The sequence below is a fragment of the Metopolophium dirhodum genome, chromosome 8, assembly GCF_019925205.1.
Source record: "Metopolophium dirhodum isolate CAU chromosome 8, ASM1992520v1, whole genome shotgun sequence".
NCBI lineage: Eukaryota > Metazoa > Arthropoda > Insecta > Hemiptera > Aphididae > Metopolophium > Metopolophium dirhodum.
The window spans coordinates 13,124,058-13,192,052 of NC_083567.1; the positions used below are offsets into that span (position 1 = coordinate 13,124,058).

The 67,995-nt window shown below is 27.5% G+C and overlaps 8 protein-coding genes and 2 pseudogenes across 13 annotated transcripts; 4 read left to right on the forward strand and 6 right to left on the reverse strand.

Annotated features, from left to right (window-relative positions):
- The first annotated feature begins 13,801 nt into the window (after window positions 1–13,801).
- LOC132951208 (uncharacterized) lies at window positions 13,802–16,634 on the forward strand (annotated as a pseudogene).
- A 3,178-nt stretch (window positions 16,635–19,812) lies between these two features.
- Window positions 19,813–21,174, reverse strand: LOC132951320 (uncharacterized; annotated as a pseudogene).
- Window positions 21,175–24,136: 2,962 nt separating this feature from the next.
- Window positions 24,137–28,247, reverse strand: LOC132950172 (ubiquitin-associated protein 1-like). 2 transcript variants are annotated; one of them, XM_061021436.1, is made up of 7 exons: window positions 27,984–28,247; window positions 26,377–26,519; window positions 26,110–26,251; window positions 25,862–25,980; window positions 25,143–25,781; window positions 24,897–25,085; window positions 24,137–24,836 (listed from the first exon to the last, which is right to left on the reverse strand). In XM_061021436.1, the coding sequence occupies exons 3-7, from the start codon at window positions 26,150–26,152 to the stop codon at window positions 24,603–24,605; spliced, it is 1,224 nt and encodes a 407-aa protein (XP_060877419.1). In that variant the 5' UTR covers window positions 26,153–26,251; window positions 26,377–26,519; window positions 27,984–28,247; the 3' UTR covers window positions 24,137–24,602. The 2 variants fall into 2 exon arrangements, with proteins under 2 accessions (XP_060877419.1, XP_060877418.1); XM_061021435.1 differs by lacking the exon at window positions 26,377–26,519.
- Window positions 28,248–28,470: 223 nt separating this feature from the next.
- Window positions 28,471–30,897, forward strand: LOC132950169 (arrestin domain-containing protein 3-like). The gene is made up of 6 exons (XM_061021433.1): window positions 28,471–28,930; window positions 29,011–29,163; window positions 29,280–29,488; window positions 29,855–30,037; window positions 30,097–30,288; window positions 30,372–30,897. Exons 1-6 carry the CDS (start codon window positions 28,816–28,818, stop codon window positions 30,783–30,785), a joined length of 1,266 nt encoding a protein of 421 aa, XP_060877416.1. The 5' UTR covers window positions 28,471–28,815; the 3' UTR covers window positions 30,786–30,897.
- Window positions 30,898–31,950: 1,053 nt separating this feature from the next.
- On the reverse strand, window positions 31,951–33,852 carry LOC132950174 (3-ketodihydrosphingosine reductase). Its single transcript, XM_061021441.1, has 7 exons — window positions 33,494–33,852; window positions 33,269–33,434; window positions 32,949–33,091; window positions 32,695–32,886; window positions 32,438–32,605; window positions 32,256–32,357; window positions 31,951–32,176 (listed from the first exon to the last, which is right to left on the reverse strand). Exons 1-7 carry the CDS (start codon window positions 33,620–33,622, stop codon window positions 32,063–32,065), a joined length of 1,014 nt encoding a protein of 337 aa, XP_060877424.1. The 5' UTR covers window positions 33,623–33,852; the 3' UTR covers window positions 31,951–32,062.
- Window positions 33,853–33,925: 73 nt separating this feature from the next.
- LOC132950173 (E3 ubiquitin-protein ligase RNF126-like) lies at window positions 33,926–40,907 on the forward strand. 3 transcript variants are annotated; one of them, XM_061021440.1, is made up of 10 exons: window positions 33,926–34,039; window positions 34,275–34,330; window positions 34,477–34,696; window positions 34,781–34,891; window positions 35,952–36,058; window positions 37,162–37,257; window positions 37,324–37,487; window positions 37,615–37,730; window positions 38,726–38,841; window positions 39,341–40,907. In XM_061021440.1, the coding sequence occupies exons 3-10, from the start codon at window positions 34,607–34,609 to the stop codon at window positions 39,639–39,641; spliced, it is 1,101 nt and encodes a 366-aa protein (XP_060877423.1). In that variant the 5' UTR covers window positions 33,926–34,039; window positions 34,275–34,330; window positions 34,477–34,606; the 3' UTR covers window positions 39,642–40,907. The 3 variants fall into 3 exon arrangements, with proteins under 3 accessions (XP_060877423.1, XP_060877421.1, XP_060877422.1); XM_061021438.1 differs by having other exon boundaries at window positions 33,934–34,039; window positions 37,321–37,487; XM_061021439.1 differs by lacking the exon at window positions 33,926–34,039 and adding an exon at window positions 34,054–34,199 and having other exon boundaries at window positions 37,321–37,487.
- A 117-nt stretch (window positions 40,908–41,024) lies between these two features.
- LOC132950171 (arrestin domain-containing protein 3-like) lies at window positions 41,025–46,398 on the reverse strand. The gene is made up of 7 exons (XM_061021434.1): window positions 46,374–46,398; window positions 44,734–44,877; window positions 44,496–44,648; window positions 43,746–43,954; window positions 42,107–42,289; window positions 41,852–42,043; window positions 41,025–41,780 (listed from the first exon to the last, which is right to left on the reverse strand). The coding sequence occupies exons 1-7, from the start codon at window positions 46,381–46,383 to the stop codon at window positions 41,412–41,414; spliced, it is 1,260 nt and encodes a 419-aa protein (XP_060877417.1). The 5' UTR covers window positions 46,384–46,398; the 3' UTR covers window positions 41,025–41,411.
- A 132-nt stretch (window positions 46,399–46,530) lies between these two features.
- Window positions 46,531–51,955, reverse strand: LOC132950168 (arrestin domain-containing protein 3-like). Its single transcript, XM_061021432.1, has 6 exons — window positions 51,664–51,955; window positions 51,423–51,605; window positions 50,845–51,053; window positions 49,524–49,706; window positions 49,251–49,442; window positions 46,531–49,191 (listed from the first exon to the last, which is right to left on the reverse strand). Exons 1-6 carry the CDS (start codon window positions 51,776–51,778, stop codon window positions 48,787–48,789), a joined length of 1,287 nt encoding a protein of 428 aa, XP_060877415.1. The 5' UTR covers window positions 51,779–51,955; the 3' UTR covers window positions 46,531–48,786.
- Window positions 51,956–53,802: 1,847 nt separating this feature from the next.
- On the reverse strand, window positions 53,803–56,303 carry LOC132950176 (40-kDa huntingtin-associated protein-like). Its single transcript, XM_061021445.1, has 7 exons — window positions 55,336–56,303; window positions 55,214–55,260; window positions 54,929–55,131; window positions 54,626–54,851; window positions 54,439–54,538; window positions 54,256–54,377; window positions 53,803–54,179 (listed from the first exon to the last, which is right to left on the reverse strand). The coding sequence occupies exons 1-7, from the start codon at window positions 55,401–55,403 to the stop codon at window positions 54,016–54,018; spliced, it is 930 nt and encodes a 309-aa protein (XP_060877428.1). The 5' UTR covers window positions 55,404–56,303; the 3' UTR covers window positions 53,803–54,015.
- Window positions 56,304–56,580: 277 nt separating this feature from the next.
- Window positions 56,581–62,219, forward strand: LOC132950175 (lambda-crystallin homolog). Of its 3 annotated transcripts, none has more exons than XM_061021444.1 (8): window positions 56,581–56,795; window positions 56,877–56,921; window positions 57,027–57,102; window positions 57,617–57,804; window positions 59,788–59,996; window positions 60,058–60,215; window positions 60,281–60,423; window positions 60,679–62,219. In XM_061021444.1, exons 3-8 carry the CDS (start codon window positions 57,068–57,070, stop codon window positions 60,888–60,890), a joined length of 945 nt encoding a protein of 314 aa, XP_060877427.1. In that variant the 5' UTR covers window positions 56,581–56,795; window positions 56,877–56,921; window positions 57,027–57,067; the 3' UTR covers window positions 60,891–62,219. The 3 variants fall into 3 exon arrangements, with proteins under 3 accessions (XP_060877427.1, XP_060877426.1, XP_060877425.1); XM_061021443.1 differs by having other exon boundaries at window positions 57,036–57,102; XM_061021442.1 differs by having other exon boundaries at window positions 56,581–56,921.
- The last annotated feature ends 5,776 nt before the right edge of the window (window positions 62,220–67,995 follow it).

Here is a 67,995-nt window from a genome sequence, read left to right on the forward strand (position 1 = left end):
ACAAAATAAGAAAATACATAATGATTAATGTTATTTAATATGATTTGTAAGTACATAGCAGTACATAGTACCTATCACTTGGTGACGATTATTTTTGTTTTATACGTTCTTCGTATTTCACTTCCATCACGATAGTTTTAGTTTTCGTTAAATGTGAAACTTACATTTTCTATGCATACGGGATACGGGCATTAAACATTTGGGTTTTAAGAGAACATCTCAAACGTACGTTTTATTTTGGGGGTTTTACGGAATATACCTATAGGAAATTTTCTTCAAATTTTCACATTTCACTATTTGATATTGTGTCATTATTTGTACCTAGGTTAAGTTTCTGTTTTAGAATCGATCGATATGTTACCTAGGTATATCACATTCTTTAATTTAAATTCTGGTAGTCGAGTATTGGACAAGTACCTACGTAACTTATAACTCGTATCGTAATTTAATTACTAAAGAAATATTATTTCCCCAACAGAAGGCCACCGGCAGCAGAATGCATTATAGAATGTCTATAGACTTGTGGTCTAGTATATGGTTAAAATTGGCATGCGACCAACAACTGGGGGCTTGTTCTGGAAAATTTAAATGTTCTAATAAGGTTCATCTCATTATTTGAATTAAATTAATCTTAAGCGATTGTTGTGTTAGTCAATTTTTTAATTTATTTCATTCAACACACTCGTCTCAGTTTTCTAGTACCTCTAGATTTCTCACAAAATTCATATCGATCATCTCACAGCTTTCATATTCAAAACCAAAAAAATATGTATTTTTATCTTATTTCAATCTTTTTCATCGAACACCAGAATATATTACAGATCATAAAGATACTAGTATTGTATACTAGATAAGTTTCAATTAGCGAGATGTAGAGAGAGATGGAGATGGAGCGAGATGTAGACGGATGAAGATAGCTGTTTCTTCGATGACAGCAGTACAGCTAGGTTTCACTGGAAGAGTCGATGTTTATGCGTAAATTTGTTTTTATATTATTTTGGTCTTACATTTACTTTTTAGACTTGAATTAAATATTTATTGTCGCGGAAAATCTGTTAACTAAGTAACGTAGAAGCATATACGTTTACTACTGCCTACCAAAGGCGTAATGTATAATAATAATAAATAATACGCCAGTCCAATCCAAACGCTGTCTTACTCGTAGTCGAGTTCTAGTTGATAACTGACTTGTGAATAAATGTAATTTTTGTTAGGTATAAAAATAAAACTAATAAATCCTTGAATACAACATTTAAAAATACAAACTCTGTGTAATAAAAATTAATATTAGGTATTTATTGGTAGGTTTATATAATATCTGTATACTGTAACGCATAGGTCATTAGAATATTGTAGAACATTTTACTGCATAAGATGCGTGTTATTTCAGAAATGGTATTCGTCAGGGAACATTTTCAAACTGGGAATAATATATCATAAGCAGATTGAAATGTATGAACGTTTCAGTGTTTCGAAGACTAAGTTTCGTAGCAGATTTTGATTCCATCACGGGGTATGTATTTTCTTATTTCTCAGTAGGTTTTTTTTTATAATAGTTAATTGATCAGGGGATGTATTGCCCGAATAATTTTCAATATTTTTATTGTAACTATACTGGTATAACACTATTCGGGCTATCAATAAAGTCGTGTTCAAAATTAGAAAATGGGTGAGGTAGGATATTTTTTTAAGCAATTCTTTCGAGTAGGGAATTCGCTCAATGATATTTAAATATTTTCACCGATATCAAGTACGATGACTTGTAGGTAACTAGAGACTGAGTGAATAAGAATCAGGAAGTGTGTGATATGGCGAAGATAAGGAAATGGGTCAACAGGATTTCAGAATGTTTGGTGTATGAAAGGGAAAGATGAAAAAGAAATGTAAGGTTAGGGTAGGTAAGTGGAGTGAGAGTAGCAGATATGAGAAAGGTGTTAAGGTACAAAAGAGGATAGAATAAGAAATTAATTAATTAAGGGTAGTGTAGGGTAGTGTACATATTGTAGTGAAAACAAGAGAGAATAGGGTTAGGTGGTTCGGTCACTGTATGATAAGAGATAGTGAGAGTGGCTATAGAAGTTAATTCAGGGGAGAAATGATGGACGAGAAGACTGAAGAAGAGATGGATAGACAGAATACCGATCATATGGAGGTGTGGAATGAGAGTGGCTGAACCTATATATAGCTGTGAGAGACGGGGGAAGAAAAAGTGTAAAGGTAGAATAGTTATGTTAACAATGCCGAATACGTAGGAAAAGATCTTGAATTGCAAAGGCCCTATTGACTCTTTGGCTTCAACTAACCATAGGTTTACCTAACTAACCTTCTTATGACTCATTAGGACACTAAGAATAAAAAGATCCTGAGTTGCAGGTTGCCGAACTTAAGTGTTTGATTATCAAGTTGATCCTTTGATTGTTGACACCTTAATCCATGCTATGGATTACTTTATTTGGCCTCAATTTATTGTTCCCCTCGAAGACCGCTGATAAGACCATTATGTCCTATCAAATATCTTAATTATCTATGATGGAGCCATACCCAGCTCACTCGTGTAAACTTGTTGCCGGTTGGGATGTCAGCGCACTATTTGTTTTCCATCTTTGACCCACGCGTAGCATATCAAATGTACGATTAAGGAAACACTAAAATGATTGGGTCAGAGAGAGAAATAAATGGTGCGCTAAAAATATGATATCCTCTTAGTGTTATCAAGTTGAAAAAGCAGTTGATTGTTGACAATTTGACATTTAACATTAACTGTGGTAGGTATTATGATTGGAAGTAAAAGTAATTATCAGGGCTGTGAATTTAATGCAATGAAAAAGTGTTAAATATTTGCCTGCATGTATGCACTAAAAACAAGCAAATATATGCACTGAAATATTTAAAAATATGCACTTAAAATTCAAAAAAATACTGAATGAAAACGTTGTTATTAAAAATTTTTTAAATTAATAAATTATAATTCAAATTGGTTTACAAAAAAAATTCTTTGTTAAGTAGGTATGTAGGTAGGTAACGGATGAACCAAAAATATAAAAACAAGTGAAAATAAGCATAAATACGAAGAAATCATGAAAACATGCAATTATATTAACTAACCAAAAAAAAACGCATATTGGTAACGGTGTTGTAATAATAGGGATCTCCCAAAAAAAATACGTACTAATAGTTCAAACAAATCATAAAAGCCAACTGTAATAAATATTAATTTATGAAAAAGTATATTAAAAAGCATTATCATTATAAATGAAATAAAACTGTGAACTATGGACCGTGACACAATATAGGTATTTCTATATTTTTAGCTCCATAATTTCTGTTAAAATATTAGGAAAATGTATTAAGTACCGTAAAAGTGCTAAATTTGAGCTATTACTTAAAATATTATATTCATAACAAATTATCATAGAAGGTTAGGTACTGTTGTTCCACATACTTATTATAGTTTAATTTAACTACAACATTCTAGTAGAGTCTGATAAAATTTGGTTCCACGACTTTGATCATACAAACTTTAAATACTAAACTATGGGTCTGAAATTTAGTTTATATAGATGTAAATAATCCAAAGCATATATTGCTTCAAAATATAAAAATAAAGTGTCTTGTATTGTAGTAGGTGGGTAAATTTCAAAAAAAAAACTAAAAAAATCATACGTGAAATCTATGTTTAATATACGTATATTGTAATAAATGTTCAAATGTTTACTATAGTACATTATATAAAATTAACTTAAGTTCAATATAATACATTATAACAGGTGTTCAAATAAACATTTCATACCAAAAATTTTGGAAATTCACACAGTCTCTCTTCAATTTTAAATTTTTCTTCAAATTATCTACAAAATATAAATGTTTAGTAAATTGGAAGACTTGATTAAGTATTTAATTATTTATCTAAAAGAGATGTGCCGGGTCACCACATTATTATATCGAGGGGCCATGGTGCAAGTGTCGTCCATAAATATCATAACATATATTATATTAGAAATACAAACTTAATATTTCACTAACAGTAAATATTATAAAAAAATATTACGAAATGTACTATACTCATATTATATTATGATTGTATTAGTTACAAACTCTTGAAATAAGAGTTATATTTGAGGATTTATTTTTTTATTTTATTAGAATTAACGCCAGTCGGCTTTTACAAAATTTACATGGAGTGTACAAGATACAGATACAAGATATATAAACAATTTTTTTTTTTTTTTTACATATGAATAAGTTAAATAAAGGTCTGGAATAAGATAGATAACATAATGATAATAAGAAATAAATAACATGGTAATAGAAATAAGCTAACAAAAATGTGAGCCTCCGTACTATGGGTATTACGGTAAGTTCGCTAAGTGCATTAGTCTTGGTAATGGGGCATTTCTCGCGAAGTTAGACTTATTGTTAGGGGGATAGAAAGAACACTGTAACCTAGTATTATTGGGTATTCGAAAATCAAGTAGTTCGAGAAGCCTTGGGGCATCGACTCTACCCTCAATCAGACCTCGAATAAAGTTATTACCAAGGTTATCACGCCTAGTTGAGAAGTAGTTGAGCTTAAGAGCTTGTATAATAGGCGTGTAATCGTGTTTTGGGTGAGGGATATTTAGACAGAAGCCAACAAAGTTCATAAAGTAATTTTGCACCCGATCAATCCGTCGAATGTCAGCAGCGGTGTATGGTGACCAGACTACGCACCCATATTCGAGAACTGAACGAACCAACGAGTTGTAGAGAACCAGTAGGCACTTAGGGGAACTAAAATTAACAGTGTGTCTCTTAATAAAACCCAATACGCGAAAAGCTTTACTAGTCATGATATCGATCTGAGGACCAAAGTGGAGTGAAGGCACAAACAGTATGCCCAAATCCTCGACTTGGTTAACACGTTGAATAGATAGACCGCTTAGGTTATAGTCAAAGGTAATGACTGACCTAGAACGATGAAAGGTCATTACTTTGCATTTGGCAATATATAGCGACAAATTAAAAGAATTACACCAGGCAGCAAATTTATCAAGGGAGTTTTGGAGAGTGAGGCAGTCATTGTATGAGGATATCATTTGGAAAATCTTAGAATCATCGGCAAACAGAAGAAGGCGACAAGGAGAAACTGTTGAGCGCACGGTGTTAATAAAAATATTAAATAAAAGAGGTCCTAGGTGGCTACCTTGTGGAACTCCGGATGACGCTCGAAAAAGATTGGATGACTTACCGAATAGACTTACAAATTGGTGCCGTTCGCTAAGATAGGAACTAACCCACGATATGAATGGCTCACCAACGCCTAACCTGTCAAGAACATAAAGCAAGGCTCTATGATCTATAGAGTCGAACGCTTTGGAAAAATCGGTGTATATGACATCAACTTGATTACCTAGTTCAAATGCCTTATGTAAAAAGGAAACAAAATCAACATGGCTGGTAACAGTGTTGAGCGACCAGGAACGAACCCATGCTGGTCGATTGATATGATTGATGAAAATTTACGTTTAATTTGTTTAAGAACAATTAATTCGAATAACTTACCGAGGAAAGGTAAGCCGGAGATGGGTCTGTAGTTGGCAACATCGGTCGGAATACTAGACTTTAAGATGGATGTTACATGACTAATTTTCCAGGCGTGAGGGAAGACCCCTTCGGCAAGAGACTTGTTAAAAATTAATTTAATTAATTTCATAAAAGGAAATGCCTCAAGGTTGCCTTAATAAGTTGAGGGACTGTAGTTAAAGTGCCGTCCACCAATAAAGTACCCGAAAAAAAAAAACGATTAATTCAAATATAGAAGGTACTTATATCATATACTATTATCAAAGTATGATTGTGTTAGCCACAGTCTTGTGTAAATTATATTGTCTTATGTTTTCCCAATTTAATAATACAAAATACTGAAAATTAATGAAATCACAAATATTAGTACAATAGAGAGACTGTGCATTGATTTACAAATTTGTCTTAAATTTACTTTTTGCATAGAGAATAATATGAAGGTGGGCTGGGCTTTTAATATCAGAGTATGGGGCCCAGACCCACACTATTTACACGAGTGAGCTGGGTATGGCTCCATCATAGATAATAAAGATATAACATAATGGTCTTATCAGCGGTCTTCGAGGGGAACAATTGAGGCCAAATAAAGTATACCTATATCGAGTATCGACTATCAATATAAAGGAGCCTCAATTTCCTTCCGCGGGAACGTGGCCTTAAATGTATTTAACATAAGCGTGGACTATCCATATCTTTATTATTTATGGGCTTCATCCATAGCATAGATTAAGGTGTCAACAATCTAAGGATCAACTTGGTAATCAAACACTTAGGTTCAGCAACCTGCAAATCAGAATCTTTTTATTCAAAGTGTCCTAATAAGTCATAAGAAGGTTAGTTAGGTAAACCTATGGTTAGTTGAAGCTATGGTAATGATAGACGACTACCATCACCGGTCGTGAGCTTTGCGATGATCTTTTCCTACTAACTATCAAGGTGTTCGATATTGTAAACATAACAATGAAAGAAAATATTTAAATATTATTAATTTGGTTAGGTTAGGTTAGGTTAGGATAGGGCAGGAAATTAGATGTTAACTAATTATCATGGTTTTTAACACGGTCTTAAAGACTGTCAGCAAGAGTTGTACCAGTATAGTTATTAAAAACTTAAATACAGCCAACAATAAATAATGATTTTTTTACCACAATAAATTATAAAATGTATTTTAAAATATAACAAAATATTATTTTATTAGGGTTTTATAGTTTTATAAGGTTTTCAATACTTATGAGTTTTTGTAAATAGAAAATGTGTAAAATCAATAGTTTTAAGTTAATATATATGGTTTTGTGTTTTAATATCATATTGTCAAAGAATTCTCAGGGTTTCCTTTCCACATTTTTTTACATTGTACTAAATCTAAATTTTTTCCGCACATATTTACAAAGACTTAAATAGATATCTGACTATGTTTTTATTTGCATTTAGACTTTATAGTTTGTAATTTAATATTGACTGTAGACCCGCCAAACACAATATTATTTTAAATTAAACATTTTATGTCCTTCATAAATTACAATCACATAGTAGAGTCCGTGCAGGACCTTTTCTCATTTAATTTCTTTGAATCCTTTATAATTTACATTCATTTTTATACATTTTCTAATACATATATTACCATGATACACCTCTGATCATAATAACTGTTCGCATTATTATAATGTAAACAACACCTAGTTTTTGGATTGTAGTTAATATGTATTGCAGTATTTAGCTTCCAGCGTATTCATTTGTTTAGTGTTATTTCACCCAGATTTCTCAAACAATTTTTTTTTTCATAAAATGCATTTGCCTGCGGGCGCCAACACCATCCTTCAATTTTTTTTTTATGATTTAACCTCTAGCCAAATTTTTTAAACATTGACAATCTGATACCTTTTGAATAATCCTTGTTTTATGAAATAAATATTTTAAATAGTTATTTGGTTTCCTAAAATGCATTTGCCTGCGGGCGCCAACTCCCTCCTTCAATTTTTTTTTTTTAGTAATGTAACTCTAGTTGAATATTTTGTATTGACTTGAAAATTGATAACTTGGTGCCCTATAAATAATCATTCTTTAATGAACTAAATATTTTGAATAGATTTTTCTGTTAAGATTCTGGGCATTTTAATTTGTACTTTGTAATGTGTATTCCTACAGTTAAATTTTTTCAAATTTTTTTTTTGGTTTCCTAAAATTTATTTGCCTGCGGGCGCCAACATCCTCCTTCAATTTTTTTTTTATGATTTAACCTCTAGCCAAATTTTTTAAACATTGATAATCTGGTACCTCTTGAATAATCCTTGTTTTATGAAATGAATATTTTAAATAGTATTTTCTGTTTAATATTCTGGGCATTTTAGTTTGTACTTTGTAATGTGTATTCTTACAGTTAAATTTTTCAAGATTTTTTTTTGGTTTCCTAAAATGCATTTGCCTGCGGGCGCCAACACCCTCCTTCAATTTTTTTTTTATGATTTAACCTCTAGCCAAATTTTTTAAACATTGACAATCTGGTACCACTTGAATAATCCTTGTTTTATGAAATAAATATTTTAAATAGTTTTTTCTGTTTAATATTCTGGGCATTTTAGTCAAACATTGACAATCTGGTACCTCTTGAATAATCCTTATTTTATGAAATAAATATTTTAAATAGTATTTTCTGTTTAATATTCTAGGCATTTTAGTTTGTACTTTGTAATGTGTATTCTTACAGTTAAATATTTTCAAGAATTTTTTTTGGTTTCCTAAAATGCATTTGCCTGCGGACGCCAACACCCTCCTTCAATTTTTTTTTTATGATTTAACCTCTAGCCAATTTTTTTAAACATTGACAATCTGGTACCTCTTGAATAATCCTTGTTTTATGAAATAAATATTTTAAATAGTTTTTTCTGTTTAATATTCTGGGCATTTTAGTTTGTAATTTGTAATGTGTATTCCTACTGTTAAATTTTTTCAAAATTTTTTTTTGGTTTCCCATCTTCATTTGCCTGCAGGCGCCAACACCCTCCTTCAATTTTTTTTTTATGATTTAACCTCTAGCCAAATTTTTTAAACATTGACAATCTGGTACCTCTTGAATAATCCTTGTTTTATGAAATAAATATTTTAAATAGTTTTTTCTGTTTAATATTCTGGGCATTTTAGTCAAACATTGACAATCTGGTACCTCTTGAATAATCCTTGTTTTATGAAATAAATATTTTAAATAGTATTTTCTGTTTAATATTCTAGGCATTTTAGTTTGTACTTTGTAATGTGTATTCTTACAGTTAAATATTTTCAAGAATTTTTTTTGGTTTCCTAAAATGCATTTGCCTGCGGGCGCCAACACCCTCCTTCAATTTTTTTTTTATGATTTAACCTCTAGCCAATTTTTTTAAACATTGACAATCTGGTACCTCTTGAATAATCCTTGTTTTATGAAATAAATATTTTAAATAGTTTTTTCTGTTTAATATTCTGGGCATTTTAGTTTGTAATTTGTAATGTGTATTCCTACAATTAAATTTTTTCAAAATTTTTTTTTGGTTTCCCAAAATTCATTTGCCTGCAGGCGCCAACACCCTCCTTCAATTTTTTTTTTATGATTTAACCTCTAGCCAAATTTTTTAAACATTGACAATCTGGTACCTCTTGAATAATCCTTGTTTTATGAAATAAATATTTTAAATAGTAATTTCTGTTTAATATTCTAGGCATTTTAGTTTGTACTTTGTAATGTGTATTCTTACAGTTAAATTTTTTCAAGAATTTTTTTTGGTTTCCTAAAATGCATTTGCCTGCGGGCGCCAACACCCTCCTTCAATTTTTTTTTTATGATTTAACCTGTAGCCAAATTTTTTAAACATTGACAATCTGGTACCTCTTGAATAATCCTTGTTTTATGAAATAAATATTTTAAATAGTTTTTTCTGTTTAATATTCTGGGCATTTTAGTCAAACATTGACAATCTGGTACCTCTTGAATAATCCTTGTTTTATGAAATAAATATTTTAAATAGTATTTTCTGTTTAATATTCTAGGCATTTTAATTTGTACTTTGTAATGTGTATTCTTACAGTTAAATATTTTCAAGAATTTTTTTTGGTTTCCTAAAATGCATTTGCCTGCGGGCGCCAACACCCTCCTTCAATTTTTTTTTTATGATTTAACCTCTAGCCAATTTTTTTAAACATTGACAATCTGGTACCTCTTGAATAATCCTTGTTTTATGAAATAAATATTTTAAATAGTTTTTTCTGTTTAATATTCTGGGCATTTTAGTTTGTAATTTGTAATGTGTATTCCTACAATTAAATTTTTTCAAAATTTTTTTTTGGTTTCCCAAAATTCATTTGCCTGCAGGCGCCAACACCCTCCTTCAATTTTTTTTTTATGATTTAACCTCTAGCCAAATTTTTTAAACATTGACAATCTGGTACCTCTTGAATAATCCTTGTTTTATGAAATAAATATTTTAAATAGTTTTTTCTGTTTAATATTCTGGGCATTTTAGTTTGTACTTTGTAATGTGTATTCTTACAGTTAAATTTTTCAAGATTTTTTTTTGGTTTCCTAAAATGCATTTGCCTGCGGGCGCCAACACCCTCCTTTAATTTTTTTTTTATGATTTAACCTCTAGCCAAATTTTTTAAACATTGACAATCTGGTACCTTTTGAATAATCCTTGTTTTATGAAATAAATATTTTAAATAGTTTTTTGGTTTCCTAAAATGCATTTGCCTGCGGGCGCCAACTCCCTCCTTCAATTTTTTTTTTTAGTAATGTCACTCTAGTTGAATATTTTGTATTGACTTGAAAATTGATAACTTGGTGCCCATTGAATAATCATTCTTTAATGAACTTAATATTTTAAATATTTTTTTCTGTTTAATATTCTGGGCATTTTAGTTTGTAATTTGTAATGTGTATTCCTACTGTTAAATTTTTTCAAAATTTTTTTTTGGTTTCCCATCTTCATTTGCCTGCAGGCGCCAACACCCTCCTTCAATTTTTTTTTTATGATTTAACCTCTAGCCAAATTTTTTAAACATTGACAATCTGGTACCTCTTGAATAATCCTTGTTTTATGAAATAAATATTTTAAATAGTTTTTTCTGTTTAATATTCTGGGCATTTTAGTCAAACATTGACAATCTGGTACCTCTTGAATAATCCTTGTTTTATGAAATAAATATTTTAAATAGTATTTTCTGTTTAATATTCTAGGCATTTTAGTTTGTACTTTGTAATGTGTATTCTTACAGTTAAATTTTTTCAAGAATTTTTTTTGGTTTCCTAAAATGCATTTGCCTGCGGGCGCCAACACCCTCCTTCAATTTTTTTTTTAAGATTTAACCTCTAGCCAAATTTTTTAAACATTGACAATCTGGTACCTCTTGAATAATCCTTGTTTTATGAAATAAATATTTTAAATAGTTTTTTCTGTTTAATATTCTGGGCATTTTAGTTTGTAATTTGTAATGTGTATTCCTACAGTTAAATTTTTTCAAAATTTTTTTTTGGTTTCCCAAAATTCATTTGCCTGCAGGCGCCAACACCCTCCTTCAATTTTTTTTTTATGATTTAACCTCTAGCCAAATTTTTTAAACATTGACAATCTGGTACCTCTTGAATAATCCTTGTTTTATGAAATAAATATTTTAAATAGTTTTTTCTGTTTAATATTCTGGGCATTTTAGTTTGTACTTTGTAATGTGTATTCCTACAGTTAAATTTTTTCAAAATTTTTTTTTGGTTTCCCAAAATTAATTTGCCTGCAGGCGCTAACTCCCTCCTTCAATTTTTTTTTTAGTAATGTAACTCTAGTTGAATATTTTGTATTGACTTGAAAATTGATAACTTGGTGTCCTATGAATAATAATCATTCTTTAATGAACTTAATATTTTAAATAGTTTTTTCTGTTTAATATTCTGGGTATTTTAGTTTGTACTTTGTAATGTGTATTCTTACGGTTAAATTTTTCCAAGATTTTTTTTTGGTTTCCTAAAATGCATTTGCCTGCGGGCGCCAACACCCTCCTTCAATTTTTTTTTTTTATGATTTAACCTCTAGCCAAATTTTTTAAACATTGACAATCGGGTACCCTTGAATAATCATTCTTTAATGAACTAAATATTTTGAATAGATTTTTCTGTTAAGATTCTGGGCATTTTAGTTTGTACTTTGTAATGTGTATTCCCACAGTTAAATTTTTTCAAAATTTTTTTTTGGTTTCCTAAAATTTATTTGCCTGCGGGCGCCAACATCCTCCTTCAATTTTTTTTTTATGATTTAACCTCTAGCCAAATTTTTTAAACATTGACAATCTGGTACCTCTTGAATAATCCTTGTTTTATGAAATAAATATTTTTTATAGAATACCTACATAAATTAATTTTTATATTGGTATCGCCATTCGTATAATTAGTAGGGAATGTTGGTACAGTTAGTTGGTTTTTTTAGTTTTTTAATACATGATAAATTCAAAAATGTGTTCAAAATTTAAATTATTCAAAAATTAATATGGCGGGAAATTTTCTTGTGTCAATCTTAATGTCGATACTTTTTTGAGAATATAAATTTGATTTAAAGGCTTGGCTGCGTTGAATCTTGAAGACTTTAAGTCGATACGACCAATATTGAATGATTTACGTTTTCGATATAATACGAATTTGAAAAACATATCAAACAATTTAAAAGGCTTGACTGCGTTGTATCTTAAAGACTTCAAGTCGATAAGACTAATATTGATGAATTTAGGATTTCAAGTATTTTTAAAAAAACTATAAATCTAAAGTTCAATTTTTGGAACTTAATTTAACAACTGTGTTCCAGAATACAGAATATAATATACAGGGTGTCCCACTGAGATCTGACAAATGAAATAACTTTTGTTCTAATTAATATTTTTAAAATATTTCTTTTAAATATAATTCATAGACTATTGCGCTACATTTTTAGTATACATTTTTTATTTTTTATTTTTTAATACTGAAAATAAAAAACTTAAAAACTGATAAAAAAAATTTCCAAAATATCCAAAATAGCCAATTTGTAAATCCTGTATTTCAGAAAAATTTATATCGTAAAAACATTAATTTAAGTCAATTGGCTGATTTTTTACCATTTTTTAAAATATCAATATTCTTGTTAAGTAATATACGATCTAGTTTATGTTAGAAACATTATAATTTCAAAAAATATAAATCATTTTGAAATTATTTTATATGAACATTTTGTAACATCATTTCAAAATAATTTATATTTTTTGAAATTATAATGTTTCTAACATTAACTAGATCGTATATTACTTAACAAGAAAATTGATATTTAAAAAAATGGTAAAAAATCAGCCAATTGACTTAAATAAATGTTTTTACGATATACATTTTTCTGAAAATCAGACTTACAAATTGGCTATTTTGGATATTTTGGAAATTTTTTTTATCAGTTTTTAAGCTTTTTATTTTCAGTATTAAAAAATAGAAAATAAAAAATGTATACTAAAGGTGTAGCGCAATAGCCTATGAATTATATTAAAAAGAATTTTTTTAAAAATATTAATTAGAACAAAAGTTATTTAATTTGTCAGATCTCAGTGGGACACCCTGTATAGTGTATTATATGAGGGGTGACAATCCAAAACGTACTATTGGTATTTTTGACGAAATTGAGTTATACACGAAATCATATTGTAAAAAAAGCGGGAAATCGATTGGTGTGATAAAAAATAAGAAAAAATGATTATTTTCGGTATAAATCACTATGTGAGAAATAGCAATTAGACCAAAACGTACTATTTACAGCGATTAAATCTTACAATTTATACATTCTCCAAAACGTACTATTGGCTATGTTAAACCATAGATATCATTATAAAAGTTAGAGCAAAATGAACTATTGGCCATATTTTTTCCAAAAGGTACTATTTCCACTGTACGTCAAAACGCACTATTTCCCATGTTAATATATTGCCAACAAGGTTTCATTAAGCCAAAACGTACTATTTCCTAATTTTATATTTGGCAATATTTAATATTTCATTTAAGTAAGTAGTTTTAATTAAATAATACTCAAAAGTTAGGGGAAAATTATCAACAATTAAAATGACATAATTTTGGTTATTATCAATAAGAAATTATTTTTCTTATCTATTTACTAATGATATCAAATTGTGTTTGAACGTGGTTATCACTACCTACTATAGTATATAAATAGTTTATAAATAACTATTATTGCAATGTAATCATGATAATTGATAATCCAGTGTCAAATTATTCTGCAGTGTCAATCCATTACAGAGTACAGTGTACTCAGTGTAGAAGACTAATATCGATTTTCATTAGTTCTGAATTTTTTTTAACTCTTTATTATTTAAATTTGCAATGGCAAATAAAAGAAAGCGATGCGAAAAGATGTTGGAAAAAGCAACTGGAAAACAGGTAATTATATATATTTTTTTTAAACATGACCAGTAATGTGTTAAATTTTGACATATTATAGTGTAATAATATTATTATTATTATCATCATAAAAGGGTGCCTATTTATGCATTATTAAGTTATAAGATTTAAATAGGTACTGTTTTTAAATCTTAACACAAAACTCAGCTAAGAATCATTTAAAAGCAAAAACAAAAAATTATAGTATAATGTTTATATTATAAATCTATATGATTGAATTATACTTAAATAGGTCATAAAAACATGTAATCGTCTAAATACCATAGTCCAAAGATCACCCACTGTCATGAATGTGTTCCAGACAAATGCTGCATTCAATAAAGTTAAACATTGGCTAAAAGTATGTACCTACTACTTAATTTGTAGATTATACCTATATATATTGATATAAACGTACCTATTAAATATTCCTATAAAATAATGTATTCATGTAGGTATATTTTATTGTTTTTGATATGGTAAAAATTCAATAGCATCAAGAAATATTCTAACTAAATTTATTATTTTCAATAAAAAGGTAAATTTGATTTAGTTTATTTTGAATTAGGTACAAACATATTATTAAAAGTAACTAATAATTAGTGATTATTAGACTAATCAAAAATATTATTTTAGTTTACTTTGAATGCAATGGCTAATGCATTGTTTAAAGTGTTAATATTTAACAAAAAAAAAAAAAATGTGAATCATGGTTACAAACATGTAACAATCAGTTCAATTCTTAAAATTCTTAAAATATAATTATTATTTATGATATTAAAATATCACAGGTATAAACATACACAATTAACTGAATATACTAACTCCATTTAAAGCATAAACAGTATTGTAAAGTGTATTGATTATGTTCCTATAGTATGGTATTAAACAGTGCATGTAAGAATATACAGTTACATTAGAATTAATTATTCTTATACTTACCTATTTAATAATATAATTTAATTATGATTATCTTACCTATAGGAATATAAATGTGATAATTTTCATATAGGAAATGTCTGGTATTAATATTTTGTTTAGTTTATATAGGAAATAATTTGATAACATATACAATTAATATCTAAAATATACACATTTTAGAACTGTCAATGTGTTTCAAAAAATTAATACAGACAATAACAGTTTTTAAAACCAGTGTTATTTTATATTGACAAATTAAAACAATTATAATCTAAAATCTAAATGCATATTAATACATATATTAATATATAAAAATACTATACTAAAAAAATTGTATAAATTGTCAATATAAAATAACACTGGTTTTAAAAACTATAGTATAGTATTTTTATATATTAATATATGTATTAATATGCATTTAGATTATTACACACTATTTATTATCATCAAATAAATAAATAATTATATTAATTGCATTAACTAATTAATTTTTAATGTTGCATTATTTTATTAGATTTTCTATGCATTCAATAAATTAATATAATATTATAATATTACCTATATATAAATTAATTGTATAAAATTATAAAAATAAATATATTTGAAATTTTGAAAAACAAATTTTTTCTTACTTATATTATAATTTATGCATATATTTTTATTTAGAACTCGCCTGACTTATCATCACCAATAAAAATGGACGAACCAGATAATAAAATCATTGAACTGTTTTCACCAGCATCACAAGATTTAAAGTTGGACCTTGAGGATATGGAAATAGTTATTGGAAACGATAACTCATGTTTACATGAATTAAAACCAAAAGCATTATTTAATGAGACTAACCTTCCAATTTTATTGTTATTGAAATTATTTCTGACCAAGTAAAACCATATTATGATCTAGGCTGCAAACCACTATCAAACTCTGAATATAATATACCTTCTGTATCTGAACCTACCCAAAGCGAAACACCAACAAAAAATAAAATAATTCCAGAAGAGTATGAGCCAACTGATAGATTGGTATTAGATGAACTAGAATGTAATGCACCTTTTACACCTGAACATGAAAATACTCAAAATGAAATTCCAATAATAAACCAATTATTTCCTGAAGAGCAAGAACCAAATGTTAGATTACAATTAGATTCATCTATTGTTATTGATCCTGAATATATTAATCCTATAGTAGTTGTTGAAACTGGGCGCAAAAGGAGCATAAACAATAAGAAAAAACGTTTATTTAACAACCTTATACTTATAAAATGAATACTATAATATACAACATTCTGATCAAATCAAATGAGTTTTCATAAACTAAAAAATGATTTTTGGTAATAGTACGTTTTGGAAAAAAATGGCCATTATTTTTCCAAAACGAACTATGTTAATTAATTTATTCAAAGTGTACTATTGGTAGGAAATAGTGCGTTTTGACGTAAGTTTATCTTTAGTATAGTTGATTTATTGACTTTATAACAATTTTAAAAATTGCTTTACTCCATAGGCAACCTTATAATATTTTACTGAATTTATTGATGGTTTATTGTTAAATGTACGACCGACATTCTAGAGCTTCAAAACACAAAATTGGCCATACTGAAAAATATGAAAAATACCAATAGTACATTTGGATTGTCACCCCTCATATATGGATACATTTACGACTTATGTTACACTTATAAGTTATAATATATTTACAAGACTTATATTTATTTATTTGATTTTTGTTTATTATAGTCAACAAATAATACCTTTTGGATAAATTAGGTATTCACAGAGTTAATTTGAAATTAAGTTAATAAATCATAATTATTGTTATTACTTATTTGTTAACTGTTTTCAAAATTTACATTAACAGTAGTAATATTTAAAATAAAATTGTCAAAATTGTACTTCATTGTTAATGTAGTCGTTAAACGTCTGTGTTAAAATATATCCTTATTTATAGTAAAAAAACATTATATAGCCATATAGGTAGTATTATTTAAACATTGTTTATTAATCAAAAGTTCATATTATATAATATCCATTTATAACTTAGAATATAAATTTAAAACCATAGTACGTGCAGTGCTACTAAACCTATGTTGTGTTAAAATAAATTAAATTATTTATCTAAGTAATCACTGTAGCTTATGAAAAAAAACAGTCTGTTGTGGCATTGTTCATGTACAAAATGTATCTGAACCACTCAGAACACTTTGAAAAAAAGTTCTAATGATGTGCCTGATAGTTATTAATATAGTATAGTGCAGTGGTCGGCAACCTTTTAAAGAAGGTAAAAAGAAAAAAATAACTGTTTAAAACTTTAAAATAATACAGCATAAAAATTACAGATTTTAATAATATAATAATTATAATATAAAAGTATAGAAATTACAACTGCTTTAGGCTTAATTTGATTTTTGTTGTTGGGTATTGTTTATTATTTTTTAAATTTCCATATTAAAATTTCTTGTGCTGGCTCGAAGTACATGGTGGAGATGGTCATTAATTAAACGTGAACGGTATGGATTTTTAATTTTTTCATATGAGAAAAGGCCTGTTCACACACGTAAGTGGATCCAAACATACTGAAGTATTTTGCAGCCATATTTTTAATTTTTGAAAATGATGCCGGAAGTTCAACGAAAAAAATTAAAGGAGATGCTTTGAATGAGTCTTTTAAGATATCTTCTGACTGCAAATCTATTATTTCCATTTGAAGCTCAACATCAACATCTTCATAATCAATATTAAATGGATTGGCGAGTAGTTGAAAAACGCAACGTTTTACTTTACTGAACAGAATAGAAAATTAATATTATAATCCAAATACACTCGTCGTATCTACTCTAGGTATCTTATCGGTAACTGTCAAGGTATATCTATCATTATAAAATATGACTGATAGAAACGTTCAATTATATATTTTATACAATATGATTTTTTTGATATAATATTCGATTAAATGTCGTTGTCGTAGAATTTAAAGCGGGCCGCCGGTTGCCGACCACTGGTATAGTATGTACTGAAATAATTCAGATTTGTTTGTTTAATTAATATAGTATTAAAACAATTTTGTTAATTTAACACAAGAAATCGATAATATTTTTAATATTTTTTAAAAAAATTAACTTAAATTATAAACTTGCTGTATATTTTATTATGATTGCTTCACAGTAATTCAAGAAAGATAATGTGTTTATTGGTGCAAATGTATGTTTTCTTGCCAATTATAAAAATATTGAGTGCTGAGTGGGTATAATATTACGTATAAATAATAATGTTTATTTTAGTAACAGTAAAAAACTGTATGAGGGATACATTTTCAATTCAGAATTAAATTAAAAGTGTAAAATTAAATGTTATACCCAAAATACGTATTATAAGATGTAACAACTAATAGTTATTAGGTTAAGTTGCGTTCGGTTGTATACGACTTAGCAATTATTATATTAATTTATAACTTTTTATTTTTAAGTTAGTATTGCTAACCTGTGGTTATAATTTATAAGCGGTAGTTATGTTTTTAGATATTTTAAATTAAGATTTTTGTATTTGTATTTTAGAAACACTGGTATTTAATTTTTAAATAACCTAGGAATATTTAAAACATAATATTATTATATTATTCATATTATTATAATACAATATTTAAATATAATATATTATGAACCTACTGCCCTACTATTTCTAGACGTTTACATGGCAATAGTAAAATTCTATTAAACCTATTAGGTACGTAAACAACATTTATTAATATGACAAATATTTAAAATTTCAAAAAAGGGGGACCCTCATGTTAATACCCCTCACTTTGTTTTTTGAATAGCGCTAGGAGTTTTTGTGCACAAACGTCGGGACCTGGTGCACATTTCTGCACAAACGATGCACAAACGTTTGGCACCTTAAAAATTTCAATATTTCAAAAAGAGGGTGTCTCGTTTCAATGCCCCCCCCCACTTTGTTTTTTGGATAGCGCTGGGAGTTTTTGTGCACAAACGTCGGGACCTGGTGCACATTTTTGCACAAACGATGCACAAACGTTTGGCACATTCAAAAATCCAAATATTCAATGTGGGGGAGCTACCGTTTCAATGCCCCCCCCATTTTGTTTTAGGGATAGAGCTTTCAGTTTTTGTGCACAAACGATTGTACTTTGTGCACATTTCTGCACAAACGATGCACAAACGTTTGGCGTGGTCAGAAGTTCAAATTTCGAAAGTGGGGGGGGCCATTGAAATGGACCTAACAAATCCCTGTGTGAACCCCTTTATAATATGCAAAATTTTAAAATTGGCTACTAGATGCACATCCCCTAGGTACAGAATTACCTTCAATGTACCAAATTTCAGAACTACAATAGTGCGATAAACTTGGCTGTGGTTTACTTACATATACGCACACGGAACATACAAACATTGTATTTTACTAATATAGATGTTGTTTTTTCATTGACATATTAAATTCGAGTAGACATGGTTCGAAAATCCAATGGGCTTAATAGCAAGTACTTCGATTAGCCAGCAGCAGCAAATTTTAGAATAGCAGTTGAAAAATATTAAAAATACATAAGCACAATTTTTTTTATAAGCATTTAAAGTTCGAATTTTGGCAAAGTTTATCAAATTTAAAATGTAATAATTATTTTGTAGTTAAAAATTTATAAAATGTTCAACTATTATAGCTAAGGATTGAAAATTTAAGGTTCCACGTAAATAGGTTATATATAAACAGGGGCGTATTTAGATATTTTTTTAGGGGGGCTGTGGTATTTTCTCCAACTGAAATTCCCCAATTCAGCCTATATTAAAAACAAGAGTTAGAAAATTAGTACACAATTTTAATTTTTGTTATGATTTTTATGTTTTCAAAAAATTAATAATGAAATAATATATAATATCATAATAATAATATAACAAATCATATTAAATTTAAATTTCTCTCTTTGCCACTGTTGGCAAATTTGTCTAATAAAATGTCATCTGGTATATCAATGGCTCTATGGTAATAGCTAAAAGTGCAAGTCCCACTAGTCTGGATTCTGAAGTTGTATTTCTTAAATACGTTTTGAGTCTCCTCAACGTCGAAAAGCTGCGTTCAGCTGTAGCGGTGGATACTGGTATTATAGTAAGTATTTTTAGTAATTAATACATTTTTGGGTACATTAAATTATCACAGACATTCTAAGCCTCTATAGCAGTTGTGGGTCTTAAGTTGTCTTCAATATTCTTCCACTTAGCTAACCAAATTTCGTACTCTGCTTCTATAACGTTATTTAGCCCCGGTAAATCAGTTTCATAAAATTCAACAGCTTTTTTTTTAAATAAGAATATGGTTTTTCAACTGCAATACTTGGTAATACATATTGTAATGAAGTTATAGTTTCATTGTGAGGTATAAATATGTTTTTAGCTCATACGTGCTCGTATAATTATTCTACGGTGATTGAGACTCGACAACGCGTATATATCAGTAAATCAATTCTAGATAAAATAAATCAAAATTACGATAATGCAGCAGTACCGCACGTCAAAATTAAGCACTATGTACCGAACTCAAAGGTATAATCGTTACTAATAATTCTTTATAAAATTATATTGAACTTATACGATTTACATTTGATAGGACATAATAAGCAGACTTAATAAACAATTCCTGGATTTCGGGGGGGGGGGGGGGGGGGGTTAGGTTAGGTTTTGCTTAACTACTAATTATACATTACCTGCAGTATATGCCTGTATATATTTTACTATATTATATTATGTTATTTTTTTGATGACATTTTAAATTCAATTAGACGACCTCTGAAGAATCAATTTACTCGATACCACTATAAGGATTTTGATTGGTCGACAGCAGCAGCGATTGTTCACATTGCTCGATAGCAATAATTTGGATGTAATAGATTTAACGTCAGAAGATGATGAATAATATTCAGAATAACCCGCTAAAACTTTCAAATGTAGGTGTGTGTATATTATTATATTATGTAGGTATCTTAATTATTAACAACAAATTCTCCATCGTCAATATTATCAATGTATATTAATTAGAATGATTAGATATTTCAATATTCATGGGTGTAATAGCATGCGTATTGTGTACACTGTACAGTGTACCTATTTTATTCGTATCTCAATACACAAGTGATGAGCTTACGTGTGTATGCTAGGACATAAGTGCAATAACCGACTTGAGAATATTTATCTACCTAGCATCCTGTAGAGCGCAATTTGTTTAGTTATTTAGTATTTACATATTACCTTTGTTAGGGTTAGCCATTTCCACCACACTCAGCATAAATAGATGCCGCCGACACAGTTGGCGAGAGCGGTAGAATTTATAAGTTATAAATTATAACCATCGAATACTTATAAATATCTAATATAATATTATTTTATGTTCACTTAACGGATGTACCTACTATACGGTACCCAGTAACGTGCTCAGAAATTTTAAATATGGGGGTTGGGGTATAAACGTAATCAACAAAAATTTTACTGTAAGATGCTACTAGCATAACATATTATCGAGGGTGCCGGCTGATCCCGTGGCGGGATATATTCCTATCATCTCCTACCTATATTCTGCTATATAATATTATATATTCCTATCATCTCCCACCTATATTCTGCTATATAATATATAGACTTATATCTAGATACCAATATTATACGGTAAAAATAAATAGTTTTTATTTATTTTTCATTATTTTAATAAAATTAAAACGGCCTTTAAGAACATTATTACCTACTTAAAAACTTGAGTCATTTTTTCAATTTTATTTATAATAATTACGGTTGATTTTCTTTGAGCATAATATATTTTGTGCGTATATATCAAACATATATTATTGCGAATAAAGCCATAACGGTATTATACACAATACATGTATACTACCTACTATAACCGAGTTCACATTAATTGATATTTGATAATTTAATATTTATAAAGTATAATGATGTATTGCAGTCGATATTATGATTGATGGATTTTTATACTGAAGTCATTTACAAAATCGAATGATTCTTTCTACAGAAAATGAATAAAAAAAAAGCAAATAATCAAAAACATAGCTTAAAGTTTAAGTAAAACGTTATTTATATTTATTTTTCTAATACCTAACGTAATGAAGTATTATCCTGTTTACGTATACAATTTACAAAATAATTTACATTTTTACAAATATTCTTTTAAATTATGTAGGTACATAATAAAAAAACTATTATTATTATTATTATTTGTATATGTTCCTATATGTAAAATGTATATTAATATATTATTATTTTATTGTTTATTTAATATAGTATAGGTACTACCTATAATAGGTTGAACTTTGTCAATGACAAATCGCATATATTATGTATTTTATAGTAATTATCATAATATTACTAGCTGCCTGTTATTAACTTATAAGTTAACCTATCGGGGCTAGTACCTACCATAAAACGGTGTGAATGGGTTCGTGGTACCAATAACTATAAATAGGTAAAATTTAATCAAAATATTTTGAAAAATTAATTGTCTATAGGTATAGAAATGAATAATTCAAGTTATTATGGAATGTATAAAATGTCTACAATTAATATTTTTTGAATAATAACAAAATAACAATCACTGAACACTGGCGCAGAGAAGTATTTAAATACTTCGGTCAAAATATTTCTAGGAATATCCATGGTCCACACGCCCACCCATTCGGCAATAAAATTTCATCGAATTTTTATATTACCAATAAATTTCTTTAAAATTTCAAAATGTTTAAGCTATTAATAGGCATAAGAAATTTTCATTTTGTGTTAATTTTTATTAAATTAATGCTGAAAAAAGATAGTTTATTTGGTAAAAAGACATTAAAATGTAATTCAAGGTTACTCATAAGTTGTTATTAATGTAATTTTAAAAAAAAATGGAACGTAAATTCACAACAGTTTCTTATAAACGCCTGAAGTTGGAATTTTGACAAAATTAGTCAAAATCGAGAAAATTGCAAATTAATAATTCATAACAAGTCCAGGAACGAACCGAAGAAGGGTCAAGGGGGGGGGGGGGGGTGTTACACCCCCCTACTCGGCAATATTAGATTTTCAGTTGGCAAAATGGAATTTATTTTCACCTGAATTAAACCAATTTTTTTAAGACGAGGAAAGGAAAATTAAATAAATTGTTTAAATATTACTGAATAATAAATTTTTAATATTGTTAATATTGTCATAACTCAATATTTTCGTAATGGGTTATGGAGTGGATTCGCATAAGTATATTGATTGATCATAGATTTTTAAAAGCTAATTAGTGTAACAATTATCTTATTATTAGTATTTAATTACAACTGTATTATACTTACTAGTTACTAGGTTACGGTCCATTGGGTGCCCATCTTTATCCCCAAAATATATTTTTTTAACGCATCCAATAGTTTTCAAAAAAAAAAAATTATTTAAGTAAGTAGGTGGGTTAGGTTAGGTTGCCAACAATTTTTTTTTGAGCATTTTATATTACCGATTTAACTATTTAAGTATATAAAAAGGTAGTTATATAAGAAAAAATTATTTAGCTTTTGTACCTAAATGAGGTATTTCAGTTAAAAGTATTAATGCATAGTATACTAAGCTTTAGACTTTCAGAGGACCATAGTTAATAATACCTAGCGAACCAAAATTGATCATTTGACTGTCAAAATGTTCAGAAAAAAAGCTTTACCGGAATCCATCAAAAAATATAGTGGTTACCATTTGAAAAAATAAAGTCGATTTTATTATTGGTACAACGGCGTGTTGAAAAATTTTGAAAATTTTATAAATAATTGCCTATTAAAAATAAAGAAACATGTGCCTTTTTTTTGTTCTAACGAAATTCCCTATCATTGATCCATAATAATTGTTACACTCTGTATATTTTTTGTTTAGTAAAAAAATAAGTTAGGTATTTTTAAGTTTCAACTTAAAATTTAGTTCAAACTAATAATTGAAACATAAGGTAGTAAAGAAATTATAAATTTATAGCATGTAACTAAAAATAACTTAATTTCCAGATACCACCTAGGTAGGTATATATATATAATGTGTATAAACTTATGGCCCACCTGGGTAGTATTGATTACAATTTACAAGTTAAAATTTTCTAATAAAATAGAATAATATTGAATATTGTAAACTTATGATAATCAAAATTATTTTTATTTTTTTTCATTTCAATTTTTAATCATACAATATTATGATAACTGATAGTCGATAAATAATGATTGTTGAAGTATTCAAAGGACATAAAATAAAAACAGCATATATATTTTTAGTAATAAAAAAATATAATAAATTATAAGAGAAAAGGTAATACGTAATTTAACAAAAAAAGTAACATTTAAGGTACACATGTATATTAATTATATAATTATCTTCTCTAAAAATAAAACAATAAAAATGTATATAGTAAAAATATGTATACATAAAATCATTCATATCATACTAAAATTTTATAACAGAATATAAGTAGGGAACATAAAGCAGTGTAAAGCGATTATTACATGAAATAAAAAGATTATTATAATAATTATACATGTATACCATTTTTAAATATGTTTCAATTTTTGTAACACGTGTATAATGTATATATCACAATAAATCGAACACACCTGTTTGGCTGTCAATAATAATTCTGAACAATACATAGTTATCGTACAGGTTAATGTATTCTCGTGCATAATATTTTACTTAATAAGACACAAGACTATCAAGTGCTTTATCAGGATCGTTATTGCACTTCACTAGCGCACTGCATATATTTTCTTCTCGAAATCCAAAATCAATAAGCCTATCAACATTTTTAAGAAAAGTAATTGCATGATCAGCATTAAAATTATTAACCACCAGTGCTTGTTCTACACGATCAGCAGTATAACCGCTAGTTTCCTCAATGGAATGTATTTGAATTAAAAACTCTATGACCTTGAAATTATAATAGATAGTTAGAATTATGTTAGATGATTAGATAACTATGTTACATACCTTTGATTCGTCTTTACCAAATAGTTTACACGCTCGTGCAGCACGCGATAAAGAAAAGCCCATTTGATGCATTTGATCAGCAAGACATTGGCTAGTTGGAGAAAGTGATCTGTATGGATTAGGAAATGAACATGTAGGTGATTTAGACCCATTTGTTGTAATGTGTGATTGAGATTTTTGTGGATCATTCTGAAAGAAAGGTTAGTTTGTTTACAATAATAATTGTTTCAGGTTTATAACACTTACTGGTGATTCATCATTAAACTTTGAAGTATTTAAATCAGCCTCCAATTGTAATAAAATATTTGGCATAGTAACGGGTGGCAAATCTGCTTTATTATTTTTATCATCAAAAACATTTGAATTGGACATGCGGATAGAACTAATAGTCTGGTTTGTTTTAGTATTAGGACTATGTAAAAATTCATTGCTACTAAAATGTTCTGGAAAATTATTGTAAATAGGTTTTGGATAATATTGAGACACATTTATATCAGATGGTTGAACATTTTTAATATTGGTATTATTGTAGATTGATGTTGGTTTTAAGACAGAAGCTAATTCTTCTAAATCATTAATAGTTTTTAATTCCATGTTGTCAAATGGACTGGATGTATCGGACTCAAAATCTGATATATTTATATTTTTTGTGAGCATGGTGTCATATGAAGACATTTTAAAGTTCATTTGTTGAGCAGGTATTGGTTGTAAAACTTGAGTATTTTGTGGTTGTGTTGGATTTAATAGCGTCAACTTATCTAAATCTAAATAATCTTGTGTTTTGAACTCAGCAGCCTGTGAATGGCGTTTAGTTTGAGCTTCTTCTCTTATTTTGCTCCATATTGCCATTTTCTCAAGTACATTTTTTTCCAAATTAAAATCATACTAATACAAAAATAGTCACAAATCAGAAAATTAACGCATAATTTAATCTACACTTATCTAGAATATTGTAATTTTATTACCTGGATTTTTAATGCATTAGATGTAGGTTTATGTTGTAGTACACCAGGTAATGCTATCTTTTTGGGAGGCTTGTATTTTTCAATAATTTTAACTGGAATGTCATCAATGTATGAAAACCCTATAGATAATAATAAAAAATAATTAATAAAAAATATATATATATATTATACATAGTAGCACTTCTTTGCTACAATAAAAATGGAATACATTTAGTAGTAATTATTGATATATATATAATAGAATATACCATTTTTATCACTTTCTTGTCCACTGCTTTCACCATATGACATATTAAGCACAAATGCTTACACAATATTTAAGTCATGTGAATTCATAGAATTAATTAATATACTCTATGAGATGATGATTCCAATTTCATATTTTGTTGCCTATAATAAAAAAAATGTTAATTAAGAATTTAAAGAATTAAAATAATTCATAAAAAAATTAGTAAAGAAAATAATATGTTTTATATATATTATATTGTATACTCTATTTAAGTTAAAACCCGTACTCGACAACAATCGGTTTTCATTGGGCTGCAATTAAATAATACCCATTTGTCACCTCTGCCAAATTGATCATCTGTATGTCTGCAGTGTGGTGAAAATCATAAATCAGCGCACAATTTAGCCGCCAAGTACGCTGTGTTCATAACTTGAATAGAGTATAATATTATGTGGATATGTGAAGAAAAAAATAATAGCAGTTTTTTGATAATCTACTATAAAGTATAATAAAATATGTTTGGAAATTGTATTTTACTATTGCTCATGGAAAATTAACTAAAACTGATGATAAAGTGTATGTAGACCTCCAAATTCTGATGTGTAATAAAAAATTATACTTGAATGTAGGACGGAAGGCAAGAGAACTAAGAACACCTTATGGCTGTTAAGATTTTAAGCTAAAAACAAGCAAATATCTTTCGGGCAATGTTGAATTAATTAATGATATTCATTATTACTAAAGACAAATATTTTTGTTATATGTGGTCCAAATTGAATGATTGCTAGAGCCAATTTTTCACATCAGTCTGTAGCTATTGTAAAATATATTGGAAAATAGACAAAACAAAATATAAATATTAGAGTGTGAAGTATATCTAATTAAACATTTCAGTATTTATTTATGCATTTAGTCAATCTTCAATAAACATTTTATAATTATAATAAATTTTAAGTTTCTACAACATATTTTAATTAATATTGTATATTATTTAGTAGGTATGCAGTATGCCCCTAGTTTAGTAGGTCTCACCATTTAAATATATATATTTTTAGTGATACCATTTAAATATATATATTTTTAGTGATAACTATTAATTTTATTATTTGAGTTTTTGACTATTAATTAACTTTACAAGTTCTTTAGAGTATGGTAAACTGATATAATATGTTCTTTTCTGGTTTCAAACTCATATGTGCATAGTAAAAATATGATTACATACAAATAAATTAATAGGTTAGTGAGGTTACTGTACTATAATTTTCATGTACTTTTAATGATATTTCCAAAAATAAAGTTTAATTTTTCATAAACTTTAATTTTTTGTTTCGTTTAAGTTTTAATATAATCTAACATAATAACTGTGTCTTATTTTATTTCATTTATACAAAAGGTGACCATATCATAGTAAAATAAAATTGATCTGCAAGAAGCCAAGAATATTTTAGTGTTTTACTATATTGTCATGAATATCAAAATCTATTAAGTGGTATCTAAAAGTGTCGTCTTAAGATTCTACATACACATTATTTGTTAAAATTTGAGAGAAAATCAGTATTAAGAAATCAATGACATAAAATATGTAATATACAAAATTATAAAGGCAAATACATAAGTAGCTAAATATTCGGTATTCCAAATATAACCTTTTGATATTATCATAACTGAATGGTAAAAAATAATTAACTATTTAAAATAAAATAGTAATATGACATATTGACATTTAAGAATTGAACAGGCAATAGAAAAACAATGAGTCCTTGAGACTTATTATCATAATATGCAATAAGCATCATGCATCATTAGTTCAAGTACAATAATCTCATAGAGCATAGACAATAATTGTTAAAAACACATATTTATGCATGTGTCTGAGCCATTACAAATACTTACTTATTTGTTTGTAGCTATATAATTTAAAATAATTTTTACACCTTAAAATTAAGAAAACTTTTTAATCTGATAAAATATGATTTGATAGCAAGGCATTTCAGAAATTAATGAAAATTAAATTTAAAAAGTAATTAATTGCTTCAGTGCAGATTAAATTGTATAATTGCAACAAATACTTTAGCACATTATAAAAGATTTTTGGATTAAAAAATTTTGTATAATATAAATGCAAAAAAACTGTATATATATATAGTATAATATAATATTATTATTTTTATTATGCAATATTGAAGGTAATATTTTGATAACAAATTTAACATTATACTATCATGGAACCAAGGAGTTACTAAAAATACCACGGTATACATAAATACTTAGGCCTACCAGGTATACAACTGGCTCACCTGCAACCGCAGAACAAATGGTTTGAGATATGGATATATCCGTGGTTTGAAGATATTTAATGACCGGTATGATAAGAAAATAATTGATACGACGCAAGATGTTATTTTTAACTGCTATCCCGCCTATCTACGACTCCTATACTGTCAGCAGGACGATGACTGTACTCACCCGCTGCTCATAACTCTGGCACTGTGGCATACCTCCTACTTAATTACATACTTCAATACTACCTACAATAAAATTAGTCATTTGAATATTAGATACTAGATATACTATATAGTAATATTATAACAGGCAGTCGATTACAATTATATACTTGTTGTTTTATTACTTTTATTGTCATTTAGAGCACAGTCAATTTAATTGTCATCAGGCTGACAGTTTACTTTTTGTACCCAATATAATATACTATTTGTTTTAAATTGCAATGGGTGTGACAAGTTTACAGATCATCTTTGACAATCCTACGGCTGTATTTATGCCCGGCCAATCTCTTACTGGAAGAGTATTAGTAGCTACTAGTAGTTCTGTAAAAATAAGAGGTAAGTGATTTATCAGAAGAGTTGGAATCTGGTATATTTTTCATGTTTAAATTGACGACCAAAACTGTATGTTATTTTAGGTATTAAATTGAAATTCCGAGGAGAAGCTAAAGTTTCATGGACTGAACAAGAATCGCGTAGAAGCGATAATGGTGAAACTCAAAACTACTCTGTCATATATGATGCTGAAGAAGAATATTTTGAAAATAAAATGACTTTGGTTGGAGGCGGAGGTAAATGAAAATGATTTGATTTTATAACTTTTATTTTGTATTTTATCACTAATACTGCAACTTGGTAAAAGTTAAGTTGTCAAGAATCTTTTTTATATTTAATTATTATTTTTAAGGCGAATCACAATTAGAAGCAGGTGAACGGGTTTATCCATTTAATATTTCTTTACCTCATCAATTACCATCAACATTTAATGGCGAACATGGACACGTTCGTTATACAGCAAAAGTTACAGTTGATATTCCTTGGGGCAAGGATAAAGAAACGGAAATAACTTTTCAAGTTATTTCTCCTTTAAATTTAAATGACGAACCATCATTAGCTGCAAGTATTATATTTATGTAATCAAGACAATATTTTCTTCTGAATCACTTGTATCATTGTTCCCTGTATAAAACAAAGTGTATATTATTTTTCATTTCTGGGTTTTCGTTTTGAAAGCAAAGTATAATAAGGTTAATACTTATTGTTTATATAATTTTATCCATATTTCATATATTTGATTATTTTCTTTTCATTATTTAAATTTAAAATATAACACAATATTTCACATTATCTTTCAGAATAGTTTTAACATAATAATTTAACTAGTGGCTCAACCAATATAGTATTAGGTTTTAGAACATTTTATCTAATGTAAAATAATAGTTTATACACAGTTACTAAGATTTGTTACTGGCCCATTTTTAGGAACCCAAAAAAGAAGAAAAAGAAAAGTTTTATTGTTGCTGTTGCTGCGAATCTGGTCCAACAACATTGGTAGTCTGTCTTCCTTATAGTGGTTTTGTACCTGGACAAATTATACCTCTTACTGTTGAACTGGATAACAATAGTAATGTAACAATTGATGCAGTCAAAATTAAGTTGAAACGAGTAATGCTCTAATGTGGTGTATTTTTATGATTTTATTAAAAAATATTTAATTTTTTTAGGACTTATTATTTAAAGGAAGGCACCCTAGTGAAAAAACAAACTCTAGTTCTTCAGAGCTTGCAGTTTTACGTTTACAAGGTATTGAAGCTCATGCTTCAAAAACATGGACTGAGCAAATGATAGTTCCAAATAGTTTGATGTTCTCTAATCTAAAGTATTGTGGAATTATAACTGACCAATATATATTAAATGTAATATAAATAATATTTATAATAGTTATTTTAATCTGTTGTTTGCAATTATGTGACATTTTTAAATATTTATTTGTTTACAGGTAGAAGCTGTTGCTGGGGGTATGTATGAAAACACTGACGTTAACGTGAAAATTACAATGGGTAATATTCCGTTAACTATTGCCCAAGATGCACCTCAATTTGGCATTCCAATTCAATCACCTAATCAAAACGATCCTTCAAATGGTCAATTCCCTACAAATTCTATGAATCCTATAAATTTACCTGCACCTATACCTGGCTTCGCACAACAAGTTCCTCCACCATATGGCCAACCCCCTTTTACTTCTTCGTACCCACAACAAACCATGGACCCAGCACTAATCTCTGGTCAGCCATCATTGTATCCTCAAATGCAAATGTATAACCAATCTCAATTACCTTACCCAGATGTGAATGTACAACAGCCGGCATTTAATCCATCTTATCCTACTGCAACTGCCCCTTCTCTGTAATCTATGATAATATAAATTCAGCTTGCTTTCAGATTATTAAAGATCTGTTATATGTATACATTTATTTTAAATTTAAACATACATGATTTCTATAAATTGAAATGCATTCAGTTCAGTAAAAATTGTTACAATTGTATATATATATATTCTGTATAATAGTCGATCTAACAAAATGTTAAACAATTAAATTACACCATATATTATAATTTTTTTAAATATTATTAATGTTACATATAGTATTTATCCACTTGTCTAACTTAATTGTTATAGTTATATTAATTGTTAATTATAGAAAACTTTATAGAATACAGTTATTGTTCAACATTTCAATTTGACCTGTAATATATACTCTATTTAGCATAAGGAGCAAACACTTTTTGTCAATTAGCTCACACAAAACTGTTCCCCTACTTAATCAACCACCAATAGAAAATACACAGAACAATGTCATCCACACATTCTCAAGTCGGTCGTCATTGTTGCTTCTTATGTTAAATAGAGAATAGATAGTCATGACTAGTATTTAATAATTGGTAAATTATAACCTTCAAACAAATCGTTCCACCTAAAAACTTTTTTTTACAAATATTACTATCAAAAAAAAAAAAAAATTGAATTAAAAAACAATGTATTAGTAGATAAGAAATATGGGGTTTCAATTTAAATTAATAAAATGCTTTCTAAAATTGTCCCATAGTTTAAATCAAAATTAATCTATGAAAATAGATATTAAACATATATTTAACATGCCTTCAATGCACCTTTATTTGCTTTAGTCCTTGATGTGCTTCATAAATTATAGCTTTAATGAGCCCTACATAACATAATTTTGTTATTATTATAGATGTATTAGGTTTAGATTATTAAAACATTTAACATTTGAATAGCTTTGTAATAACTAATTTTTCTATATTATACTTTTGAAAAACTTGTATTCAATAACACTATTAATTATTTTTAAGATAATAATGATTGAAATAAAGGTGCTACTTTTTTTGATTGTTTTTCTTACTGACAAAATAAACTAATTAAATTAAACATCTTATATATTTAATTTTATTATGACCTTTTATAATAATTGTGTTACTTTAAAATAAATATTTATAATTTAGTATATGTTTTTATTTAGTCACTTGTTATATTAATAAAGAGAATCAAGGAATTTTAAACATTCAAAACCTTTCGTTCAACATTCATAACAAATATTTATTAACAAAAACCATATAAGTATAGGTAGAAAATAAATGTTTTTACTTTTTTTTATACATACATATATATTATGTTTTATTATTTTTTAGATATTCTCTATCTAATTTACATTTTTTAATTATTTTATCAAACGTAGATTGGTAGTAAACAGTTATCAACCTTAAAATTCCGGCGCAAAAAACCTGAAATGTATAACAATTTATTAGTAAATTCTGTGGCCAGTAATGTATATAAATAACTATCTATCAATATATTTTTTACCTGACATATTAATTCTAAATAAGAAGTGTATGGAGCCATTCCAGCACAAGAAATAGTCATCATGTGGCCTTCGAAACCAACAGTACTAAAGAAACGTCCATCCTAAATAGTACATTTAGAGTATTTAAATAAGAAGAAATTGTACTAAATAAAGTACTAAAATAAGTTTGTTTTTTAATTACTAATGTGTCTTGAAGAATTTGTCTTCCTACTTCTTCTGGTGTAAACAATTTGGCTGTTTCTGAAATCAATAATGTTTCCAGTGGTTTGTCTTTTGACTCGTTAGCATACCCCGGAGTATCCGTATCAGGGGGCAAGGCCAACGTCACTTTTATTCCAAAGTTCTTTGTCTACAAGTTTACATATAAATAAATGATTTAAAAAACATAACAAGGTAAATATTGTTTCAAGTATCCTCAGATGCTTAATATGTATTTACTTCCATGCTTAAAGCTTCTGCAAACCCTCTTAATGCAAATTTTGTGGCAGAGTATACACTTAGACCATAAATACCACAGAAGGATGCCAGTGATGAAGTTATAACAATACTTCCATAACCATTTCGTTTCATTCCATTCACTATTGCTTTAGTAGCTTGGATTGTAGATATCAAATTAGTATTGATCATTTTCTGTTACAATTGGTACTAGATAAATTACTTATATAATATTTTATATTAAAAATTAAAAATACCATAATATCATGGGTGGAAACGTCTTCTAATGTTCCGCAAATAGCCATACCAGCACAGTTTATGAACAAACATAATGGTCCCATCTCATCAATTGCATTATTAAAAGTTGTTTTCACCATATTGTAATCACCCGCTAAATCAACTAATCAAACAATTATATTTTGTAGGTGTAGGCAATATTTTCTAAAATGTACTAGTTAATTCATTGACTAATAAAATAAAGATAAATATCCTATTTGAAGTTATTTTATTTTATTTTTTTTTTAGTTATGGTAGGTAGTAGGTACCTATCCAAGTATTTAATACATAACAAAGGTACCAGACAAAAAGTTGAATTTTTGATCATTATTTAAACATTGTCCTTTAATCTCTTCCAATGCTGAACGAAGTCTATTTTCATTTCTTGCAACAATAGTAACATTTGCTCCAATCTTAGCAGCCTCCAATGCAATGCATTTACCAATACCACTTGAACCGCCAGTAACCTGAAAAAATGAAAATATAATGGACCAGTAAAAAATAAAAACTTTATAATTTGTGTTACCATAACATGACGGCCAATTAGACATTTTTTCTTGGCTATGAATTTATATTTTAAAACTGTAACTAAAACGAAGGACAAAGCTAAAACGCCGGAAGTTATTAATGCAAACATTATATTATTGTGTACCATGTCAGACGGAATGCTAACGACAACCGGCCACAATCACATAACTATTAACACTACGATTAAATGAAGACTGAAGTTATGAGTTAATAAGTGTAATGACTGGATGATATTGTTATGAATTTATGACAATCCAAAACTTTTAATTAGAATATATCTACCTATAGAATTCGGAAATCGGAATACGTAATTTTTTGAATTTCCGTCCTAACGTATCAGTATGACCAGTGGGCCAGTGTAGGCAATCACCCCAGAACATAATGTTTAAATTTTGAACATCGTACATAACCTATAGAACGAAGCAAATCACGACCGTCGACCACACATTTTGTGGCCGCACCACCGTCCGGCGAACGCCATCGTAGTAATTGCAGTAATTTCAAATTTGTGATACAAACATCGATGTTTTTTTCCCAACATTCGGTGAGTAACCTGATTGGTTAATTAAAAATTTTAAAATTCACAACTATTTGTACATCTTGTTTCATAAATATTATTTAATTTACACCTTGGTAATTATTTTTGATAATCGCCTCGTCAAATATTTAAGCTTAATTATTTACCCCGTAATTTGTTCAGTATGGTAATAAATGTTTAATCACAAAATAGATTTATCATTTATATATTTATGTAATAGATACATGTATAATATGTTTAGGAAACAATCGATTTCATGATGACGCGAAACTCCGAGACTGCGAGTGCTTAAAAAAAGTAATTTTCTTATCAGTACAAACTACAAACTATAAAATTACGAATTCTAGTGTTTAGGATCTAACATAATTTTCTACTTTTGACTAAACTCTTACAATAGTATATTATTAAAAGTAGTTCGTTTTTTAAATATATTTCAATTATAGTGTGGCTGATACGTTATTCGGTGATCAAAGTTTAGTCATTATTGTCGTACTCTCGCGAGAGTTACACGTTAGTTTGCCAGAAACGGGCAACTGCTATTTATTGTAATACCGCATACCTACCTAAATTACAATGGATAGTGCATCAAGACCTATTGACAGTATTGCAGATAATCGCTATTTTTGCCACAGCTGTGATGCCGAAATAGGGAGCGTTGCTGATGTATGTTTTTAAGTTTTTCCATTACATGTGTTAACTATAAAGTTTTTGATTTATACCTGCTAATGCTATAATATCTTCTTTAAGGATTTTACATGCCCGACGTGCCATTTGGGTTTTATTGAAAAAGTTGAAGAGCAACAAACTCCCGAGGAACCAGATGACGAAGATATGGAATTCGCAAATGCACACTTTATGGTATGTTTGATTATTCCATTTTATTAATACTATTTTTGGAGTAAAATATGTGATAACTAATTAGAGATTATTATAGTTGTATACTTAGTTACGTGTCATTCTAATATCTTTCATTGCCTTTGTTATTGTAAAATTCTCATTACTACTTAGTACTTGGGTAAACTTGAAATTTTAATTAGGTGTAGATACTGTTATCAATTTTTATTATTATTGACTTAAGTATGATCATTTAATTATATTTTCAACTTATACTTTTACTCTGGCACAAAATAAAATATACCAGTTCTATGCATAATGATTCATGATAGGTGACTGCAGCTGTTTGTAGGCATATTCTCCCCCATTATTCTTTAAAAATAATATTATTCTGTACTTACCTGACAAACTCAAAAACCGTCCAACTTTGAACCTAGCAGTTTTGTTGGTCAATTGTTCGAAAGGAATATGCTCTTCTGAACAGAAACTTGTTGTTCCCTGATAAATTATATTTTGAAATAGGATATAAATTAGATAAGAATTAATCAAATATTTAAATAAGTATTAAGTATATTAAATTATACAATTTCATATTATGTAAAATCTATTTGTTAAACATCAATAATAACATTTTATTTTTAATAATTCAATTCTTTTGGAAATCGCAGATAGATTGCTTGTATTATATTATATTAATCATTTCAAAAACTAGTTCCCAGTTTATGAATTGGATATTAACTTCATATGCTCATTTGTTTTCTCTAGGTACTTCAAACTAAAAAATAATTATACTTGTGTTTTAATTATTTCAGACATTTGAGGTATTTCTTAATTAAAAGTTTGAGTAATGAATTAAAAATATTATATTTTAATGTTTGGAATTTGGATTATGTTAATAATTATGTTGAGATTATGTAATGGTAAGAGTGATTAAGTTGTTTTATTTGTATTTAAAATGGTATATCTAATGTTAATACTGTCATCTCACATTTTCATACACAAAATATGTATAAGTAAGGGTTAAATCATTTTCGTTAATTCACGATTACAGATTTTTAATGTTAATTATATAACATATGTTTAGGTTAATGGTATATTAGGAGATGATATTGCAGGAAGACGGAGGTCAAATATTCGTCGTCGTAGATTTACAACAAGAGGTCCTCATGTAATGACATTGCAACCTGGAAGGTAAACAAAAAAATTATATTTTAAGTTAAAATTAGATATTTAAACAATCAATAACAATTTTAGTTATTTTTTTGTAATTTAAAAATATTATTTGTGGATACAAGAAACTTTCAAAGTACATTACTATATTTTATACATGCTATGACATTTTCAAATACAATATTTTCGGCAAAACCTAACCTTATGTATTACTAATATCTAATAATATAATAAATTACTTAATAACAATAATTTTATAAATTTACTACTAAATATTTTTATATTGAAATGTGATTATAGGACTTTTATATTTATTATTAAATATACTTTTAACCAGGGCTCAAGACTACTTATAGCACTATAAAACAACTATATATTACGCGTTATAATATTTTTTTAAAAAAACCTTAAAATATGCTAAATATATACAATAAAAAGTTGCAAAATATACTAAAAAACAAATACAATTTGCTGCCTTAATCCATATACCCTGACGGGTAATGAATGGTTGTGGAGTCAAACATATTTATGCGAGAATCTAGGTCTTAAAGATCAATGTAACTTGGAACATTGTTAAAAGTTTTTTAATACTAGACGGGTTTATTTTGTACTCTTATTTCTTCTGCCATCTTGAATACCATGTGTCACACACATAACATGGATCATTTTCATGTAGTATTTAAGCAATGTAGCTGATTATTGCATGTAAGGCTTATCAGTTTAAAAAAGTAACATGTGATCATCTGTCGACTGTTTGTATTTAGAAATAACACCAATATAATTAAATCTGACGAAAATCTCATAAAATTACATGGAAATAATTTAGCTGTGAAGCAACTGCAACAGCAAGATGGCTGCACAAGAAAAAAACAAAAAAAAAATATAGCACTAGATTTTTATTTCTGGACTCCTTTTAGTTTGAATTGAATTTATAGCTTACTCTGCTATAATTTCAAGTTTTAAAAAAAAAATATGCAATTGCTATGAGTTTTGAACTTAGCTTATAACAAATGGTATACTTAATAACAAAACTTGTATACAAGCATAACAAATTCAAACAATATTGCCTATTAAATTATTCTTTAGAGGTCATAAATAAATCCAAAAAATATGTATTATTTCAGAGGCCCAAGGCGTAGTTCAGGTGGGACAATTGAAAATTTAGTAGAAGATGTCATAGTAAATTTTGCTGATTATGCTCGATCGGGTGGAAGTCCAGTGTAAGAAAATTATATTATAATTTTATGTATCAAAACTATACCTCTTGTAAATTAAAATTTCAGCAGTAGATTTTTACTCGGTAATCCTGGTGACTACGTTTGGGGAAGAGATGGATTAGATTCAATTGTGTCACAGTTATTAAATCAGATTGATGGAGCTGGACCTCCACCATTAACAAAAGAGAAAATACAAGAAATACCTACAGCACTTATTTGTCAAGAACATTTGGGTAAAAATACTTATGGAATTATGTATTATAATATAGATTTTAGTTTATAAGTATCTTTGATTGACACGATAAAGCTGTTGATTGAACAAAAATTTACCTAGAATAAAATATGGATTTTAATTTTTAGATATGAAACTCCAATGCTCTGTTTGTTGGGAAGATTTTACAATTGATGAAAAAGTAATGAAACTAGCTTGCGACCATATGTTTCATAGAGATTGTATTATACCTTGGTTAGAATTGGTAAGTTTTGCTTTTTTTATTTTTAAGTTGTATTTGTCACAGTCACTTTTTTCCTCAATCATAAAACGCATGCAATCATCTATAGAGCATCAAGGTTAAATTGATAAGATATCGGTTCCTAAATTAATTACTTAAGTTTACCAAATTACATTTATCGAGTCGTGGGATCTAATCCTACACCATGAATTTTAAAAAAACATTTTGCGGGATAACCCCACTCCACTCCGCTCATCAAAACTTTAAATACTTATAACTCATAAACTACTCACCTCAAATTCGATTTTTATGTATCGAAATACTTAGAAAAATATTCTGCTTTGGAATATAAAATTAAAACCCTATGTTGTCATTCAAAAAAGTAAAAAACTTAAAAAAAAATTAAGGATAAAAAATATTATAAAATATAATTTTTTAATATAAACGTTGTTTTATAAGCAACTTGAAATTATGTAAAATAATATTTTCAAAAAAATTAACACTTTTTGAAAAATTGAGTGTTGTTTGATAAAAGAATCACCTGGTATGTATTTATTTATTTTTTATTATTATTATAACCTAATATTCTTATGGAAAACTCTGTACTAGATACTAATTATTGTATTGGTATTATTAGAATATTTATTACAGATAATAAATTCTAACTTGCATAGTCAGAACTAATTTACGATAGTAAATTTCCCAGGGCTGGGTGATATTAGTCTAGTACTTAATAGATATTGAAAACAAATTATGCAAATAATGGTAACAATAACAAGAGAAAAAAGTTATACAACGATGATGGGTCTATTTTCAAAAACTTCATTAATTTTTTTTATTGTCAGCGTTTTGATGTATTCAAAGTTTTTTAGTCAAAATTCAAATGAATTTGCATATTTTACTAAGTGTTATTAGTAAATCCCTAACATTTACTAGTAAAACTGGGTATCTAATAGGTGATCAGACTTACCTTTTAATATATATGGTGTATGATATTATTATTTTTAATTTTTATGTAGCATGGTACGTGTCCAATTTGTCGTAAATACTTAGCAGATGATGGGTTAAGTTCAATTAATTCGGATCCACTAGGAATCAGTCTAGGTGTTGGACCAAATTTAGCAGCACTCATTAGGTTTGATATATATATTTAATATTTATACATATATTATTTTTGTTAGTTTTTAACCCGTCGTACGGCGCACGGTTTTAGATGTCTCGTTTACGCGCACGGGGTAAAAAGTTACCAGGCGGAAATATATAGATATATAAAGAGAGTTTAGATTACACAGAGTAACATTTTTTTTTTTTAATAATATTTTGTATAATTGTAATATTTGAGGCTATTGAGGTGATCAAATATCCGCATACCATATTACATATTTTATCAACATTTTTAAAATGTCTGGGGTAATTATTTACCCCGTGCGCCGTACGCCAGATTAATGATAGTTGAATTGGATTTGATACTTATAGATTTTAAATTTTAACATATCTTTAAATGATACATTACATTTGGTATCTATAATTATTTTTATTGAATATTTCTACTATTTTATTAATAAAATATTTGTTTAAAACTATTTAATATTACTACATTTGATTTAATTTATTTTATATTTGTATTATTATAGAGCTCGTAGTAACAACCCGCGTAATACTGCTGATCCAGTATGGGGAATGAATGATTATGATATGGCATCTACATCATCTGACTGGCCTACACAACTTGGTATTAGTTTGCCACTGCCAATTGTGTCATCGTCATCAGCTACACAGACTCCAGCCGCAGCATCAGGTATGTCCACTTATTCATCCGTCACAGCTAGAAACTTACGCGACCAACGGTTGTCATCTTCATCTGCTGATGTTGAACCTATGGAAACTGATCATGATCAAAATTTACCTGCGGTGAATAATACAAATAATTCCTAGTCTTTTCTAGTAAATGCAAGTATGATTTTAGTACAATATGAGTTTACTGTATAATACATGAAGATGAAAGAAATACATTCAATTAATAACAATTAACCATACATTTTTATTTGAACCATTTATGAATGTTTATAACATAATTACAATAATTGATGACTATGCATTATTATACTAGTAATTGACAGTTAGTTATTTCAAAAGGTATTTTGTATATATATGAATTCTTTTGTATGTGAATTTATATGTATTTCAATTACACTGGTTTAAATCACCCGAGTCTCAATTGTAATTAGTAACTTATCAAATACTTTTAATTTATTTATTAGTAGACATTATAATGCTTGTTTTCTACCTAACTGGTAAATTTCAATTTTACCTATTGTTTGTTGAAATTGTTATGTCTTTTTTTTTTTTTCATTATAAAACATAATTTGAATTATGTTTATTTATCTACACTATATATTATATAATATATTATTCAATATTATGAAACTGAATTCGTAATTTTAATAAATAATTTAATTTATACTTTATGCTTTTAATACTATAAACACTATAATGGGCTAAATATTAGAAAAATGAAATAAAATGTGTACAAAATATCATCCAATGTAGATTTAGTATAATTTAATATTATAATTTTTGTGTTTTATATGTATTAAACAAGATAATATATATATATATATGTATTAGAAACAACATAATGCTGTAATTTGTTGAATGTTAATTTTTTTAACTTCACATTTATAATTTTTCTATTTATAATTTTTTATTAAAACCACAATGGTTTTTTTTAAAATTATATTACATGATTGATTATTTATATTTATTAGTGGAAAGCATATGTGTATAGTCATATTTGGTTAAATTATTGTTTCTTATTTTCATAAGCCATTTTATGATATCCTAAAATGTATTTGAATTCTTTCGCTTAGACATAAATAGAAAATAAAAGTTGTAAATAAAAATATTACATAACTAATCAATATTGTTGGAGTTATAAATTTAATTAAGCCAATGTGTATTATATTATGAACTAGTTAAAAATATGTTTGAGAATTTAATAACCTTAACTAGATCATCCATTTAGTAGTAAATCTATTAAAATCATCATGATTTAAAGTTCTAACTATACGTTGATAATGTAAACTATAACAAATAATAAATTGGAAACTCTGGATGATGCACAGTAAATTAAAATTACCATAATTTATATTTATTATTTATTATTATTAATTAAATAAATATTAATTATTTTTACAAACATACTGCATATAATAATGTGTATATTATATTGTTAAAATCCTAATCACATTACTATGAAGGGAACTTTCATCAGCCAGTGCAATGATTCAAATTCACATCATAGTACCTTTACAATTAGAGAAATACAAGTTCTAAAATATTAAAATTATATTACTATTAGAGGTGTCTCTCACTTGCCGGGCGATTGCTCTACCACTGAACTACCCGACTGCGTAGACCCATAATGCTATCTCCCCCAGTTAACGGGAGTTTACAAGTTTATTGATGAAAGTTTTATTATTTGAGATATATATATAATTTAATCATCAAATTGATATGATTGATTATAATATAAATGTTAATTATATCAAAAACATTGTTCAAAATTAATATTATTATTTTTTTTTTTTTTTATTTGTTTATTGAAATGACCTTAAGGTCTTTGTCAATGCTTATCACAAGTGGATAGTGGGGCCATTGAACATGACTACCACCATTTTTAGTGAGTTAGTTCTAGGTCGCCATCTAAAATTTTTCTATAGAAGTCATTGGAATTGCAGACGTTATTTCTGGATCCTCTGAAAATTGGTATGGTGGTGGTGGATTTGGGAATTCAGAAAGTTGAATGTTTTGTACAAAAATCATTCCATTTTCTGGATTGTGAAAAGATGTATTCTGAGGCACAGTATATAATTGGTTGCTTGGAACTACTAGTTGAGCATATCCAGGAACCGAAATTGGCTCATTAACACCCACAGACGGTAAAGGATTTGATTGTTGAAAAGAATAATCAAATTGACGATCATTGCTAGCTATTGTCAATGGTATGCTACCCAATTTTATTTTAATAGAAGCTATTTCATTTAAATGTGCACCTTTAACATGAGCCTCAACCTACAATAATAAAAAATATATTAATTCAATTATTTTCGTAAAACAATAATTATTCAGCATAATGTAATTACATTTAGAAAATATTTATCAGTTATAATTTCGCAATGTTTTAAATTGGGTACAGTCAAACCATTCGGAATTTGAAGTTGTTCCACACGTGTTTTCGAATTGTGTTTTTCTACACCATCTATATATACATTAACAATCTCATTGTGTTCATAGTTTATTTTACTACTAGGGAGCTGTGATCTATATTCCAAAGTCTATAAAACAACAAATTCTTAAAATCTCTATATATAATAAATAAGATATGAGACAATTAGTACTCTATCCAGCTTTATTTTAATAGTATCCACATCTACATTGCTGTTGTTATCCAATTCAACTGTAACCGGTATAGATTGTCCAGGTATAAAACCACTAACAGGAATATGGGCAACCAATGTCATCGGGCCAGATTTACACAAACAGCAACAGTAATACTTTTCTTTTGATGCTGTCTTGGGTTTCTAAAAAAAAAAATACAAATTAACTAGGGTCTACGGTAATAATAATAAAAGTAGAACACGCAGACCATAATACAAACTTTTTTAAATTTTGTGTTTTTACATGAAATTTAATTGTGAAAATAGCATGATTTTATTGGTTAAAAAAATAAAACATTTATATAATTATTATTAATAATTGTTATAGATCAGCAGTTGAGAACCTTTATGTGAAGGTGACCCAAGATATTTGCCCAATTTTTCGGGAGTTTCCCGAAATTACCATTTTTTAATGTTCCTAGTGCGTCCAGAAAAATGTATCATCTGAGTGCGTCCCAAGAAAAAAGGTCATATTTTATACATAGCCCGAATGCGTCCTAGTTCATTTAGAATTACCAGGGTGTACAACGAGGAGGTGAACTGGCTTACACCCCAAAAATATTACTTTTTTTTATTATTATTATTATTTATTTTTATGATTATTATTATTTATTTTTATTTTTATTATTAATTTATTTTTGCTTACACTGTTAAGATTGGGTGAGCGTACAATTTAAAAAATGTTTGTTATTATCATATCTATATAGGGTGGTGTTTAAATGCCGTTTATATTGTCTTTGATGTATGTAATTTTCTTGCACATACTTCTTTTTGGGTTTCTTGTTGTTTGTGTGGCCGTTTAGTTTGCTATTTTTGGTGTCAATTTGAATTTTTTATTAATATTTCCATTAAAAATGTATATATAACTAGGTAATTTCCCTACCGTTTCCAATGTTTTACAGTCATAAATGTACAAATGATAGTATTATAGTTGTACATTTGAACCACCATATTCGATCGTCAAACATGTAGGTATCTTAAAAGTTTTTATTCGATTAGTTTATCTTAAATAAGTAGGTACCTATAGCAGCTGTGGACCAAGGATGCACTCGGGTTATTCATTATAATTTGTTGATAAGATGGCGGACACACTCGGGCACTGTAATATAATTTATCGATTAAACTGCGGACATACTCGCTTATATAAAATAAAATATTTTTGTTTTTAATATTAAGCATTCATTTTTTAAATTTAATTTTGGGATCTAAATTGACCTAATGATTTCAGTTTAAAATAGGTGCCAGGCTTTCCTAAAATTGTGTGCTTATGGGTAAATAAAAAATGCTAATATTATAATATATAGGAACGTAATAGTACGTATGAAGCAGTGAAAGAGTTAATATTAATGATGAGGATATCCCAGCCATAATAGACCATATCATACTATTCCATATTTATAATTAGGTAGTACATCAAACGGTGGTAGACCTCATTTTGGGAGATAGCAGTTTCATATTTAGGTACTTGATCGTCAAATACAAATTACATCATTCATTACAAGTGGACTCCGGTAATTACAGATGACAGACATATATTGTTAGGGATTTATTTATTTATTATTTATTAGGTATAATTTCTGAATAAAAATATTATACTTACAGCTAATGATGGTTCATTATTTAAATGTATAAGAGAAATAACTTCAAACATTATTTTTTCCTCTACATTTGTTCTCCAAGGTATATTAATTTTGACTTTTGCTACATAAAATACTTTTCCATGAACACCTTTAAATGTTGATGGTAACTCGTCTGGTAAAGAAAAATTAAATGGATAGACATATTCACCAACTTCTAATTGTGATTCACCTTAAAAATAATAATTAAGTATAAACAAATAAATAACATATCAAATTGCATTATCAATGGTGAACTGCTTAAGTAAGTGTAGGCCAAGAGTAAACCTATGACATGCGGATTATGCATTAGGATGAAGACATGCAAAAACATTTTTGTTTCATTTTATAAATTGTATAGTTACTAATTATAGCATTTTGAAAACTTGGAACACTTCTAAAGATGATATAAAAACTTCCTTAAATACTTTGTTTGTACATTTTGTAACTAATCTCAACAACATAACTCCCTGATGAGACAAAAAAATAAAAATTATTTGTAGTGTGAACACATTGCTGGCATTATTTTTTAACACTAATTACAGAGTTTTGGATCCAAGCGCACCCACAGGATAAAATCCCACCTGGGCAAGGTATAAGAATTACTTACAATATAATAATAGTTTTAGTGATATTGATATCAAAGTGAATAAATGGTTCACCGCCCCTGGTATAGGTACTACAATAATTTATTATAAAAATAATAATTAAACAAATCATTTCTACATTCTCACCTTTTGCACCTTCCAGAAAAAATTTATTTTTAAAATATTCTTCTCTTGCAGAATAACTAACTGAATGGTTTTCTCTTCGATTATTATTATGAGTCCGAGATTTGGTTTCAGTCCATCTGACATTAGCTTCTCCTTGGAATTTTAATTTTATATCTATAAAAACATCCAGTAATAGTCGCTATACACATAACATATACAATGTACTAATCTACCACAAGCTGCCTAATAAATCACTTACTTTTGATTTTTACTGAATTACTAATCACAATTAAAACTCGTCCAGTAATGGTTTGACCAGGTGTAAATACTGCTGTTGGATCATCAAAAATTATCTGTACATTTTGCACACCCATTATAATTTCAAACAGATATTTGATATATTCTGTAAAAGTCAACTGTTGAAGATCAGACTGATGACAATTCAATAGACTGAGATCTAAATTACAATACAGTCGAACGTGATTAGCTCAAAATTAAAGGGACTGGTCAGAAACTTTGAGTTGTTCAAGAATTTGAGTTATCCAATGATAATACAACTGTGGGAAATTCTAGAGACCGGGAAAAAATTTGAGGTATCAACGATTTTGAGTAAAAGAAGTGAGTGTACCACGTTTGACTGTACAAATAATGAATTGTTAATTGGAAATATGAATCATCCATCCAAGACTGGCAAGACTTTATCTAATCAGCTATTAGAGTGCTATAAAGCACTTACTTGTTAGGCTTTGTCTAGAGTATTTGAATAGGTTTTAAGTTGTCTGCCTATATTAAATCTCTCTCAACCGTTTGTTCTGTTTTGGAGTATGGGACAGTAGTCTAGGATCCGATCACTAATACAGTAATACTCAGTGTTGGGTAGTAATGTAACACAAATTACAAATTACTGTAATGAAATTTTTTTTGCAGTAATGCTGTAATAATTTCATTCTATTTTATTTAAATTATTGCAATTGTAGCAAAATTATTAATTACATTTTAAAAATATATCTCTATGAACTAACGTGTTATTTTCCACAATAAGTTATGAATGTAGAATAAATGATAAAAACTAGGAGCTAGGGTGACTGAGCAAAATTAAAAATCAATTAAATTTATTTACGATTCCAAAAGTTTTAGATAATAATCAACAATATTATAACTGATTCCAGGAATTAATATTTATAGATTTTTTTTATTAACATATAACAATATAGCTAAATCATCAATGTTGTACCTATACAGCTATACAATTTATATAATAGTTTACCTACCGCTTCTTAATCATTATGGACTGATTTTGTAACTAATTTTTTTTTAAAGTAACATTATTTTTAACACCATACTTTTTTGAATGAAAAAGTAACGAAATGTGATAAAATATAATGTAGAGTAACGTGAATGTAATTTAAATGAAAATATTTAATGTAACGAGTAACGTAAAGTTGACAGACATAGGATGTTGTTTGGCCAATGAGGTCCCATCATTTCTCATTTGATTTACTGTTATTTATTATTATTACTATTTTAAGTGTTGTAAATATTACAATTATTGTATTATTTCAATTTAATTTTCTTACTATTTTTTTTTGTTATTTCTATAAATGTTGTCTGTTTAACTCTAAGTTCCAATATATTTTAATTTGGGTTCAAACAGTATAATATATACAAAAAAAACTTTAAATTTAGTGGTCTATAATCATCATGAAATTTTGATGTGGTTACTGGTGACCATAGTGACCATCTACTAAATATTTTTGGTAGATATTGTGAATCATCTCCTGAATTGTGTTGTCCTCTGGATAATGTTAAATGTTAAAAACTCTTGAGTTTTGGACCTACTTTTTACTTCAATTCAGGCCTATTCAATTAAAAAAAATCTGTGACTCGTTTATACGTTACCTTTTAACATCCTGAAAAAAGGCTTTATAGTAGTTACATGATATTAGCACTCTCTACATTTCATCTCTGGCTGTGACATTTGAATGCCAATTTAAAGATAATTAAATAAATATATAAAAACAAAGTATACATTTTTTTAAATAGGCAGTATCAAAAGAGTCATAAGTTAGTTATTGAAGATTCATCATAATATAAGTACGAATACAGCTAATTGATTTCTAAAACATATTTAAACAGTTATAGATACAAATGTCGTTTTAAATAGCAACCCATTTCTAATATCATAATTTTATATTTTGATTTATATCACAACAATTAATACAAACAGCTTTTGTCTTATTTAAAGTGAATTCATTTTTAATTTTTCTTAAAAATGTCTATGATGTCAAGAAGTGTTTAGTAGGTTAGTAGGTAACTACAATCGGAGGGCAGACATACACTGATTACAGTCTTTGCAGTCTAGACTGCAATGGTGGTATTAATAGTAATGTAATATATTGTAACATTACTCAACAACTATAGCTACATATTATTTACCCAAACAATTTCATAGGAATCTCTCAGATTTGAAATATTCAAAATACCTATTTTTAATTTTTATATAACTATAACTTATAAGATACAGAACACTCTTTTTATGGCATTTGCGATTTGCTGACTGATATTTGAATAGGTTTTTTTTATGGAAGAATCTCATCTAAAATATTTACGTAAGCAAATATTTACACATTACATAACACTATATAATACATAGTATGAGTACCTATGGTTTATGACTGTTGTCTATTTTTCAGCATATTATACATTTAAAAATAGTCTATGGATAGATATGTCAATAAAAATTGATAATAATGAAATATACATATAGGTACAATTATAAAAAGCTAATATTAAAACTAAGATATTGATTTTATGACGTTATATAAATGCAAATAGTGTGAGATAACCACTAGATTCTAGATATAATATTAACAACTTCAATAATGGTTAATATAGATAAAAAGTAAAACAAATGAAGAGTTTTGTGGTAGTATTATTATTTATATCACATATATTATTTATAAAATTAATTATAAAAAAAAATTTTAATATAATATTATATAGGAATCACAACAGTGTATTATATTATTATTGTAGTATCTACTATTTAAAATATTACATTAACAAAATTTAAGATATGAAGGAACTATATATTTATATAAAATCAAAAAATGAATTGTAGATTATTACAATAATTTTATTCAATGTTCATAAAATAATATGAATTAAATACTATCCTCAGCCATCACAATTAATAGTTATGTTCTTCATAGTAAATTTGTAGTAAATTATTAATATGTTATTAAATTTTTAATTTATAATTTACACCACAATATTATCTTTGTGTCACCTTTTTCTTTTACAATTATTTTTAAGAGGATGTTGGCGCACCATTTGATTTATCTTCTGGCCCATGTGCAACATAACAAATTTATGTTTAGTAGAACTATCCCTGTGCTGTTGCTTTTATATTAGAGTGAATTCACCTATTATCAAACTTTAAGCTAAGAACATTACCTGTGTCCATAGGCGGAAATCTATTAAAATTTCAGGGGGGGGGCTAACTTTATTAACATCAATGTGAGCTTCTATTCTACAAAACTAAAAAAGAAGGGGCTTAAGCCCCCTCAAGCCCTCCCAATTTCCGCCAATATTTGTGTTCCTACGTTGGCATTTTTACGATATTCTAATTGTTATATAATTTATAAACATTTTTAAATAGTAATAATGTACATAACTTATATACAAATTTAAATATCATAAAATAGTTAACATGGGGACATAGGTAATGTTCTTGACTTAAAGTTTGATAATGGGAAGATTCACTCTAATATCAAAAGTAACAATACAGGGTAATATTCTACATACTCATAACTCACTTAAACATTAAAATATCGTAAATAACCAATGGAGAGAACACAAATAATGTTCTTACCTAAAAGTTTGATAATAGATCAATTCACTCAAATACCAAAACTAACAGCATACTATTTAAACTGGTGAACGAAAATTTGCTATGTCATACGTGTGTAAGACGGAGACAAAATATCATGCGGTAATGACTTCTTCTTAAATATTTAAACTTATGTATCATGTATCTATGTAGGACTTGACATTTCATTAAATTGTTTATTTAGTCATGTACATAATATCATATATTTAATATGCGTAATATATACATGTATAATACTATTATGTAAAATACATGTATAATTGGCTTCAATTTAGTTAAAGTAAAGTTAATTTTAATTTAACAGGTAGTCAGATAATCTGATAGTTGAATAGCATACATTGGTATTTGGTAGTTGAGTAAATTGGTTCTATAAATCTAATGGTTTAATATTTTCTGTGGAAGTGGAAAAGGAAGTTATAACTAAACAGATAATGTACTAATAGATGGTACTTGTATATCAGTTGCTATTTCTGGATCTGAAAATTGGTATGGTGGTGGTGGATCTGGGTATGCCGAAAATTTGATATGTAGTGAACTATTTTGTCCGAGAATCGTCCCGTTTTCTAGATTATTGTGTGGCGCAGAATAAAATTGGTTACTTGGAACTACTAGATGAGCATATCCAGGAACAGAAATTGTCTCATTAACATCTACAGGTGGAAGAGGATTTGTCGGATGTTCGCTTGAAAAATAACTTTGGTTCGATGGTTGAAAAGAATAATCAAATTGACGAGCATCAGTAGCTATTGTCAATGGCATATCACCCAATATTATATTAACAGAAATTACTTCATTTATGTATCCACCATTGATACAAGCCTCGACCTACAAAAAAAAAAAAATTAATTAAATTATTCCCATAAAATAATACGTGATGTAATTACATGTAGAGAATATGTATCAGTTATAATTCCACAATGTTTTAAATTTGGTATTATCAAACTACTTGGAATTTGAATTTGTTCCACGCGAGTTTTCGAAGTGTGTTTTTCAACACCATCTATACATACATTAACAATCTTTAATGCTTTACATTTTATTTTGCTACTCGGGAACCGTGCTTTAAATTTTAGTACCTATATAATAGAACACAATATTCTTAAAATCAAAAATTAATATTTATTACCTTACCTAATATATTATGAGAAAATTATTACTCTTTCCAGTATTATTATAATAGAATCTACATCCACATTGCTGTTGTTATCCAGTTCAACTGTAACTGGTATAGATTGTCCTGGAACAAAACCAGTATAAGGAACATAGACAATCATTGTCATCGGTCCAGACTTGCAACAACAGCAACAGTAAAATTTCTCTCTTTCTAGTATTTTAGGTTCCTAAAAGTATAATTTTAATAGTTGTATTTAAAAAAAAATGTCTAATCAAACTAAATTGTTATTTATGACATTTTATTTAATGCGGCATTATGGCATTGAAATTAGTATTGCTATATAGTATTTCATATATTTTTATGTACTTTTGTTAGTTGTTTGGTATATATTTAATATTTGTACATCATAGTGAGTATATTATATACTCAATGACAATATGTATATGGTGTGTATAAATTGAAGGTATAAAATATAAATTATAAGGAATTATTCTACCACGTTTTATTTACAAGTATTCAAATGTACAAGTACAAATACATGTTATGTATGGTATTCTCATATTTATGAATAACTATGTATATTTTATTTACACATTAAATATTAAATATATAAATACATTCAATAACATGTAAAATTTGACTTTTAAAAAACATTCCATACAGAACTATTGACTTGATCATGTAACAAATCTTTGTTGTTACATTTGTTATTAATTTTCTTATGCGGAGGAAATCTAAACCAATTTGTTCAAGAAGTCATGGAGTTATTAACGCGATATACATTAAGCGCTGGCGGATTGCACATCTTGGTTGGATTTGTACACAATATGAGATACACCGATGACAGCTTTTGTGGACTGAGGTAAAATCAACAAAAATATACCAAGCTCCATATTGATATTCTCATAATTTGGCTAAAGTTTAGTTTAACACACACGCCCTTCAAGAAATTAAAAATATTTTGGAACTTGAAGATTTCATGGTGCTTAGGGCAATTAGAAATGTTCTCTTTGATCCTGTTTTAAAGTTAGATATTGATATTTATATGTGGGTAAAGGTGTACAGCCAATGCCAATCCCCAATAGCCATTTTTAATTTATAATTTATCAATCATGGAATCCACCCATAGGTAAGTGATCCAATTACCCCCATATTATCATTATCTCTTTATTTCAAACCAAAATCTCGAGTCCAAGCTACTTTTTCACATTGCACCATAGTTTTTAAGTCGGTAAAAAAGTAAGTTCCAGTAGTTGGTTTTTAGTTTCTCGTGGGCATGGTTAAACTAAACTTGTTCCAATATTACAGCTATTGCATTAAATCTTTGAAGATATAATAATAAACATGTTTTAACTAATACTTACTGCTAAGGATGGTTCATCATTCAAATGTAAGGTGGAAATAACTTCAAATGCAATTTCTTTACCTTTCTTAATATCCCAAGGTATATTAATTACTACTTTAGCTGTATATTGTACGCGTCCGTACTCTTCTTCAAATGTTGACGGTAAGTTATCAGGTAAGGAAACACTAAATGGATAAACATGATCCCCTTCTTTTAAAAGTAATTTTCCTAAAAATACAAAAATATTTTTTTTTAATTGGAAAAATCCTAAATTTAGTGTTTTGTTTAATTATCTACTTAGTGTTATTTTATTTATAACATTTATAAATGCTAAGATCCGAATAAAATGCAAGAAATAGCAATGTATACAATATTTTACTAAAGGTATCTTTTATTATCAAACTTATTTAAAAAAAATTGTATATAATTATAATTTCTATAATATGAGAAAAACATAGATTTAAAAATATACAAAAATACTGAAGAATACCATGTTTGATGTGTATTAACATTTTATTGCCACATTGAGATGAATTTTTCAAACAAGATATCAGACCATATAAATACATAACATAATGGATTAAATGAATAACTCACCTTCCCCACCCACCAATATTATTTTGTGATTAAAATATTCTTCTTTTGCGGTATATCTTTCAGTTTTAGTCTTATTATGTGTAAGGCTATGCCTTCTACTTCCATTCTTACTATTTCTTCGGGTCATAAGATTATGTTCTCTCCACAACACATTACCTTCTCCTCTAAATTTTAATTTTACTTCTGAAACATAATAAAACATTTATTTTATACACCTAATTACCAGATTTAAATTACCCACTTTTTATTTTAACAGAATTGCTAACAATAATTAGAACTCTGCCAGTAATTATTTCACCAGGGATGAAAACTGCTGTTGGATTATCAAATATAATTTGTAAATTGTCAATACCCATATTGTTTTAGCTAAAACTATGTGAATTTTTAAACATTGTATTAAAATGAACTAATAAATATACTTATCATTACTAATTTTGGTATGCTCTTATACTGAATAGTTGTTGACAGTTGAAGAAATAATAGGCTATAATGTTTATTAATTTATATAATAATATAATGTTTGGATAACTAATTCTTAAGCAAGTATGACTAATTCCAAAAAAAATATATATATTATCTTATTTGTTATGCACTTCACATAAAGCTTTAGATAAGACAATTTTTTTTTATTAATTTACAAAGGATGAAATATTTAGTATAACATTTAGCTTAAACTATTATTTCTAAATAGTAACTAATATAATTATGTACTATAGAATGGTTAAAAACAAAAAAAATTTGTTAAATTTGTAGTTTTGAAAAATTATAATTAATAATCATTAAATATTACATGCACACTAAATTGACACTAATATATGAACACAATATTATTATGACACTACTGCATTTTAACCTAGTCAGAAATTAAAAAAATATTTTATGAATTCATTACCTTTTGTTGTAGCTTGTAGATTTCCTAATATTCATTGTAAATTATCATGCAGTATTTACAATACCATAATATCAGTTTATTCATCAAATAGTTAAATAGTTGTATAATAATAGTAATAAAAATAGTTGAAATATTTTAAATACATGCAACCCTAACATTTAATATTGTCATTGTTTTTTTCACTCTAATATGTGTTAGTGAATCCACAGGGTCACATTTGATTTTGAAATGGAAACATATATTTTTAATTACATAAACTATATATTTGTATGTATGAATATCAAATTATGAGCTTTTATTTACAAGCATTTGAACTTTAGTGATAATATCCATTATTCTGTTCATTGCAAGTCCTCAATCATTATGAACAACCGTATTTTTATGTATTTTGCTGACCTTTTCTGTAGTTTGACACGGTACACAGCGGCCACTAGTACAAAGTACAGGTATCGCAGCGACCGGTCTACACTTTTTTCAACCGCCACCACGGGCTACAACAGTGCGACGCCGTCAACTCCCCCACTGCACCTTAACGGCACAGGGTGGGACGGGAAGGCAAGTCGTGCCGGACGAGTACCGGCTGCCGGCAATCGTCTCGCTCTTGTTCACCGACCGTTAATATGACCACCCACCATCGTTGTTGTGTTCCGGTTCATCATCATATGATATATATATATATATATATATATATTGTTTCACAAACACCGTTTTATAACATTACTATTCACCACAAATAAACGTCCCTCCGGACATAATCCAAAACTCTTGAGCGTGCGTTGTTTTTATTTGTTCTGTGACCATCACCTCGCCATCACAACCACACACAGAGACCGGCTTACCGCGACAGCATTAAATCATTCACCCCCGTAGCTGTGTCAAATTGGCTCCCCGGCGGGGAATCTAACCCCGGTCTCCCGCGTGACAGGCGGGGATACTTACCACTATACTACCGAGTTATGCAAAATTAAATAATAAAAATTTTAAAATTAACATATTACATCTCTGATCTGTAACACTTTGAAGTATAAATGCAGCAATGCAAGCTCACAATTGAATTGTTTCTAAGAATATCTAAGGCACCCATAAGCTATTTTTATTTTAGTTAAATTTAAATACTGGAGGGGAGGAATACTCAATACAGTAATGATGAAATAACAAAAATGTTGTTGTTAAAATAATTATTCCATTTTACTATCAGTGAAATTTAAAACAATAAATTAACTTTACTTATAATATTTTAATATTATTTATTACGTTTAATATAAAAATATTTATAAAATTGTATTAAAAATATAAAAATAATATTATTAATTATTAAGTTGATTTATATATTTTTTTTTTTTAAATGATGAAAAAAAAATAAGTCATTAGTTATATAAATGTATAATATTTAGTTATTTTATATGAATAAAAAAAGGTAGTCTAAACTCTAATTAAAGGTTGGGAGGGGGTGAGATTAAGTAACTTAGTATACTTTAAAAAATAAACTTAATTTTCAAATAGTATATTTGGAATAAATTCCTATTTTTAATAATCTATAAAATGTTTACAACAAAATAACAATTTTAGCATATAAAATCTAGTATAAAACAGTTAGACTAAGATATAATTTATAATATAACAAATTAATATTGATAGTTTTTAAAAATCAATAAAACATAATAAAATGTATAAAATATAATTAGGTAGTACAAAATAGTACTATGTCAGTGTATTGATTAATACCGCTAATAAATGTCTTTGTTCTGATGTTAAATGAGGAGTAAAATCAGATTCAATTGTACCTAAACAGGTAGTTTCACCAAGTTGATATGCTTTAACCAAAGATCGAAGAAGACGGAACATTATATCTGATATATAAGGAACTAAAATAATAAGAAAGTGAAATATTATGTTAAATATTTAATAACTATATAATACACATATTAGTATAAAACTTACCTGGAGAATCAAAATTTCCATTAATCCACATGTATTTCTCCAATACTGAAGCTAAATCACTTGGCATTTTTTGGCGAGTGGGTTTCAGTATAAGCAGTAAGAATACTCGTGATATTTCGCATCTAAAATATATAAGAAAAAATGTAGTTAAAATTTTAAATGAAAATTAAATTAAATACTTACCTGAATAAAATATCATTATAAATGCCAATGGTTTCATTGTCTATGCAAGAAATAGTATTTGCAATTTCTGTGAATGTTAACAGTGCCCCTTCATAATCTTCTACAAAAAGTACCATTTGCATGAATTACAACACAATACACCATATTTAAAATAATAAATACTCTAAGAACGAATAAAAATAGTTACCAGAAAGAATTTGAATGGAAGTTATTTGTTCAAGAATAGCCAATTTAAGTGTATGACTTTCATGTGGCACATCAATCATACTACTCCCAATAAAAGCCGCATCATCTAATTTACCTAAACATACAAGAGTTTCAGCTGTTTCAAGACGAATCGAAGTTTTCAAAATATTTTCAAACGAGTTCCCTTGCCAACTATCCTCGGCATGTCGCATTTCACTTAGCCCAGCCTAAAGTATTAAAAATTCTATAAATAATTTAACTATCAATTAGATAAGAACTCTAGTCTCATGTGTAAATATCTAACTTGTAAATTTTCATTATAAGGAGATATTAAACCAGATGATTCAGTCTTCTTAAATTCTGAAAAAAACTGGCGGGCTGCCTTCTGATGAGCAAGAGCTTGTTCACAGTTATGACCCATCGACTCTTCACATTTAGCCACAGCTTGCCAACACAATGCAGCATAATCATGTTTATCATTCTTTTGGCAAAAATTTGCTAGTTTAGCTAAAATACAAAACAAAAAATATTAAAAATGTTCCTTATTTTCCTTAATAGGTTTTAAAATAATTAATGTAAGTAATCTTACCAAATTGGTCACTAGGCTCCAGTGTATTTAACTTTCTAAATAATTTTCTAAAAAATATAAATGTGATTATTTAAAGAACCAAAATGGCAAAATATATTATAAATAAAACCATAATGTATTACTTTTTTGTTTTATTTAGTATGATCTTATAATGGTAAATGATCTCTTCGGGATTATTGAAACTGGCCATTTTAGAAAACGAATAACTATTTTATAGGTATATAATTATAATAGGTAGGTATATACAATAATCAACTATCAATGGATTTTTACGGTGGTAATTGAGTTATTGACTATATTTTATATAGTGCCTATGTGTTGTACAACTTTTAAATAATATAATAGCCAATGGGTATAATATATTGACAAATAGAGTGAGATACCTACAATTTACAAATAGAAATCAACTATCAAGTATTCAAATTCAAGTAGATAACAATTATCGAGCTTATAACCACGGTTATCTTCAAGTAGATAACCGTGCTTATAAGACACGGAATATTCTGCATCAAGATTCGAGATAGATAAACATTGTTTATACCACGGTTTAAGATATAATAGACTGGAAACGAGCAGCTTATCACGGCCACGAATGTATGTAAAAGAGGCAAAGTGCGAGGGGTCGCCTGTGTTCCTGGAGTTCACAGCGCCCTCTGCATTTACACGGACCGAGATACAAATTGTGTAGCCAAATAAAACCCACCGGTAGCGTTGGAAACTTCAAGAACAGTATTCTTATCAGCTAAGTGACACCTTTTCGTGGCCGTCCCTCGACCCCCTCCGACCATTTCGTTTCCAGTCCATTATATCATATTATATCATAGAACAATATAATCATATCATTATACATTTATATCTTAGTCCGTGAAGTTAACGTAGAAAGTAAAACTGATAATATATTATCAAACTTGAATATTATTTATTTGCAACTAATATTAGCCGGTTACGGATGAGTGGACGACCGTATTTTTAGTTCATACTCAATAATAAGTACTGCTTTATACTGTGCTTAGGCCTTAGATCATATTATTAATATCATATACAAGTAAATTATCTATGCCGTCAACCAAAGTCGGACGTCACTACGTCAGTCCCTACTCACTTATCAGTACCTATAGTAATAATTACTAATAAGTAATAACTAATAAGTAATAACTAATTGGTAGTATTATAGAAGTATACTTATCTATGACCACAGTCCACAAATATATTATTTATGTATTATTACTTATTATATTTATAGATAGATAATACATTTTTTGTCAGTAGCTATACCTAACCTAACCTTACGTAAATACTAAATAGTAAATAATATACAAAAATTAATGTCTTAAGCATAAATCAGGACATATCAGGGGTTTCAAACTATCAAATTTTGTTGACCCCCTTCACTTTATGTTAGAAATAAAATATGATGAAATATTTTATTTCATGTTGAAATGTTTGAATAGTGGCTAACAGTGTTTACCTCACAGTCCTCACTCTGCTCACAACTACTTTCTAATCAGCTATTTGGTTTGGAACGTATTATGATCATTGGTCCGTATTCTATTATACATTATTATAATGAACTATATTACAGGTACAATTAACTGAAACATAAAGATAATAATATAAAATACAATTAATGAGAGTTCTTGTTATTTATAATCCCTATAATCAGATTGATATTCATCAGATCACTGCACTACTGCAAAGAATTAAATAGGTAGGTCATTTTTCGAATTAAAATACATTTATTTTTAGTGTTGAGTATAATAAATTCATTATAAGTAATTCATTAAATTACAATATAATACTAACCATTTTAAAACCATTTCAGGTACTTAACCTAACCTATATATATATATTAATATGGCTGAAAAAGGAAAAATTGGAATCATTGGAAGGTAAAAGCAAATAATACTACATTATTATTTAAGTTTTTATTATAAATATTATTAAATACCTATGTACTTAAATTATTATATTTTAACCATATTTATTTTATTCAATATCAATAAGTTTAAATCTTGATAATATCTAGTGTGATACACTGCTTTGGATCAATCAAGTTCGGTATTTTAGGGAAATGCTGTATAATATTAATTATTAATATATAATATATGCCTATACGCTCACCAATCCCCGCATATAACTTGAAAACTATTGATTTCCTCAAATTGTTTTCTATTTGTTTAAAGAACCAAGTTTTATGAAATAAAATTGAAAATTGTGTTAACAAGGTATATAAATTGTATTAATTATAGTGTTGCCATTATAATTTTATACTTATTCTTAATTAAAAATAAATATTAATACGAGTGCAATAATATATATTAATATTATATGATTATGAATACTATACGAGAAAATAAAATTCTATTAGGCGCATCCTTATATTAAGGTATTTTTTATTTGCAGTGGTCTAATAGGCCAGAGTTGGGCTATGTTATTTGCAAGTGCTCGTTACAATGTAACCATCTATGACATTAACTTAGAGTTAGTAAATACGGCTTGCGAAAAAATTAAAACAGAATTGAAAACGATGGAAAAAAATGGAATTCTAAGGGGCAATATTACTGCTGAACAGCAAATTGAACTTATTAAAGGTACTTGAAAAATTGTATTGATTTAATATGTTATGAATTAAAGAATAATTACGTTTAAGTTTTTACCAACGTACAAATATACAAATAAGATGTATTATATAGACATAAATTAAACTTATGTAGTAAAATATTAGAAAAATAGTAATATGCAAGGGCGCCCGCAGGAATTTGTCAAGGGGAGGGCAAAATATTTTCCTTTTTACATTTTTTGTCTCATTATCCTATTAGTTATAAAGTATTTTTGTGACGTATAGACAAGGAATGAAAAAAAAAAATTTATGAATTATACGTACATAGTTAGTTAAAACTTAACAAGCAGCATTAATTTTAATTAATTGTTATGTAATTTTAAATTATCAAATACATTATTTTTAATAGATAAAATGTTACCATTGGTTTTATAATTTTAGGTCATTTATAAAATTAAATATTTCTAGCTTATTCAGTCAACGATACCACCAATCTCATAATCTATAAAAGCAACGCTCTGAGTTCTGACTCTGAATCGAGTGTAATAAAAATCACTCTGTTAATTTTAAAAAAAGTTTGTTTTGCGATATTTTATATTACAACGGTAATGATTGAGGTTGGGATTATAATGCAATTTGCATTGTTTTCCAAATCTACGCAATACTCGTTTTATAACATACGTACATTGAATTTTTTGACAATTTTAAATTTAAGGTAATTTTTTGCATTTAAAGATTTTTAGAGCATTTTGAAGTTTTTTCTAAACTTAAATTTTAAATTTTATTTTTTAATTTGCACCTGTTTTATATGATTTTTATAATAAATATATGATCTATTATAATCTAAACCTATAGTTACAGAAAAAAAATAGTTAATTTTCAGATTAAATAAGTATTACTGATAAATGATAAGTTCTGTCTGTTAAACTTTTCTACTATCATTTAAAAGTTTAAAATGTATATTAAAATTTATACTTTTAGTATTAAAACTAAAAATAATTTAGTGCACTATTTAGAATTGTTAGGGCATTTTTTAGTTTTTTTAAAACATTAAAATCAACAATAATAATATATGATAATTAGGGCTGTGAATTTGCATGTTTTTTTTTTGCTACTTTGTATAAGAAAATGAATTTGATCAAAATGTGTTTTACGTTATTTATAAATTGAATACGAAATCTTATTTTGCATATTTAACCGGTAGGGGCATATAAATGCATGATTTCGCGAGTTCTTCTTGTTTTTGCTTTTTTTCTCATTTGTAAATTTTCTTGAATTTGGACGATACAGTTTTACAGTTGTAATTTTATCGCAGTGGTAAAAATAGCAGGAATATGTGCTAAACCCGGTCTGGAGTGGCATGCAATACCGTAACCTCCTGTTGTTATCACGTGTCTATATCTGTGGTCAAAAATCAAACTTGAAACATCTTTAATATTAATAAAATTAATAAAATATTAAATGGAGAAGAAGAAAACGTTTGTAGTTTCAGATATACCTGAAGACTTAACAAGTAGTGATATGGCATATTTCAAGTATGTTCTACCACGTCAGATGATGCGTTCATTTTATTATTTTTATAAGTCCATTTTTTCAGTCATTTTATAATTACAATATTTATTTAAATAAAATATTTTTTCATCCAGCATATGTGGGTATAATTTTTTTTCAAATTGCATATTTTAAAGCATATTTCACTCATTTTTTAGTGCATATATGCATGCATATTTAAGACTTTTTTAGTGCATGAAATTCACAGTCCTGATGATAATCAACCCAGAAAAAGCCATGGAAAGACAACTGCCCCTACTTGCCCCCCCCCCCTGTGAACGCCCTTGGTAATAGGTAAATGTCTATTTTTGTTTGGAAATTTCCTACTGAAATTATTCTAAGTAAGCATTTTAAACAATCTTAATATATTGTTCATAAAACATTTAATTATAAATATTAAATATTGCTCTCTCTCTCCTCATGAAACATTTCAGAATCTGTTACAGTCATTTTTATAAAACAGGTGTAACTAACTTGGAAGAAGTTGTAGAAGGTACAATTCTTATTCAAGAATGTATACCAGAAGTATTATCTTTAAAGCAACAGTTGTATGACCAAATTGATAAAATTGTTGGCTCTCAAACTATAATTTCCAGTTCAACTTCTACATTCTTACCATCGGCTCTTTCTGAAAAAATGGAACATCGTAATCAATTAATTGTTTCACACCCAGTATGCAAAATCTGTATTATTTTAATTTTAAATAAGGTTAACATATTATGTATTTTTAAAGGTTAACCCACCATATTTTGTGCCACTAGTAGAAATTGTACCATCTGAATGGACTGAAGATTGGGTAATTAAAAAAACAAGGGCAATTATGGAAGAAATCAAACAATCCCCTGTAACTCTTGCTAAAGAAGTACCTGGATTTGCTTTGAACCGTATTCAGTTAAGAACTTAAAATTAAATATGTACACAAATGTTATTGAAATTACAACTTAATTATTGAATAGGTATGCTATATTGAATGAATGTTGGCATCTTGTCAATGATGGAGTACTTAATGTGAAAGATGTTGATACAGTCATGTCTGAAGGTCTAGGTATGCGTTATGCATTTCTCGGTCCATTAGAAACTGCTCATTTAAATGCTGAAGGTATGTCATATTTATTTAATTTGATAGTTGAGTAATCTATATTGTATGTTGATGACATATTTTTAAACTATAGTTAATCTATCAAATTATTTCATGTAGGTACTCACTTCTGATTTATTTTTCATTAATATTTTATCCAAATCCTATTGTGGATAGGACTAGTCAAGTTTCTAATAAAAACTAAACATAAGTTTACTTTTTTTCTATAATTTATTTTATTATGTTATTATAATATTTGTTAAAAATTAATTTTAGGTTTTGTGAACTATACAGAGCGTTATTCAAACTCTATGTATGGTGTATGCCAACAATTCAAGCCATCTCCTAAGTTTGAAGGACCATTGGTAAAAGAAATCGGAGATCAATTAAATACCAATACTCCGTTGGAAGACCTTCCAAAACGTAGATTATGGAGAGATCAATCTTTGATCAAATTGTCACAACTTAAAAAATATAATAATTATTAAAATATATAATATTATTGGTTAGATGGTTTAATAAAATTATGGTATAGGTATTACACAATCGTTAATGACACAATATTATGTAGGTAACCGAAAACCATTATCCATTAATAATTGTGAAATTAATGGAAATAAATATTTACATGTATAAATTACTGACGGGATATATATTTTCGTAATAAAAAAAATAGTTAAACTAATTTGTTAATTTAATACTGTATAGTGTTTTGAGTAAGTTATATTATAATTTAAAGTACTTGTTACGGTTACCTTTTGTCAAGGTTATCGTGTATTTAATATAACTTTATTGATTACTTACTATTTGTTTCATTGGTCATTAATGCTGGTACAATAGTATAGGCTATATACATTGTAATTTATACATTATAATATTACGCAAGCTAAAATTAATGAAATAACTAAATCTAAAATTCACTCTAACTAAATTAATCAACCCAACAATTGGACAAAATAATCAACTTTAGTAGCTGTAGCTTAATAATCAAAACTAAAATATACAATGTTCAGAGTTTCAAATCAAGATGAAGTTAAGAATATACGAGTTATTATATATGATATTTCATTTTTTGATTTAAATGTTAAGATTGAAAAATTTTTTTGTCAAATTACTTCTTCTCAGTGGCGTAATTGTGGGGGGGAACTTCCCCCCCCCAAATAATCCACATTTAAAAAGTATTCTTAACAGGACTGTTAACATATTAAAATATTTTTTTCCCAAACATAAAATATATGTGTATACTATTTAGTATTTATACTACTTACTTTTTAAACTACTTATAGCACCTTTTATTAATGACCTCTCTATGTACTTAATAATATTTTTACAATATGGGTACCTGTTACCTGCAATTTGTTTATAAACCATAACATTAGTTTTAAGACTAAATCAGGGTTTTGATTATGATGAATAAATTATATTGCCCCCCTAGATTTTTATCCAGTTATGCCACTGCTTCTTCTATTGATGATAATATAATAGTTTGACCAATTTAGTAGAAGGTGATATGGCCAATTTATCGATAGAGTTTATTCTCAATGTGTCAGCAACATGCCAATAATATACTCATATTCAATCTTTCTGAGCAGAAAAAATATTTTGAAGTATATTATATATTTAAGTTAATAATTGATAAATAATTAAAATAACGTTGGGTTCTATCACTGGATAGCCTCCCTCCTCATGTGTTCATGTTATAAAAAAAAAAAAATTGTTGGTATGTGTTCAATTTTGCTTATTATGCCTATTGTAGCATAGATTGTAAATATTCTAATAATAAATAAATAAAAAAAAAAAAAAAAAAGCTTGGATAATAAATAAGCTAATAATAAAATAATAAGCTTACACTTTATAAATAACAAAAAAAACCATTGGCAACTAATACGGTGACCTATAAAATATCCGAAAATAGGGATCTTAGGGATTAGCCCCCCAAACCTCCTCCTCATAATTGTGGTGGGCTGATTTATATTCTGCATACACTAAACAATACTTATGGCTCCATCTATTTTAATTACTGTTAAGTATCTCTTGATAAATTACAAATTACAATAAAACTATTTTATACCTACTTGTATTGAAAACATAGAAATAGAAGTTGACAGTTCAGAAGATGAAGAGATAGTACAGATCAATCAACGAGCCCAACACATGGTGAAGCAACTGCAATGCTGGAGCAGTTGATGACATACTTCGAGAAACAAAGTGAAACATCTTCTGCTGAGCTACTGACCTTAAGGCATCTACGATATCGCACAGCAAAATTACGTCAATCTTCATTAAAACAAAATATTACTACCCACCTTAACTTACAAACATTTACAACTTGAATGCTCAAAAATAGTTTGTTTGTGACACCACTGGTGAATCTTTGTAACACAGAACTCATAACAATTTTGATTATTTTTAATTAACTATTGATAAAATAATATTATGTGTCCATTTGTACTCTTTTATAAAGCAATGACATTACGACGCTGTTATAGAAATACACTATTGAGTGATCAAGATATACATTTCCAATAACAATATGATGCAACATATGATGAATATGGTGTAATGCTATTAAATTTATGTTCAACAACAGTTCTTTGTTTTAAATGCAGTTTCAAAAACTTACATACATACATATAGGTATATTATTAATATTAATTGTAAATTCATCAGAATATATAAGCAGTATAAAACTTAAAAATTGAATTTACTTAACTTTATTCTATACATATTTTATGTATAAGGAACATAGTTACATAAGACATAAACATAAATAATGTATAAATTATAAAATTAAGATTTTATATATGTATTAAAAAAAATTCTATAGCTGAAATTTAAAATATAAGTATAATATATATATTTTTTGTCTAAGTTTATCAATTAATAACGACGCAAAAAAAAAAATACATATACACATACATTAAATAGACAAAATATAACTTAGTATGAAGTATGAGTATGAAGAATACATTTTTGAATACAGTAGAGATGGGACAAGTTACTTTAATTAACTGATTCATTTTTTTCCATTAAATAAACTGGTTCAGACTGAACAGTGAATCATTTGATCATAAGAATCATAATCTATTTGTTTGTGACCGCCAGTGACAAGTTCATTTAATTGAATCATTAATCAATTCTAATGTGAGTTGTTTCTTAACATAATTATACAAAACTAATTTAAATGAATACAAAATAATGTATTATAAGAATGTAAATATCCAGTGACAAGAAGTCACTATTTTTTTTTAGTGTTTTATACATCAAATTTATCTTTAAATAGTATAAAAAAATAAGTTTGTTGACAGATTAAAAAGATAGTAAATAAAAATCATCTACATCTTATATGGAGTTCAGTAAAAAAAAAGGTGGATAAGTGGATGTCGCTCTGCTGTACAGTAGGTTACAAGTGGGTAACTGTAATGGATAGTGTTAAATTTGAATTCAATGATATAATATCATTGTATAAGAAAAACAATTCTGAGCGAAAACGGTCCGTCAGCCTATGATATTACCAAGTATATTTGATGATATTATTGTGAATAAAGTAATTTATATATAACCTATTTACGTGGAGCCTTGTTTTAAATTTTCAATCCTAAGCCATAACATTTTATACATTTTTAACTACAAATAATTAATAAATAAATTATATAATTAATAAATTATAAATTTGATAAATGTTGTCAAAATTTGAATTTTAAATGCTTATAAAAAAAAATTGTGCATATGTATTTTTAATATTTTTCAACTGCTTTTAGAACGATATATCAGGAGCCTTATATTAAATTTTCACGCTTTTTTACCCAACAAATAAGACTTTATTGATATTTATAGAAAAAAAAACTAAAAAAATTGAAAACTGACAATGTCCGTAAACAGCTCAAAAAGAGTCAAAATATTTTCAACATTTTATGGTGTATAGAAAATGCTAATATAAACATTCAGTGATATTTTCAAGTATCTACAGTCATTCGTTTTTTAATAACAATAAAATAAGAAAATTGTTACATGAGAAATCGAGTAAATATCAAATGTTGTAAAAATATAAATTTCAGACCCTCATAAAAATTTAATTTAAGTTTCTTCTAGACATTTTTTTTTTTGATAAAGGTAGACAAACTTTTGAGTAATCTTATATTACATTTTCAAATCTTAGGTTTAAAAAGAAAAATTTTTATGAATTCTCAACTCAAAATAATTTGCTATTTTTCGTGATTTTTTCGTATTTTGTCAAAATTTGAACTTTGAATGCTTATAAATAAAAACTGTGACTAAGGATTTTTAATTTTTTTTCATCTGCTTTGAAACAATAACCTAGGAGCCTTCAATTAAATTTTCAAGCTTTTTTACTCGACAGATAAAATTTTATTGATATTTATAGAAAAAAAAACTAAAAAAATTGAAAACTGACAATGACCGTAAACAGCTCAAAAAGAGTCAAAATATTTTGTAAATTTTATGGTGTATAGAGAATGCTAATATAAACATTCAGTCAAAATTTCATGTCCCTACGATCATTTGTTTTAGAGTTACACCAAAAACCAAAATCGATTTTCTCGAAAACAGATTTTGCGTAAAAATTCCCGTTTTTTCCTTAATTTTTCTTTTGTTTTTCACGTCGCTTGTGAAAACTACTGGGAAATGTTTACTTTTGACCCCCCAAAGTACCAACTAGATTCACTTTCCTATCAGAAAAGTTACTATTGAAGAAAATCCAAGCACTTTTACTGTCCTAAAAGGTGATGACAGACACAAAAATAAAAATAATTAAAAAATTAACAAAAAAACACACATCATTGTAAAATCAATACATTCATCGCTTCGCTCAGAATCTAATAATTATAATTAATATTAGTCTCAATTATCTATTTAACTTAATTTTTTATTTATTTTAAACCAACAAACAAGTAATCAAAGGTGAGATATTATTTTATCAATAGAGTAATATCACAGAATAGATTAAATTTAGATTTATAGATTTATAGATTTAATCTATTCTGTGGTAATATGGACAACTGGATGGACAGTGATGTGATACAATATTTAATCTTTTAGTTGAGTAAACATTTAAATATAAATTCAATCAACCAACCAGGGAAATTTTATTTTAGCACATTGAAAATGTAAATTTGTTTCTTAAATTACATTTCAACCGTTTCTTATTTTATTTTATTGTATCTTCACAGCTATCCACCAACGCTATTCCTGGTGACCCCAGAAGGCGTCTAAAACGTACCTGGTGTCGCGACTTACTAATTTAAAATTGTTCATACCTCTACCTCCCCTAATCTTATAATCCTGCCCTCTCTTACTAGCAAATTAAAATCCTAGCCTAAAATCCTAACCTTAAGTGCCTCCAATGGGCGGCTTCTTATCTCCAGCCACTCAAGCCATTTCACCTCCATCACATGCACTTATTGTAAAACAACATTTATAGATTGTGTATATTTAAATAAACGATATAAAAAAAAAAATTTTATTGTATCTATTTATAAGAAAAATGTCAATCCTCTAAAGTAGAGTTCAATTATAGTAAACATATTAACTTCAAAAAATACAAAATTGTTTTTCTCAATGTTTTATTTGTAATATATATTTATTAGATTTTGTAATTTGTAATTTAGTTTTATAAAATAGTAAGTTTTTGTACTTAAAGTGTAAGAAGTAGCTAAAGTAAATTTATACACCGGCATTTATCCGGAAACGGTATTTACAACTCCATGAGGTATAACTTAATGACATTTTTTCAAGGGTAAACCTAGAAGTTGAAGGTAGATGCGCATTTTGTTCATAACTCGTTAACCGCCATGTAGAACAGTTGGTGGAAATAGTTTTTTCAGAAGAAGTTTTTCCAAACAGAATAATCTCTTAAATGGCTTGGGTACATGCATACACCAGTTACCGAAACTTGCTAACTGAAATAGAAAAAAAAACAACTATATTAATTAAATTATTTTGAAAATTGTATTAATTTAATGGCTCAGTATCATATTAAAAATCAAAGTAGTAAAATAGAAACCAATCAACATTATTCATAGTCCCAACACATAGTTTGTTCCATTATAATATAGCAAACATCCTTGTGTTATAGTTGTGAACATATAGCGTATACTAGTATATAACGTTTTATTTATCATTATCTATGCCTTATGAATAAATAACAATATAAACTTTTTAGCTTGAGCAATACTTATTCTTAAGCATCTACTATCGATATGGCCCTAAACAATTACAAAATCTCAGGTGTTAAATCCACATCTGACTGCAACTTTGTAACATCGTTTTAATGTATCTGTCGAGTTGTTTCAGATGTATCATAACCAATAAGTAATACATTATCGGCATTTTAATACTATACACATAACTTACATGATTTGGGTTGTACACAAGTAACAATATAACATACATCTTAACCGTTGTCATTTCATAGAAAATATAAACTTCCTAGTTATATTTCAAATAAGTAATAAATAAATAATAATAATCACTATTCACTATTCACTATAATACTACTAATTACTATAGGCCTATATTATAGTAATGCAGGTAATACATATAATAATATACACACCTACAATCGTCCTGGCGGTTCTCAGAAATATCAAAATAATATACAGTTCATAAATCATAATAGGAAAATCGTTGTAAATAACTTTAGTTTTAACAAAAAAACTAAGTTATTTTCTACATTTTATTTTTTTTTTTAACTAGTTAAGTTAAAAGTTCTCAAAAAAAGTAACTTTTAACTTTTTAACTAGTTTCTGCCCAGCTTTGAATTTTACGTTTATAAAAGTACCAATACAACCTATCTAATATATATAGATTAAAATATGTTCATAATGCGTAGATACTAGATTCAAAATTGTTCGTCGGTCTGCCCCGACAACTTCCGTGGACGTAGAATAAAGATCATTTTCTATGTACAAAAACATTTTAAGCCCAAACCGTCAACATTTTACTGAAGACAGTTTATCTAAGACCTAAGTAGGTACATGGTGGTGAAATTTTTTTTAACACAAACTATTTAATTTTTTAGTAAATTTTTATTGTAATTGCTTTTTTGTATAAATTAAATGCTTTTTTTAAGTGAATACTTCTTAATTCTTATGCTACTCCTGATCCCACGAGTCTGCGTTAAGTAATTTTGCACTTGGAACGCAGTTTATAAATTATTAGATTGAGCTCCTCTACTTAATAATTCCCAATTCGAGCACTGGTTCGACAAAGACCGAAAATCACCTCTTCCAAGTTACAATGCATTTATCTAAAAACAATATTGCCATAAAAAATGTCAATAGCCAATACTAAATGTTGGTCTAATCGGTACAACAGGAAGTCAATTGACACGCATATAGTCATAATAATTGCTGTTAATTGTCATTCGAACAGAATTAAAGACGATTAAGCATAACACTTGACCTTGAGGCCAATATTTGAGTCCAATATTTCGGTAGGCTGTTATCGACATTCTACATAAACATAATAATATAATATTATTACATCATTGTGACATTGTGTTATTGCTTAGTTATTTAATTCGTAAATTCGTTATCCTTTAGACACTGATAGGCGTGGGTCGTATTTGTGTAC

Bases quoted from the DNA above. Each gene is read 5' to 3' on its own strand.
- LOC132950172 (XM_061021435.1), bottom strand. From the start codon at position 26,152: ATGTCATATGGTGAAAGCAGTGGACAAGAAAGTGATAAAAATG. The intron at 25,981-26,109 runs GTATATTCTATT...TATTATCTATAG, and splicing joins ACAAGAAAGTGATAAAAATG to GGTTTTCATACATTGATGAC. The intron at 25,086-25,142 runs GTAAGTGTTATA...CCTTTCTTTCAG, and splicing joins AGTTTAATGATGAATCACCA to AATGATCCACAAAAATCTCA.
- LOC132950169 (XM_061021433.1), top strand. From the start codon at position 28,816: ATGGGTGTGACAAGTTTACAGATCATCTTTGACAATCCTACGGCTGTA. The intron at 29,489-29,854 runs GCAAGTATTATA...GCCCATTTTTAG, and splicing joins ATGACGAACCATCATTAGCT to GAACCCAAAAAAGAAGAAAA. The intron at 30,289-30,371 runs GTAATATAAATA...ATTTGTTTACAG, and splicing joins CTGACCAATATATATTAAAT to GTAGAAGCTGTTGCTGGGGG.
- LOC132950174 (XM_061021441.1), bottom strand. From the start codon at position 33,622: ATGGTACACAATAATATAATGTTTGCATTAATAACTTCCGGCGTTTTA. The intron at 32,606-32,694 runs GTAAATACATAT...GTAAACTTGTAG, and splicing joins CAGAAGCTTTAAGCATGGAA to ACAAAGAACTTTGGAATAAA. The intron at 32,358-32,437 runs GTAATTAAAAAA...TGTACTATTTAG, and splicing joins AAATTCTTCAAGACACATTA to GATGGACGTTTCTTTAGTAC.
- LOC132950173 (XM_061021438.1), top strand. From the start codon at position 34,607: ATGGATAGTGCATCAAGACCTATTGACAGTATTGCAGATAATCGCTAT. The intron at 37,488-37,614 runs GTAAAAATACTT...TTTAATTTTTAG, and splicing joins TATTTGTCAAGAACATTTGG to ATATGAAACTCCAATGCTCT. The intron at 38,842-39,340 runs GTTTGATATATA...GTATTATTATAG, and splicing joins AATTTAGCAGCACTCATTAG to AGCTCGTAGTAACAACCCGC.
- LOC132950171 (XM_061021434.1), bottom strand. The intron at 44,649-44,733 runs GTAAGTGATTTA...ATGTTTTTATAG, and splicing joins TAATTCAGTAAAAATCAAAA to ATATAAAATTAAAATTCCAA. The intron at 42,290-43,745 runs GTAAGTATAATA...TTTTTTTTTTAG, and splicing joins ATAATGAACCATCATTAGCT to AAACCCAAGACAGCATCAAA.
- LOC132950168 (XM_061021432.1), bottom strand. From the start codon at position 51,778: ATGGGTATTGACAATTTACAAATTATATTTGATAATCCAACAGCAGTT. The intron at 51,606-51,663 runs GTGGGTAATTTA...ATTATGTTTCAG, and splicing joins CAATTCTGTTAAAATAAAAA to AAGTAAAATTAAAATTTAGA. The intron at 49,707-50,844 runs GTAAGTATTAGT...TTATACTTTTAG, and splicing joins ATGATGAACCATCCTTAGCA to GAACCTAAAATACTAGAAAG.
- LOC132950176 (XM_061021445.1), bottom strand. From the start codon at position 55,403: ATGGCCAGTTTCAATAATCCCGAAGAGATCATTTACCATTATAAGATC. The intron at 55,261-55,335 runs GTAATACATTAT...TATATTTTTTAG, and splicing joins ATACTAAATAAAACAAAAAA to AAAATTATTTAGAAAGTTAA. The intron at 54,539-54,625 runs GTAACTATTTTT...TACTTTTTGTAG, and splicing joins TTCCATTCAAATTCTTTCTG to AAGATTATGAAGGGGCACTG.
- LOC132950175 (XM_061021442.1), top strand. From the start codon at position 57,068: ATGGCTGAAAAAGGAAAAATTGGAATCATTGGAAG. The intron at 57,103-57,616 runs GTAAAAGCAAAT...TTTTATTTGCAG, and splicing joins AAAATTGGAATCATTGGAAG to TGGTCTAATAGGCCAGAGTT. The intron at 59,997-60,057 runs GTATGCAAAATC...GTATTTTTAAAG, and splicing joins AATTAATTGTTTCACACCCA to GTTAACCCACCATATTTTGT.